Source organism: Sarcophilus harrisii, chromosome 1 (assembly GCF_902635505.1).
Source record: "Sarcophilus harrisii chromosome 1, mSarHar1.11, whole genome shotgun sequence".
NCBI lineage: Eukaryota > Metazoa > Chordata > Mammalia > Dasyuromorphia > Dasyuridae > Sarcophilus > Sarcophilus harrisii.
In genome coordinates, this window is record NC_045426.1 from 418,328,821 (window position 1) to 418,400,909 (window position 72,089).

The following is a 72,089-nucleotide window of genomic DNA, read 5'->3' on the forward strand; positions in this document are numbered from 1 at the left end:
ATTTAAGAAAACTTTTCCTAAAGAGAATCTAGAATAGCAGTGTATTTCTTATCTGGAAACCAGAAGGCAATAGCCCAAACTCTTGCTACCTCTTCTTCTCATTTAGGCATAAAGCATTAATCAATCTTCACCAATGAGAAGAATTTTATGGAAATAATTTTGTCTAGTTACTTGACAAATTTATTGTAAATCTCAAAAGAACTGAAATGTGTAAAACATTTTTATCAAAATTATTTTTACTACTATTACTCTTATCAAGTCAAATGTCCTTTATTTGATGAGAGAATTTCTAAAACTTGAAAATCATTATGATATTCCATTCCTGGTGTTGGTGACCTAAACACAACTTGGTCATGACCTAAATATTTCCTGACCTTTCAATAGATTCTTATGTAGGGCTAGTTTGTTTAAATATATCATGATATAGTTTATTATGGCCAAGCAAGGTGAAATAATCAATGACAGCTGAACATATTCCTACTATCAGATTACTTTTCTAGGCTATCAAGTACCTCATTGCATAATTTTTTCAGTAAAACTAAACTAGAAATGTTTTTTTTTAATCAAATCAACACTTTCATCATTCTGTGCTTTTGAGACATCCATCAATTATTATCCCATTTCTCAATTATCTTTCTAAAAGATGATGCTTCCCACTGAAAACATTAAGTTAAATGTTATTTAACCAGGCCATAGGAAATCCAAACTATAACTTCTACAATCCTGTGCACTATGTCTCTTTTAATGCAAATTAATTTTACATTAGTTTCTTTGGCTTGCAATTCCAATTTTTGCATCCTGTTGATTATGTTTGCCAAGAATGTTGGATCTTTTTCAGAAGAGCGTCTGTCTAGCTCCTTCATCTTGTACTTGTGAAATACCTAAATAAGGAGATGAGAGAAATGCTATAGATAGGCTTCAAACCTTGAATTTGTTGAAGCATTTGTTAAAGGATCTTATATTTTCATGTAATAACTAAAGCAATGTGAACAAAATAATAATATAATGATATGGACTTGAAATCATTTGACTAAGATTCAAATAATAATCACTAATGATTCAATATCAATTTAGAAGAATGTTTAATGGAGTGTTTCAGGATTCTACGCTTGACACTTTGTAGTTTGGATTTTATTAGGTGTGTTGGGTTTGTTTGTTTTTTGTTTTATCAGTGACTGATAAAAATTATGCTTTTGAAATTTGTAGATGACACAAAGAAGAGATAGCAAAATTAATATAAAATGCAAAAAAAATTATAAAATTGAGCTGAATTTGAAATCACAAGGGAAAAATATAGTCTTAGACCAAAGAGACTGCTTTTTAAGCATAAAATGAAGGAGGCATAGTTGACAGAAATTAGCCTGTAGCACTCTGGGAGGTTTTAAGTGGGTTGTAAATTCAGTGAATCTTCAAGAAGTATAGTAGTCAGAAAAACTTATGTGTTTTAGGGCTGTATTAATGGAGGTAAAATGTTTAAGAGCAAGGGCTTGACAATTCTTTTACTCAGCTCATAATTTCATTTTTCATTTCTTGTTTTTTGGTTTTTGTTTTTGTTTTTGTTTTTGTTTTTGTTTTTGTTTTTTTGAGTGGCAATAAGAATTTAGTGACTTGCCCAGGGTCACACAGCTAGTAAGTGTTAAAGATCTGAATCCTCATTTGAATTCAAGTCATTGTGACTCCAGGACCACTGCTCTATCCACTGTTAGCTGCTCCCATCTTCCATTTCTTTTATTATACTATGAGATAGTTTATTCTTGCCAAGTAATGTGAAGTAATGATATCTAGGCATATTTATCTTTGTGTTTATTATATCTTTTTATTATTTTATACTTATATCTTTTTATTATTAACATTTTTTAAAATATATGCATAAATAATTTTCAATATTGACATTTGCAAAACTATGTGCTCCTAATTTTTCCTTTACTTCTCCCACCCTGCAAATGGCAAGTAATTCAATATATATTAAACATTCTTCTATACACATTTTTACAATTATCATCCTGCAGAACAAAAATCAGACCAAATAGGAAAAAATGAGAAGGAAAACAAAATGCAAACAAACAACAGAAACAGTGAAAATGTGGTCTTGTGATCCACACTCAGTTCCTACAATCCTTGTTCTTGGTGCAGGTGTCTTTCTTCATCACAAAACCATTGGAACTGGGATGAATCATCCCATTGTTGGAAAAAGCTACATCCAACACAATTGATCATCGTATAATCTTGCTGTTGCCATGTACAATAATCAACAGATTCTGTTAACTTCAATTAGCATCAGTTTATCTATGTCTCTCCAGGCATCTCTGAAAACATCCTGATGATTATTTTTTATAAAACAATAATATTCCATAACATCCATATGCCATATTATTCAGCCATTCTCCAACTGATGGGCATCCACTCAATTTCCAGTTTCCTGCCTTTTCAAAAAGGATTGCCATAAACATATTTGCACATGTGGGTCCTTTCCCTCCTTTCCCTCCTTTATGATCTCTTTCAGATAAAAGTCTAGTAGAAACAAGGCTGGATCAAAGGGTATGGACAGTTTAATAGACATTTGAGCATAGTTCCAAATTGCCCTTCAGAATGGTTGAATCAGTTCATAACTTCACTAACAATGTATTAGTGTGCCCCAGATTCCTCACATCCACCTCAACATTCATTGTTATCTTTTCTTATCATCTTAGACAATTAGAGAACTGTGCAACAGTACCTCAGAGTTGTCTTAATTTGAATTTCTCTTACCAATACTGATGTAGAGCACCTTTTCAAATGACTAGAAATGATTTAAATTTCTTCATCTGGAAATTGTTCAGATCTTTTGAACATTTATCAACTGGAGAATGGTTTGAATTCTTATATATTTGAGCTAATTCTCTATATATTTTAGAAATGAGTCTTTTATATTTTAGAAATGAGTCTTTTATCAAAAACTTTGAGTGTAAAATTTTTCCCAGTTAATGGCATTCCTTCTTTTTTTATTAAAGCTTTTTTTTTTTATTTTCAAAACATATGCACAGATATTTCAACACTGACCCCTGCATAACCTTGAGTTACAAATTTTCTCATTCTTTCCCCACCCTCTCCCTTAAATGCAAATTATCCAAAATATGTTAGACATATTAAAATGCATGTTAAATCCAATATATGTAAACATATTTATACAATTTTCTTGCTGCACAAGAGAAATTGGATCAAAAAAAGAAAGTAAAAGCATAGGAAAGCAAAATGCAAACAACAAAAAAGTGAGAATGTCCCCACAGTCCTCTTTTTAGTGTAGTTGACTCTCTTCATCACAAGATCATTGGAAATGGCATCGATCATGTCATTGTTGGAAAGAGTCACATTCATCAGAATTGATCTTTGTGTAATATTGATGTTGTCGTGTACAGTGATATGCTAGTTCTGCTCATTTCACTTGGCATCAGTTCATGTAACTCTCTCCAGGCCTTTCTAAAATCATCTTCCTGATCCTGTCTTATAGAACAATATTATCCCATAACATTCAACATAACTTATTCAACCATTCTCTAACTGATGGGCATTCACTCAGTTTCCAGTTTCTTCCCACTACAAAAAAGGCTGCCACAAACAATTTTTCACATGTGGGTCCTTTTCCCTCCTTTAAGATCTCTTTGGGATGAGGGAATTGTATCCCTTCTAATCTTGTCTGCATTGGTTTTGTTTGTACAAAAACTTTTTAACTTAATATTAATCAAAATTATCCATTTTGCATTTCACAACATACTCCAGTTCTTATTTGGCCACAAATCGCTTCCTTTCCCAAAGATCTGAGGGGTATACTATCTTTTTCCTTCTAATTTGCCAACTGTACATTATCTTGGCATAGTGGCTAGTTTCTGCCATACTATTTTCCAAATTTCCTAGAAATAATATTTGTTCAGTAACGAGTCATCAAATAGAAGTTGCAGTCTTTAGGTTTATTAAACACTAGATTACTATAATCATTGACTATTGTGTCTTGTAAACTTAAATAATTCTATTGATGGACTGCTCCATTGCTTAGAAAGTACCAAATGGTTTTGATGAAAACTGGTTTATGATATAGTTTCATGTCTGGTATAGCTAGGCCATATTCATTTGAATTTTTTTCATTAATTCCCTTGAAATTCTTGACATTTTGTTTTTCCAGATGGACTTTGTTATTATTTTTTCTAGATATGAATAATAATTTGGGGGAGTCTGATGACTATGGTACTGAATAAGTACATTAATTTAGGTAGTATTGTCATTTTTATTATATTATCTGGGCCTACCCCTGTGTACTTGATATTTATTCAGTTCATTAGATCTAACTTTATATGTGTGAAAAGTGTTTTGTAATTGTGTTCATATATATCCTGATTTTGACTTGGCAGGTAGACTCCCGAATATTTTATATCATATATAATTATTTTAAATAGAATTTCTTGCTGTATCTCTTGCTGCTGGACTTTGTTGGTAATATATAAAAATGATGATGATTTGTATGGATTTATTTTGTATCCTGCAACTTTGCTAAACTTATAAATTGTTTGTAGTAGATTTTAGTTGATTCTCTAGGATTCTCTAAGTATACTATCATATCTGCAAAGATGAATAATATTTTCTTCATTATCTACTCTAACTCCTTTAATTTATTTTTCTTCTCTTATCACTAAAGCTAATATTCCTAATACAATATTGAATAGTAATAGTGATAATGGGCAACCTTGTTTGATTCCTGATATTACTGGGGATGGTTCTAGTTTATGCTAAATTCATGTGAGGCTTACTGATAGTTATAAAAAGATGATATTGATCATTTTAAGAAAACTCCATTATTCCTATAATTACTAATGTTTTTTGTTTTTAATAGGAATAGATGTTGGATTTTATCAATTGCTTTTTTTCTGCATGTATTGAGATAATCACATGCTTTTTGTTACCTTGGTTAATGACATAGTCGATTAATGTTAATAGTTTTTTTTCTAATATTGAACCAGCTCTGCATTCCTGGTATGGATCTTACTTGGTCATGGTGTATAATCGTAGGAATAACTTGCAGTAAGTTCTTTGATCATGTTTTATTTAAGATTTTGGAATTGATATTTATTAGGGAAATTGGCCTGTCAGTGTCTTTCTATGTTTTGAACTTTCCTGGTTGAGGGATCAGCACCATGTCTGTGTCATAAAAGAATTTGGTAGGACTACTTCGTTCCCTAATTTTCCAAATAGGTTGCATAGTATTGGAATTAATTGTACCTTAAATGTTTGTTAGAATTCACACATAAATCCATCTGGCCCTGGAGATATTTTCTTGGACATTTGATAAATATCTTGTTCAATTTCTTTTTCTAAAATGGGAAAATTTAAGTACTTTTGTTTCCTTTTCTGTTAATCTTAGCCATCTATATTTTTTTGTAAAAATTCATTTATTTCACTTAGATTATCAGATTTATTGGTATATGGTTGGGGAAAATAGCTCCTTTTGTTTGCTCTAACTCTCTCTTCATTTTGGAAAAGTTTACTATTTTCATTTTTGCTACTGAAAATTTGATTTTTCTAATCAAATTAATTAAAAGTTTAACTATTTTGTTGTTTTTTTCCCTAAAAGTAACTCTTAGCTGTGATCATTAGTCTAAATTTTGTTTGTTTGTTTTTACTTTTAATTTTCTTAATCTCTCCTTTTATTTTCAGAATTTCAAATTTATTATTTCATTGGGAGATTAATTTGTTCCTTTTCTAGCTTTTTAGATGTATGATCAATTCATTGTTGTTCTTTTTCTCTACTTTATGCAAGTAAGCATCTACAGATATAAAACTTATTCTAAGATCTGTTTTGGCTGCATCCTATAAATTTTGATGTATTGTCTCATTGTTGTCATTCTCTTGCATTAATTTATCACTTGTTTCTATGATTTGTTCTTTTTCACACTCATTCTTTAGAACAAGAATATTTGGTTTCCAATTAATTTTTGGTCTCTTTTTTCCTGACCCTTTATTACATAGCATTATGAAATTAAAAAGATGTATTTATTATTTCTAACAACATTTTATTTTGAGAGTTTTATACCCTACTATATGTTCAATTTTTGTGTAAGTGCCATGAACCGATAAGAAAAAACTATACTCGTTTGTGTCTCCATTAAATTTTATCCACATATCTATCATATCTAACTTTTCTAAAATTCTATTTAACCACCTTAACTTCTTTCTTAGTGATTTTATGATTTGATTTATCTAATTCTAGGGGGAAAGTTTGCAATACCCTGCTACTAGAGTTTTGCTCTCTATTGCTTCTTATAACCCTTTTAATTTATACTCTAGGAATTCTTGATGCTATACACTTTAGTAATTACATGTTTAGTATTGATATTACTTCATTATCTATGGCATCTTTAACAAAATATAATTTCCTTCTTTATTTCCCTTTCTTCTTTCCCTTGATCCAAGATCAAGATTGCTATCCATGCTTTTTTTTTTTTTTTTGTAACTTCACCTAAAGCATAATAGATTCTGCTCCAGTTTTTTAACTTTATACTGAATGTATTACTCTGCTTTTTATAATACATATATATTTATATAGTACTCTTGTTGCACAAGAAAAATCAGATTTAAAAAGAAGGTAAAAATAACCTGGGAAGAAAAACAAAAATATAAGCAAGAACAAAAGAGTGCAAATGCAACCATTCCCAATAAGATCTGGTAAACAAGGTTCCTTACTATCACCGTTACTATTTAATATTGTATTAGAAACGCTAGCTTATAGAATAAACTAGAAAAGTTAAAGGAATAAGAATAAATGAGGAAGAAATTATCACTCTTTGCCATGACATGATGGTAATTAGAAACCCCAGAGATTCTGCAAAGTTATTGAAATAATCCACAACTTTGCAAGTTGCTGGTTATAAATAACCACATAGTCATCAGCATTCTTATATATCACTAACAAAATCCAACAGTCAGAGTTACAAAGAAATTCCATTTAAGTAACTACTGATAATATAAAATATTAGGAATCTATCTGCCAAGGGAAAATCAAACTTTATGAGCAAAATTACAGACACTTTTCCACAAATTAAGTCTGATCTAACCAATTGGAAAATATTAAAATTCTGGATAGGGCGAGCAATATAATAAGATGACAATATTACCTAAATAATCTATTTTATTTAGCTTATAATAGGTCCCAAAACTATTTTAATGACCTGAAAATAACACAAGTTCAATGGAAAAACAAGGTCAAAATTTCAAAGGAATTAATGAAAAAAAAATCAAATGATGGTGGCTTAGCTGCCAGATCTAAAAACTATACTATAGAGCAACAGTTACCAAAACTATTTGTATTGGCTAAAGGAATAGATTTTGATCAGTGGAATAGATTAGGTTCAAGGGATAAAACAGTCAAAAATATAGCAACCTAGTCTTTGACAAACCCAGTCCAAGCTTTGGGATAAGAACTTACTGTTTATAAAAATTGCCTGGGAAAATTGGAAACTAATATGGCAGAAAAACTAGTTGATCCATATTAGCCTATGCAAGATAAGGTCAAAATGGTTCATGACCTAGGCATAAGAAGAAATTATTAATAAATTAGAGGAACATAGGATAGTTTACCTCTCAGACCTTGGAAGGGAAGGTTTTTATGACAAAGCAGAACTGATCTTACTGATCACAAAATAGAAAATTTTGATTATCAAACTGAAAGTTTTTGTACAAACAAAACTAATGCAGACAGATTAGAAGGAAGCAATAAACTGGAAATATTTTTACAGTCAAAGGTTTGATAAAGGCCTCATTTCCAAAATATAAGAATTAACTCTAATTTATAAAAATCAAGCCATTCTCCAATTGAAAAATGGTCAAAGGATATGAACAGACAATTCTCAGATGAAGAAATTGAAACTATTTCTAGTCATATGAAAGATGCTCAATCATTATTAATCAGAGAAATGCAAATTAAGACAACTCTAAGATACCACTACACACCTGTCAGATTGGCTAAATGACAGGAAAAAATAATGATGATTGTTGGAGGGATGTGGGAAAACTGGGACATTGATTCATTGTTGGTGGAGTTGTGAACGAATCCAACCATTTTGGAGTAGTTTGGAACTATGCTCAAAAGTTATCAAACTATCCATACCCTTGATCCAACAGTGTTACTACTGGGATTATATCCCAAAGGTTATAAAGAAGGAAAGGGACCTGTTTGCACGAATGTTTGTGGCAGCCCTTTTTGTAGTGGCTAGGAACGGAAACTGAATGGATGTCCATCAGTTGGAGAATGGCTGAATAAATTGTGGTATATGAAAATTATGGAATATTATGCTGAAGAAATGACCAACAGGATGATTTCAAGAAAGGCCTGGAGGAGACTTACAGGGAACTGATGCTGAGTGAAAGGCAGGACCAGGAGATCATTATATACTTCAACAACAATACTAGATGACTAGTCCTGATGGATCAGCATCCTCAACAACAAGATCACAAATCATTTCTAATGGAGCAGTAATGAACTGAACTAACTATACCCAGAAAAGAACTCTGGGAGATGACTAAAAACCATTACATTGAATTCCCAGTCTATATTTATAACACCTGCATCTTTGATTTCCTTCACAAGCTAATTGCAATAATTCAGAGTCTGATTCTTTTTGTACAGCAAAATAATTTTTAGTCATGTATACTTATTGTTATCTAAATTTATATTTTAATATATTTAACATCTACTGGTCATCCTGCCATTTAGGGGAGGTGGGGAGAGGTGAAAAAATTGGAACAAAGAGGTTTGGCAATTGTTAATGCTGTAAAAGTTACCCATTATATATCCTGTAAATTAAAGGCTATTAAAAAAAAAAAAAAAAACAAAAAAAAAAAACAAAAAGTGCAAATGTTATATTGCAGTTCACATGTGAAGATCGTGTATTTTTAAATCAGCAGAAGTCAGGAATTCAGGTTAGGGGAAAACCATCAGTCTTTATTCTTAGTGAAGAAGGATTGGAGGTGGAAGAGAATCGGCGATACCAATGTGGCAGCGAGTAAGAAGCTAGCTCGACCAGCAGCCACACAACCAGCAACGGTTCTTGAACCAACCCAATCTCTCCCAGCTTCTCTTCCTGCTCTCTCTCTCTCCTCCACCCACTCAAAATCTCATTCCTTACAACACATCAGGACTTGCACAGAGTGGGCAGGGACCATTCTTTATCAATCATGTATATTAATAGAGTATAGCCCAATTACAATTTTAACCTCACATACTTGGGACCTCAGTCATCAACTCAAACCTCAGCCCATTACCATCTCCTGCTTTCTTTTATTTTTAGAACACAGGTGGTCTGCCATCCCTGACTCCTCAGGAGGTCAGAGCCCCAAGGGAGGTGATCCACCCTTCTAACTTCTCAGAAGGAGGTGAAAGCAGCAAAAGGTGATCACAGCCTCCTGACTTCTCAGAAAAGGCGGTGAAAGCATTAAAAAGGAGATGATCACGCCCTACCTGACATCTCAGGAAGGAGATGAAAAGCACCAAAGGGCAATGGGGGTTGCTAGCCGGTTTCGGGCTGAAGGGTCTTAATTATGCACAAACCCATCAGCATGGGAGGTATTACACAAGCACATAGCAATAACACCCAGAGGCCATTAGGGATGACCCTCGCCTCCAGTCAGTGCAGGCTCGATGTGGTGTAACAAACATGGTTGTACACCAAGTATGGCATAGCAAACAATATAAATCAACATGGTGTTGGAAAAGATCAAAGTCCTAAAGGAGGGTATTAAACAACAGTCACCATACACCTTCTTCAGCACAAAGATAGTCAAAACCAATCTATTGTCCATTGTTTCACATGTCAGGGAATCCAATGATCCCCCTGAGTTTTTAAGTCCTGCAAAGTCTTTTTATGTGTTAGGGAATCAATGATTCCAGCAGATTTTGAAGTCCTGTAAGTCTATCATTTCTCAGAGAATCAATGTTCCTAGAGTTTTCAAGTCCCATGTCTCAGAGAATCCAATGATTCCTGGGGTTTTTATACTATGTCTCAGAGAATCAATGATTCCTGAGATTTTCAATCACAATCTTTGATGTCCATGAGTCAAACCATAACTGCCACTCTCTTTCAATGGTGAGCACAATCAGCAACAGAACTCCCGATATTTCTTGGGTCTTCTCCCTTTGTTTCAAAGGGTCTGCTCTGTCTCTCTGCGATGGACAAGGCGAATATGGCTCGTTGGCACCATCATTCCTTCTCCACCTGTAGAATACAAAGCAAACCCTCTCCCCAAAGCAGTTAGCCTATCTGGTCCTTTCCATTCACCACTTTCTGGGTCTCTCCACATCACCTGGCGATTATCTAAAGATAGTGGAGCTGCTTGCACTGGACACTGACCTTCAGTGGGTTATAAAACCTGTCTTCCAGGCCAGTGCATCTTTGTCAAAAAATCAAGTTAATAGTATAAAAGAGCTAGATTTAGAAGTTCTCTAAGTTACTGTGGCTCCCCTTTCTTGTTTTGGAGGCGTCTTAATTCTTTTCTCCTCTCCACTATTGCCTGTCCTTGAGGTTAAAAGGTATGCCGTGGTGTGTAAATCTTATACTGTGCACAAAAAGTTGCAAAATGTTTTGAATATAAGCAGGACCACTGTCTTTTTTATTCTTTGGCACCATAATGGCAAATCTTGTGTAGAATTCAGTGATCACTGGGGCTGTCTCTTTTGCTGCTGGCATTGGAAAAATGAATCATGAAAAGGTGTCTACCACAACATGGATGAAAGACAGACGACCAAAAGATTTATAATGGGTCAAATCCATTTGCCAGATTTCATTGGGTCTCAAACCATGAGGGTTCTTCCCTGGAGGCAGTGTAGGAGCGTGGAAAGGAAGGCAAAGCCGTACAGGATTTTACTATGCTCTAAGCTTCCTCTCTTTTATTCAAATTTAAACTAAAGCTCAACAGCCTGATGACATTTAGAATGAGATCCTGGGCTTCCCTGGAATAAAGGGTATTGCCAACATAGTTAGAAGGCTATCTGCCTTTGGTGCCATCAAATATGGAACTGAAAGTCCACTATGAGAATGGACATGTAATATATAGATCTTACCTGGATGCTTTCTCACTTGCTCTTGAAGTTTCTTAAAGAGCTGATATAAGAGGCTGCAAATTTTATTTAGGCTGTTGCAATTCTTTGTACCACACCTACTGAATAGGCCGAATCAGATATTATATTTATGTCTCCTGGATAATAAGTAAGAGCTAGAATGATCACATACAATTCATTCTGCTGAGTGGACTAAAAGGAGTTCTGACTCTCTCTTTATAATTAGATCATGAGTACACAGCACAAATATTATGTTTGGATGCATCCGTGAAGATAGTTGGTCCTTTAAGAGGAACTTTAGAAACTTTTTCTTCAAAGAATCCTTACCAATTATTAATAGTCTAGTTATCTTTAATGGAGACCCATGTAAAAATTTGGGCCATGGCAAAAAATTTCCACTCTAGGTGGTCTCATAACACACTTTAATTTGTTATTAGGTATAAAGGTGTATATCTTTCAGGTCTTGTCCCAGATAATTGTACTACTCGTTTAGTGGCCCTTAATAAAATTCTAGCCACAAGCAATGAGTAGGGTGAAAACTTTGTTCTGGGTGCCGGGACACCCCTCTATCACCTTTTCCTTGATAAAGGACTGCTGTAGGGCCTCTTTTTGGCAAAAGCATATCTCCAAAGGGTTTTGGTGACTCTTTCAACCACATTGGATAAAAACCAGTTCAACTTCTCTCAAAGCCTCTTGAGCTTCTTTTTAAGCTTTGGTGAATTTAAAGCACTGTCTCCCTTAAAATATCATAAATGGTTATAATGATAGGTAGTCAAACCTAACACTAGTCCATCCTTGGATATCTCCTTAATTTCTGAAAATCATTCAATGTGCTTAGCCTGTTCTCAAGGACAGTTTTGAACTTCCTATCCTAAATATTGAAAAGGAGCATGTCTTTGAATTTTTTCTGGTGATTTATAATTTTAATTAGTGTTTCTTTGGTCTTTTGTAGACATGCTTCTAACATTTGTTCCTCATGCATATCCCAAGATATCATCCATGTAATGTAATACATAACTTTTTGGGAATCTTTTCTTACTGGAACAAAGGCAGCAACAACAACATTTGACACATAGTAGGGCTTTTTCATTCCCTGGGCAAAACTGTCCATTCTATCTTTTTTAAAGGCTCAGCTAAGTTAACCTGGGCACTGAAAACAAATCTTTTCATATCCTCCTTATCCAGAGAATAGAATAAAACAATCCTTAAATTCTATGACCCAAAGGGCCATTCTCTGGAAACCTAGTAGGAGATGGAAGTCCAGGCTGAAATTTCCCATGTTTCCATCTGTTTTCCTTTTCTTAAATCCTTAACATCCTCCATTTTCCAATTTCTTTGTCCCAAACACTGGAATTCAAGGACTTAGAAGGTTTTAATGTCCTTGGTCAAGCTCCTGTACTATATTAAAAGGCCTAATTTTTTTTCTTAAAGGGCCCTGCTCTATCCACACTGGTGTATCATTTTCCTTGGATGGAATAGGTGAAATGTTGGAGGCTTTCAAAGCAGCCCTGTTAAAAAAACTAAATCTTTTTAACCCCTAATTTTAAAAACTCTCCCCACAGATTATGGGGATTTTTCAACTATAAAAGGGTAAAAACTCCTGTTTTGCCTTCAAAGTCCCTCCTAGGGAGCCTCTTCAGCTGCTATTGTCCTCCTACACCAGACATGGTTGTCTCTTTTCTTTGGCCAGTACTGGGAGCTACCTCTAATGACTGTCGGATCTCCCAGTGTCTACCAATGCCAATGGAGGCCATTCTATAGATCGTGAGCATAGGTCGGTCAGTCTTTTGGCTGTCAGTAAATTGCTGGATTTTGTGATCTGAAATCAGAATCTGGGTGACTATCACCAGGCTGTTAATAGGTTCTGTAAATAAACCTGATGCTACTATTTCTCCTGGGTGATAAGTCCACATTGTCTGCCTGTATTGGTGACTGGGATGTTATCTACATTCCCCATTTCCCACATCGTATGGGATGGACACTGTTTTGCGTCTCTGTCTCTCAGGAGGTAAAATGGTCAAGCCTACTGGCCTGGAGGCAAAAGGGATCCATAGGCTGGAAGGAACAGTTTCACCTCTCAGGGGTTTCTCAGTTTCTCATTGCATCAATCTATTCTCTAATTTTTCCTTTCTTCCTCAGGTTTTCCTGACTGATTGATTGGTAATCCCTTTCTCCCATTATCCTGGCTGATTGGTCATGTCGGGTATTGGACTTCTAGGCCTCTTGGGTGCACCAATGGCTGCCATCATGCCCCAAGTGTTTTGCCTGGGGCCCTGGGGCTGGGCCCTCATCCCTTTCCCCTAACCTGTCTCATTCTGAGGCCCAATAAGCCTCTTTGCATTTGGACATGGGGTCTGGGTCTTGTTCTCCCACCCTGTTTTCTCACTCTGCCTCTGACCAACATTGGCTTTCAGATGCCCTACTTTACCACACGAAGCATTGCTTCTCTCTGAAATCCCTTGCCGGAAGGGACCCTGTCTACCCATGTTGGGATCTTGGGAAGTCTGCATCATGTATGGCTATAAAAGGCATTTGTAGCCACTGTGGCCACTCTTATGAACTCCTCTAAAGGAGCATCCGACAGTCCTATATAATCCTTCTGCACACCTCATTAGCATTTTTCCTTACAAGTTGCCTTATTAAAACATCTTTGTGGTTTTTATTAGTTCTTTGATAGATCTAAACGTCCCCTAAAGTCACAAAGGCTCATCGCCCTTGCATTATTTTTGAAGGCCTCACCTTTGTCATTTTATTGTGAATCGAAAACACTTTGATAGCATTAGCAGCAATTTGCTCATATGCTTACTGAATAATTAATCTTGCTGTGACGTCTGCATATGGACCTTACATTGTAGTAGGTCATAGGTGATCCAAACATGAACAACATTTATATTTTGTTCTTATCCAACAGTACTCCTATATTCAGAAAAGCCACATGTAATTTTTCCAGGATCTGGCATACCCTTGCTAGATTTCCAGTCATCAGGAGTCAAGATTTCAAAGCTAAATTCTGTAACAGTATTTTAACATAAGCTGATGTGTGCCATAAAGGTCAAAAGCCTTTTTAAGATCTTTGATATTTCTACACTAAAAGGGGTGTATCTTCAACTTTGTTGACCTGAGGCATTAGACTGGGAAATTACAGGACTGATAAGTGGCTGAAGCTCCCGGATGTCCACACCCTTTGCTTTGGCCTTCCTTAAGCCCTCTTGAAGCCTACTCAAAATTGGATCCTGGGGATGCTGGGGGAGGTGCTGGTCCACCCTCCCCCTGCCCCTCCTCCCTCCATCCCAGAGGGGGGGTTGGTGGAAGGGGAGTCAATCACCTCCTGGGCTGGGGCTGAAGCTGCCTCCTGGTGGGAAGGTCACCACACCCTTGCTCAAAGTCTCCATGCCCTGTGGGGATATGGTCATTAATCTCTTCATTGTCTTCCTCCTTAATATCATGGCTAATTTGGAAGTAGAAGGACCAAGGTTTTTCTTTCTTCTAGGGATAGGGTTCTTAATAACTGAAATATATTGCATAAAAAAATGCCTCTATGGAAATTGAATAGGAACATTCTCTGAAATGCATGGACATCCTTTCCAACCCGAACCAATTATCTCAAAGTCTGCTCCTCCTCTAGGAACCAAGGAGATGCAGTTTAATATACCCACAAATCTCCCTATCTCTTCCCAAGTTATAAGTAACCCATGTATTTCTATCAGCTTAAGCATGTTTCTTACCCCTCTTGGGTGGGGTCAGGGGGAGGGATGGAGTCTTTAACTAGCATTTGTCCAAAGAAACAAAAGATTACTGGTTTAGTTTTTAAGAAAATAAGTTCCTTGTTTTCTATTAACAATACTCCACCCAAGTTCCTGGTCCCGGCTTCTTTAGTCCCTTGGTTCCCACGTTGGGCCCAAATGTGAAGATAGTGTATTTTAAATCAGCAAAGTCAGGAATTCAGGTTAGGGAAAACCATCAGTCTTTATTCTTGTAAGAAGGATCAGGTGGAAGAGAATCGCGTCCAATTTGCATGGTCAAGAAGTAGCCACCAGCAGCCACACAACCCACAACTCGTGTCTTAACCCCAGCCCAATTCTCCCAGCTTCTCTTCCTGTCTCTTCCCTCCCCCACCAAAATCGTCTTTCCTTACAACACATCGGACTTGCACGGAGGTGGGCAGGGACCATTCTTTATCCAATCATGTATATTAATAGAGTATAGCCCAATTACAATTTAACCTCACATACTTGGGACCTCAGTGCATCAACTCAAACCTCAGCCCATTTCATCCACACTCATTTCCCATTGTTCTTTATCTGAGTGCAGTTGGGTCCATCCATCCTTTTTCTTCGACATTTGGATCCTCTCAGTGTGTGGCCACTTCCATCGTTGTTCTCTACAGTATTGTTTTAAGGTATAATGGTCTCTTGGTTCTGCTCATTTCATTTAGCATAAGTTCATGTAAGTCTCTATAAGCCTCTCTGTATTCATTGTGCTGGTCATTTTTTACAGAACAATAATATTCCATGATTTACTCAGCCATTCTCCAATTGATGGGCATCCATCCAATTTCCAGTTTCTAGCCACTACAAAAAGTGCTGCCACAAACATTTTTTTAAACATAAAGTTCCCTTTCCCTTCTTTAATATCTCTTAGGGATATAAGCCTACTAGTAACACTTTTGGATCTAAGAGTATGCACAGATTCCTAACATTTTGTGTATAGTTCCAAATTGCTCTCCAAAATGTTTGGATCAGTTCACAACTCCACCAACAATGCACCAGTGCTGCAGTTTTCCCACATCCCATTGAACATTCATCATTATCTTTTCCTGTCATCTTAGTCAATCTGACAGGTGTATAGTGGTATCTCAGAGCTGTCTTAATTTGCACTTCTCTCATGAATAATGATTTGGAACACCTTTTCATAGGAGTAGAGAAAGTTTGAATTTCATCATCCAAAAACCATCTATTCATATCCTTTGACCATTTATCAACTGGAGAATGGCTTGATTTCTTATAAATCAGAGTCAATTCTACATATATTTTCGAAATGAGGCCTTTCTCAGAACCATCAGCTATAAAAATCTTTTCCCGTTTATAGTTTCACTTCTAATCTTGTCTGCATTAGTTTTGTTTGTATAAAAGCTTTTTAGCTTGTTGTAATCAAAATTTTCTATTTGATGTAATTAAGAATGATCTTTAGTACTTCTTTGGTCACAAATTCTTTCCTCCTCCACAAATCTGAAAGGTAAACTATCCTATCTTCTTATAATTTATTTAGAATTTTGTTCTTTATACCTAAATCATGAATCCATTTTGATCTTATCTTGGTGCATGATTTTAAGTGTGGGTCTATGCCTAATCTCTGCCATACTAATTTCCCATTTTCCCAGCAGTTTTGGTTAAATAGTGAATTCTTATCCCAAAATCTGGGGTCTTTGAATTTGTCAAACACTATAATATTATAGTTATTGATTATTTTGTCCTGTGAACCTAACCTATTCCACTGATCAACTAGTGTATTTCTTAGCCAATACCAAATGGTTTTGGTGACCGCTGCTTTACAATATAATTTTAGATCAGGTACAGCTAGGCCACCTTCCTTTGATTTTTTTTTTTTTTTTTATTTGGTTCCCTTGAAATTTTTGACCTTTTGTTCTTCAAGATGAATTTTGTTATTATTTTTTCTAGGTCACTATAATAGTTTCTTGGGAGTCTGATTGGTATAGCACTAAATAAATAGATTAGTTTAAGCAGTATTGTCATCTTTATAATATTCGCTCAACCTATCCAAGAGCACTTAATATTTTTCCAATTGTTTAGATCTGACTTTATTTGTGTGGAAAGTGTTTTGTAGTTTTGCTCATATACTTCCTGACTTTTTTTGGCAAATAGATTCCTAAACATTTTATATTTATCAACACTTGTTTTAAATGGAATTTCTCTTTGTATCTCTTCCTGTTGGATTTTGTTAGTGATGTAACTAATATTTTGTTAGTGATGTAACTGATATTTTGTTAGTGATGCTGAGGATTTATGTGGATTTATTTTGTACCCTGAAACTTTGCTAAAGTTGTGGATTATTTCTAATAGCTTTTTAGTAGAATACCTGGGATTCTCTAAATATGCCATCCTATCATCTGCAAAGTGTGATAATTTAGTTTCCTCATTACCTACTCTATTTCCTTTCATCTCTTTTCCATCTCTTATTGCAAAAGCTATCATTTCTAATACAATATTGTATAGTAAAGGTGATAGTGACCAACCTTGTTTCACACCTGATTTTATTAGTAATGGTTCCAATTTATCCCCATAACATATGATGTATATTGATGGTTCTAAACAGACATTACTGACTATTTTAAGGAAAAGTTCATTTATTCCTATACTCTCTAGTGTTTTTAATAGGAATGGATGTTGGATTTTATGAAACAATTTTTCTGCATCTATTGAGATGATCTTATCATTTTTGTTAAATTGGTGATTGATATAGTCAATTGTGTTAACAATTTTCCTAATATTGAACCAGCCCTGCATTCCTGGTATAAATCCTACTTCATCATCGTGTATTATCCTGGGGATTATTTTCAGTAATCTTTTTATTACTATTTTTTAAACATTTTTAATCAATATTTATTAGGGAGATTGGTCTATAATTTTCTTTCTCTGTTTCTGTTCTACCTGGTTTAGGTAATAAGTACCATGTCTGTGCCATAAAAGGGATTTGGAAGGACTCCTTCAATCCTTATTTTTTCAGTTTATATATAATTGGAGCTAATTTTTATTTAAATGTTTGTTAGAATTCACCTATCAATCCCTCTGGTCCAGGCAATTTTTTTCTTAGGGAGTTGTTTAATAGCTTGTTCTATTTCTTTTTCTAAAATGGAACTTTTTAAACAATTTACTTCTTCCTGTGTTAATCTGGGCAGCCTATGTTTTTGATGATATTCATCCATTTCATTTAAGTTATCAAATTTATTGGCATAAAGTTGGACAAAGTAACTTGTAATTATTGCTCTCATTTCCTCTTCATTGGTGGCAAGTTTTCCCTTTTCATTTTTAAGACTGACAATTTGGTTTTCATCTTTCCTTCTAATGAAATTTAGTAAAGGTTTATCTATTTTGTTGGCATTTTATTAGTTTTATTTATTAATTCAATTGTTTTTTTTTTTTACTTTCTATTTTATTAAACTCTCCTTTTATTTTTTGGAATTTCAAGTTTAGTGTTTGATTGGAGGTTTTTAATTTGGTCTTTTCCTAGTTTTTTTAGCTGCAAGCCTAATTCATTGATTTTTTTCCTTCTCTTTTATACAAATAGGCCTCTAGAGATGTAAAATTTCTCATTATTACCACTGTGGCTGCATCCCACATATTTTGGTATGACGTCTCATTATTGTCATTCTTTTGAGTGAAATTATCAATTGTGTCTATGATTTGCTATTTCACCCAACCATTCTTTAGGATGACATTATTTAGTTTCCAATTACTTTTTCTTCTATTTTCCCCTGGCTTTTTATTGAATGTAAGTTTTATTGCATTGTGATCTGAAAAGGATGCATTTACTATTTCTGCCTTTCTGCATTTGTATTTGAAGTCTTTATACCCTAATATATAGTCAGTTTTAGTAAGGGTTCCATGACTTGTCGAAAAGATAGTGTACTCATTTATGTTTACATTTAGTTTTCTCCAAAGATTTATCATACCTAACTTTTCTAGTGTTCTATTTACCTCTTTAACTTCTTTCTTATTTATTTTGTGGTTTGATTTAGTTCTGAGAGTGCAAGGTTGAGATCTCCCACTATTATAGTTTTGCTGTTTATTTCTTCTTGCAGCTCTCTTAACTTCTCCTTTAGGAATTTAGATGCTACAGCATTTGGTGCACATATATTTAGTATTGATATTGCTTCATGATCTATGCTATCATTTAGCAAGATATAGTGCCCTTTCTTATCTCTTTTAATTAGATCATTTTTTTTTTGCTTTTTCTTGATCTGAGATCAGGATGGCTCCCCCCCTGCTTTTTTGACTTTATGTATTATTCTGCTTTAAATGTGTTTCTTTGATGTTTACTCATGCATTTCTCATATAATTTGTTGTATTTTTCACTTCCATTTTATAGGAGAGTTTATCTCATTCAAATTCATAGTTAAAATTATTAATTTTATATTGCCATTTTCCCCAAATTATACTTTTCTCTTTATTTTCCATGTTTCCCTCCTCCCCAGTATTTTGCTTCTCATTATCACCTCCCTTAAACAGTCCTCCCATTTTATAGCCCCTTTCTATTTTTATAGCTTTTCCCTTCTACTTCTGATCTCCTTTCTATTGTGCTCCCCCCTTTTTTTCCCTGTTATCCTTCTACTTCCCTATAGGGTAAGACAAGTTTTTCTATTAAGCTAGTTGGTCTGATATTCACTCTTTGACTGAAATCCAATGAGAGTAAGATTCACACAATATTCATCCTCCTTCTTTCTTTTCCTCAATTGTAATGGGTCTTTTTAAACATCTTTATAAGATGCAAGTAACTTTATTTTACCTCCATTTTCCTTTTCTTCCAGTACAATCCCCCTTTCCACCTCTAGTTTCTTTTTTTAATCATCACAATAAAATCAAATTATACCTACACCCTCTAAATATACCCATAACAGATTTTTTTCTTTTTACCTTTTATACTTTTCTTGAGTTCTGTATTTGAATGCTATTTTCTGTTCAGCTCTGATCTTTTCATCAAAAATAAATGAATTTTTGTTGAATCCCCATTGTTTTCTCTGAAAGATAATGCTTAATTTTGCAGTCATATTTGATTCTTGTCTGCCATCCAAATTCCTTTGCTTTTCACAATATCAGATTCCAGGTGCTCCAGTTCTCTAAAGTGGAAGCTGCTAGATCTTGGATAATACTAATTGTGCCTCCTTGATATTTTAATTATATTTTTCCTATGTGCTTGCAATGTTTTCTTCTTGATCTATTAATTCTGAATTTAGCTACTGTACTCCTTGGAGTTTTCATTTTGGGGTCTTTTTTCAGGAGATGGTCAGTTAATTCTTTCAATGGCTACTTTACCCTCTGGTTCTACAACATCAGGGAAGTTTTCTTTGATGATTTTTTTTTTTTTTTGAAACATGACGTAAAGGCTCTTTTTGTCATGCTGGTTTCAATGAGTCAAATAATTCTTAAATTGTCTCTCCTGTATCTATTTCCAGGTCAGCTGTTTTTCTAATGTGTATTTTATATTTTCTTCCACTTTTAAAAATGTTTTTGGTTATATTTAACTGATTCTTGAAGTCTTATGGAGTCATCATCCACTTCCATTTGTTCAATTCTAATTTTTAGTGATTATTTTTTTTCTTCTCAGTTAGCTATTTTATTTCCTTTTGCATTTGGCCAATTGAACTTTGAAGTGTTTTGTTCATTGAGTTTTTTTTTCCATTTCACAGATTCTGTTTTCAACCAGTTAATTTCTTTTTCAAATCTAATTTGTAAGGAGTTATATGCTTTTTTTTCCATTTTGGCAAATCTAATTTGTAAGGAATTGTATATTTTTTTGCATTTTATAAAATCTAATTTAAGGCATTTTCTTCAGATAAATTCTGTTTCCTTTTTCAAACTCTCTTGCAAACTTTTCATTTCCTTTTCCCGTTTTTCTTCTAATTCTTTTTTAGAATACTGTTTTGAATTCTTCAAAGAGAGCTTTGTGAGATGGAGACCAATGTATATCATCCTTTGCAGCATGATGTGAAGATGATTTGCTTTTATTTTTCTTCAGGGTTTGAGGTCTGTTCTCTGTCTCCATAAAAGCTATTTGTGTTCATTGTTCTTTTTGCTTTTTTACTCATTTTTTAAATGTTAAGGTCTGCTTTTAAGTCAAAGGGATGGAGGGGGTTGTCCCAATCTTCCTCTATAGGGGGACAGTGGTTTTTGAGTAGTTGCTGCTGAATTTCTTCTGGTGCTAGGTGAAGCTGACTGAGCCTCACTGTTACTCTATGAGTCTGAGGTTTAATATTTGCCTTTTTTATTTCTATTAGATGTCTCACAGTTATTCTCCTGATTCACTGGTTTCTGAAGCAGGAAAGAGTAATTAATGCTACTGTCTAAGAGCCCTGCAGTAGATTCCCACAGTAAGTGTATCCCATACCACTATCCCATACCATCCCTGTGTTTTGACTTCATTTGGCCACCTTTTCCCCTCCAACATGCCTGATTGAAACAGCTCTTTTCTCAAGTTCTTCCAAAAATCTTTCTACTGGAAATTTGTTATACTCCAAATATTTGTGGATTTTGTTACTCTATAATTAATTCAGAGGCTTAATCTGGTGTTGATTTGAGGGATGCCAGGAAGCACCCAGCTAAAGATCTGCCTTCTGTTGGCTATCTTGGCTTTGCCTCTCTTTTTACTTATCCTGGATATCAGGTACCTCATTACCCATTTTCTTTATTGAATTGAAATTTCTATCTTCAGAATCATTCTCCTTGATAGACGAAAATAGATTAATTGAATTATTCTATTTTCCTTATCAATCTTTAGTTTTGTATGAGTCACCCTGAACCACAAACCTAGGCCAATTTTGATGCTCTACTTATCCCCCAAAAAAGGTCTAACAGCAACAGTCGTAAGAGTAATAGTACTAGGAGTGCAATAGGGGGAGTAATAGGAATTGCAGGAGAAGGAGGAGTTTGAGAAGGAAGAGGAAGTGGCAGATAGATAGTGATAGTAGTAGCACCACCAACAGCACTGGTACTAGTAGTAGTATTGGTAATAGAAACCTACATTTTCCTCATCTATCATCTCAGAAGAACAAATCCAATAAAATAAATCCATTTTTCTCCAGACATTATAGCTAGAGGAGAGAAGGGAAACTGATCATAGTTCCAGACTAAGAGGAATTCTAATGTTTGCAGCTGCAGAATATCAGGAGCCCTAGATACATTTACAAGATAAAAAGAGTCTTGGGTGACTCTAAAGAAAACAGGGGCACCTGTCCCAATTTCAAGGAAGAGAAATACTGGTGCTTGTAACCAAGGGAAAGGAAATTACCTGTACACAATTTCAGGGTCAAGAAAAACACTAGAGTTTCTAGCTATGGGGAAGTCCTAGTAAAGATCAGAGCATGAGGTAGAAGAGAGTGACAACCCCTTTACTTATATCATATAACCTTGGAAACAAAGACAAAGTTCAAGATCCCCAGAATTAGCTCTGCAAACAGCAGTGCAAAACAACTGCAGCTTAGAACAACACACCACATTCCATTCCATGAAGAGAACCCAACTTTAACAAAATTAAAAGTTAAGAAATCATCAGGAAAAAATGAGCAAACAACATTAAAGAACTTGAATGTAAAAAGTTACCACGGTTATAGGGAGATTAAAATACAAACTCTGCAAGAAGGAAATAATGTTAAAACAGCTACAAACAAAATTCTCAAAGAAAATAATTTAACTAGTCAAAAGAACATTAAGAACCCTGGAAAAGCTGAAAAAATTAAAAATCAAATAATCTAGGAAGAGGAAAAATTGGGTAAAGAAATGAAAATGATACAAGAAAATTGTGAAAAAAAAAGAATCAATAACTTGGCAAAAGGAGACACGAGGATTACAAAGAAAATAAAACAGAATTGTCCAAGCAGTAAAAGAAGGGCATAACTTCACTAAAACAAAGAAATCCTTAAAAAGCAAAACTGACCAAATGAAAAAAAAAAAAGGTACTAAAACTAAGTTAATAAAATAATTCCTTAGAAATTAGAATTGTATAAATGAGACATTATGAGACATCAATAAAAATAAAGCAATTCAAAATAATAACAATAATAAGATATTAAATACCTCATTGGAAAATTGAATGACTAAGAAAATAATGTTAATCAAAGGCAAAATAAGAATTACTGGACTACTTGAAAGCCACAATTTACCAAAAAAAAAAAAAAAAATGGTTAGACATCGAGAAATAATCAAGAAAACTCTAAGTTTTTCTCTGAGCCAGCGGGTAAATAAATATTGAAAGAAACCATGAATCTACATCCTGAAATAAATCTCCAAATGTAAAATCCCATGAATATAATCACTAAATTAATTCAAGGAGAAACTATTGAAGCAGTCAGAAACAAATTAAATATCATGGAGTCATAAACAAGATCACACAAGATTCAGTAGCTTCCACATAAGAGTATTGGAGAACTTGGAATATAATATTTTTTAGGATTGCAATCAACAATAAGCTATTCAGCAAATCTGTGTATGGTTCTTCAAGGGAAAAATTGTATATAATGAAATCAAAGATTTTCAAGTATTTCTCATGAAAAGGCTAGAATAGAATAGAAAATGAGACATTTAAACAAAAAGACTCAGAAGAAGCATAACAAGATAAACATAAAAGAGAAATCTGAAGAAACTCAATAAATTTAAACTTTTTATATGCCTATATGTGAAAATGATGCATGTAACTCCTAAGAAAATTATGATTATTAGGACATTATAAAGAAGTGAACATAGAGGACATGCATGTAAATCAATTATGATGATCATAAATATGAAGAAATGATAAGATGGATGCACTGGAAGAAGGTGAAAAGAAGAGAAAAAATGAAGAAATTATTTCACATTAAAAATAGGCATGCAAGTAAAAGCTATTACAATCAATGAGAAATGAGGAGGGGGTAGGTAATGCTTGACCTTCACTCTTATTAGAATTTTTTTAAGTGCATAACATGGGCAGAGCCAAGAGCCATGGACAGTAGGACACATGAGTCTTTCTGAGCTCTCCTTTACCCTCAGACTACTTTTTATGAAACAGCCTTGAAATTAGTGCTTGACTGTCAAAACCCACGAATATTGGGAGTACGACACATTACCAACAGAAGAGAATCTTGAAGTTCACCAGAAGACGTGTTTTTGCTTCCACGTGGGAACAGAATGGGGCTACACCAGGTGCAGACTCAGGCAGGCAGTGCGAGCACAAGAAACAGCTCACACTGAGCAGATCAGAAGGGCATGGGGTGTGTTTTTTGCTGGCTGAAAATTTGAGGGGAGAACTTTATCACAGTCAGCTACTCTGCTCTACCAGCAAGCCAGTAGATCAGCAGAGAAGCTATGAACACAGGGGGTAAAGACTATAACCCCCAAGCTCTAGAGTCTTTTTGGACCTGTCCACACACCCCCATAAAGCAGAGGTGTATAGTAGACTGGATTAAAAGCCAGAATTCTAAAATATGTTGTTTATAGGAAACACACTTGAAGCAGGGTGAGTAGAAGCATAGAGAGTAAATTTAAAAGTCTGGAGCAAAGTTTTTTCACTTTATTCTTTCTCATTTTTTTTTAACTTTTGACCAACTTCTTTCTTAACCATTAAAAATATAGAAAGATGTTTTACATGTTAGTACATCTATAACCTATAGCAAATTGCCTATCATTTTCAGAACAGGGGATGGAAGGGAAAAACATTGGAATTCAAAATCTTTTAAAAATGAATGCTAAAAATTGTCTTGACATTTAATTGAGAAAAATATTATTTAAAATAAGATAATATATTGAAGCTATATGATTGGTACTGTTTAAATCATTATGCATTTAAATGTGTATGTGTGTTTCATAATCAATGATTTTGACTGTAACGAGTGCTTAAATAAATATTCTTTATTTGATTTCTACCTGAACTGTAGACCTGGAACAAGGAGTGATATTATGGGTCAACCTATTTTTGGTCAGCACTATCTCAGCTCACCCACACATAGCATAGCTTCCTGTGTACTCCTAAATGGCAGTGTTTCCTTAACTCAATAATTCTTGTTCTTTGTAGATCTGTTCTGTCTTAACTCAGGATAAAGGGATTCATATAAATGTAAAATACAATTATATTTTTTACAGAGCTTTCTTCACATATGAACATCTGTTCCTGTTTGTGGAGTTTTTCCTCTTGGCAACTGTGAATAGGAGCTATCCAATGGCTCTCCACCAGCCCCAAAATATGTTCAAAGACATTACAAAGAGCTCATCGCCTGCACCTGTTCAAGTTTTACAGCTGAAGCTGCAAATGTAGTGCAAGAAAGAATAAAATACAGAAAATGTAAATATTGAAAAATTCAGTGTATGATTTTTATTGTCAAAGATCTACAAACATCTCATAAAATGTAAGGAAATTATATAAAAAATAAGAAAAAGAATAGAAAAACTCCTGTATTTATAATTGCTCTTTTTGAACCTTCATTACCTTAGTATGAGGCCTTCAATTAGCACAAATACAAGTGAACATTAAGTATGAATTAAATATCTCATTTGCTATCTTTTTTCCTTGCTCCAGAAAGTGTTTTTATGATCAAATTCTCAGTGCATCTGGTACTGCCAGTCATTCCCTAGGGAACATTGGATGCTTCCAGCCACCCTACAGCTAGCTGTAAGTCATTTAACAGCAGACAGAGCTGATCAAGTAGTTGATATTTTTAGACTCCTGAGCTCTAGTTTTTGACCTGAACTTAGAAAAACATGGAATGAGGCCAGGAATTTGATTCAGAACCAAAGGTCCTAAAGAGATTCAGTATGATCTGCCAATCTACAAGGATTACTTGTGTCCTGGATCTAAATTGAGCAAAAGCATTCATTGAGTTTTTACTATGTGTCAAACAATGTCTTTACTTATTTGTCCTTACTATCTGTCAATCTATTTGTGAAATACAAAGGTGAAATACTTCTTGATCACTAAATCCAATTCTTGACAGTTATGGTTTTAAATCTCTACATTAAGTATTTGTAAATTACTCAGCTCTTGGTGCTGTTCTCACTCCCATAAAATGCCTTGCATTTATTTTGTATATACATTTATATCTATACAAATTGTCTCCCTAAATAAAATGTAAGCTCCTTGAAGGAAGGTAACATTTCATTTTTTATTTTCTATCCATTCTGGCCAGCCTAGTGCTTATTACCTAGCAGTGGACTTATAAATGGTTCTACATTGATTATGTGATTACAAACTAGAGATGGGTAGATTCTGAATTAGAATCCAAATGTCCTGAGGGGTGTTAGAACTAACAATACTTTTTTTCCACCACCTCATTCTCATGGATAATCCTTTTTACAAGTAAACATAGGCTTGAAATACTCTCCAAGTATTTGAAATAACCATGCAGGTGAGTTGAACTCCATTATAACCACGAAATTAGCACATATTACACTTAAAATTGAAAAAAAATATTTGAGAAAAAAAATTGGGGAGAACAAGTTATGTAATAACATTTGGAATAATGGTAATTGAGAGGACACAAAAAAGAAAGAAAAGCACATGATTTTTAAAAAATAAGATCAACCACAATTTTTTAAAAAAAATGCATTTTAGTATTGTTTTCCCATGTTATATGTAAAATCTATTTTTAACATTAATTTTTAAAACTTTAAGTTCCAAAGTCTTCTTCTTCTTGCCCACCTATCTTTCACAGCAAGCAATTTGACCCGGTTTATACATGTGTAATCATGTAAAACATATGCATACTATTCATTATAAAAGAAAATATAGAAAAAGCCTCAAGAAAAATAAAGGTAGAAAGAAAAAAAAATGTGCTTCAATCTGTATTCAGATGCCACCAGTTCTCTCTCTGAGAATGGATAGGCTTTTTCATAAATTCTTCAGGGTTGTCTTGGATCTTTATGTTGCTGAGAATTGCTAATTGATCATCTTATAATATTATTGTTACTTTATATACAGTACATTTCATTTGCATCAGCTCATATAAGTCATCTAGGTTTTTTTCTAAAAGTATCCTACTGATCAATCCTTACAGCATAACAGTATTTTATCACATACCACAATTTGTTCATTAATTTCCTGATTGTGGTGCATCCCCTCAGTTTCTAATTCTTGGGTCCCAGAAAAAAGCTGTTATAAATATTTTCCTTTTTTTAATTTTTTTTATCTATTTTGGTACGCAGACCTAGTAGTAGTATTGCTAGGTCAAAGAGTATACATAGTTTTATAGTTCTTTGGTCTTAGTTTCAAATTGCTTTATAGAATTGTTGAATAAGTTCACAACTCCAGCAACAGTACGTAAAATATCTCATTTTTTTCCCACATCCCTTCTAGATTTTATCAAACCAAGAACAATATGAAAGAACTCTTTCACTCTACCAGTGTTTGCATAAAGAAGGAATCAACTTAATCCAGGAATGAAAATCTCATTTTTGAATAAGCCAATTGTAGAGATTTGTTTTTGTGCATTGTTGTATATCAGATAATTGGTTTTATTTTTCATTTATTTCAGGTACTTCCCTTCTTTCCTTTCCTCCCCCACAGACACTGAGTTGAAAAGAGAGTAAAATGATAAATTTCTTTAGGGTTTTTTTTACAATCACATCTGAGGCTGTATTTGAACTGTGGTCCTTCTAGACTCCAGATCCAAAGTTCTATTTATTGTGACACCTACTAAATACTTGTTCAGTCTGTTGGAATCCTCTTAAAATCTTTTTATATCAAATTATGGTAATAATAAAATGTGAAACACAAAGTTGTGAGAGGTCATAGTTTACAAAAAATATCACCAATTAAGAACAGATCAAGGAAATTGAAACAAATTGTGAAGAAAATACTTGCTAATTATAATCATGGGAGGAAGAAAAATGAAAGTTTCATTGCCCTTTTGCAGATTTCTAAAAGCAATGCTCAACAGCTTCACTCTATTCTAGCAATACTTTTTTTTTTAATAAGCAGATGCTCTGGAAGATAAATTCATGCCTACAATGAACTTAATTTCTGAACTCTATTTCTGAAATTTATGTAACAACTCTTTTAATGTCTCTGTTTTTGTCCCATTTATTTGTCTGACTCTCTATTTCTGTCTTTGATTCAGTCTCTTTGCTATTATATTTTTGCACAAGTTCAAGAATATTAATCAAAACCCCCACATATCTCACTTTCTAATTCATATTATGGGGCTGTTTGAATAAGGACAAAAAAAAAGAGAGAGAGAGAAATTCCATCTGAGGTAATGTACAGTGTGAATTATTCTTTTTGGAGACTGCCAGAGTGGTTGTGAAGGCCTAGTTGGATTTAATCAGTCCTGGCCTATTGGGCTGTAATCATACCACTGATTAGATAGCACCTCAGTCTATGTAGTACAGCTGTTTCTATGAATCTTTAAAAAAAAAAATGTGGCGGCATAGGATTGCAGACAGGTGCTCTTCAAATGGTTGTGATGGTCACCATGACAGAGGGATAACAGAGCAAATGGCATTCTCTTGCTTCATAATAAGCCAAAAATATTTTGAAACAAATTAAGAGAAAATCAGTCACCCAGCTGCTGAAATGCATTTCTTCATATAAAAGTGACAACTTAAGAGGGCAAATCAGGGTTTTACAAGAAATGGATTGAAGGTAGGACTACCCATTGGTGCAAATGTGTACTAATATAAGATAAATTAATGCAGTTTTTTTTTTTTTTTTGCAATTTTACTTACAGATTTTTTTGATATTTTACAGATTCCCTTCATTTTTCCATCCTTCTCCACAAATGAGAAAGCAAGATATATGACGGCCACTAAACATATGAAATTTTATAAAGTATACTTATATATTAACCATATATAACCAATATAACCAAGAAATAAATGAAAGAAAGAAAGAAAGAAAGAAAGAAAGAAAGAAAGAAAGAAAGAAAGAAAGAAAGGAAGAGAGAAAGAAAGAAGGCAGGGAGGGAACAAGGGAGGAAGAGAAAGGGGAAAGGAGAGAAGAAGGGGAAAATATGCTTCAATCTATACTCAGTCTATAAGTTTTTTCTGGAGATGGATGCCATTTTTCATCACGATTACTTTGAAATTATTCAGAAGTATCAGAGTTGCTAAGTCATTCAAAAATATCATAATAACATTCCTGTTTCTGTGTACTTTGTTCATATGTTTCTGTTCATTTCATTTTGCATCAGTTCATATGACTTCCCAGGTGTTTTGAAATCATTAATTAATCAATTTTGTACATTATAATAGTATTCTAACAAAATACAGTTATATGATTTGTGGACATTCCTTTGTCCATTCTTTTGAGATGATCCCAACATAATGGATTCACACTCATGCCTTCTTTCTTTCTTTTTTTTTTTTTTTTTTTTTTTTTTTTAATTTAATAGCCTTTTATTTACAGGATATATACATGGGTAACTTTACAGCATTAACAATTGCCAAACCTCTTGTTCCAATTTTTCACCTCTTACCCCCCACCCTCCCTAGATGGCAGGATGACCAGTAGATGTTAAATATATTAAAATATAAATTAGATACACAATAAGTATACCTGACCAAAACGTTATTTTGCTGTAGAAAAAGAATCAGACTCTGAAATATTGTACAATTAGCTTGTGAAGGAAATCAAAAATGCAGGTGTGCATAAATATAGGGATTGGGAATTCAATGTAATGGTTTTTAGTCATCTCCCAGAGTTCTTTTTCTGGGCAAAGCTAGTTCAGTTCATTACTGCTCCATTAGAAATGATTTGGTTGATCTCGTTGCTGAGGGTGGCCTGATCCATCAGAACTGGTCATCATATAGTATTGTTGTTGAAGGAACTGATCTGAATCAATTCATTGTTGAAGAGAGCCATGTCCATCAGAATTGATCATTGTATAGTCCTGTTGTTGCCATGTACAATGATCTCCCGGTTCTGCTCATTTCACTTAACATCAGTGCATGTAAGTCTTTCCAGGCCTTTCTTAAATCATCCTGTTGGTCATTTCTTACAGAACAGTAATATTCCATAATTTTCATATACCACAATTTATTCAACCATTCTCCAACTGATGGACATCGATTCAGTTTCCAATTTTTAGCTACTACAAAAAGGGCTGCCACAAACATTCGTGCACATACAGGTCCCTTTCCCTTCTTTATAATCTCTTTGGGATATAATCCCAGTAGTAACACTGCTGGATCAAAGGGTATGCACAGTTTGATAACTTTTTGAGCATAGTTCCAAACTACTCTCCAAAATGGTTGGATTCGTTCACAACTCCACCAACAATGCATTATTGTCCCAGTTTTCCCGCATCCCCTCCAACAATCATCATTATTTTTTCCTGTCATCTTAGCCAATCTGACAGGTGTGTAGTGGTATCTTAGAGTTGTCTTAATTTGCATTTCTCTGATTAATAATGACTTGGAGCATCTTTTCATATGACTAGAAATAGTTTCAATTTCTTCATCTGAGAATTGTCTGTTCATATCCTTTGACCATTTTTCAATTGGAGAATGGCTTGATTTTTTATAAATTAGAGTTAATTCTCTATATATTTTGGAAATGAGGCCTTTATCAGAACCTTTGATTGTAAAAATATTTTCCCAGTTTATTGCTTCCCTTCTAATCTTGTCTGCATTAGTTTTGTTTGTACAAAAACTTTTCAGTTTGGCATAATCGAAATTTTCTATTTTGTGATCAGTAATGATCTCTAATTCTGCTTTGGTCATAAAGACCTTCCCCTTCCACAGGTCTGAGAGGTAAACTATCTTATGTTACTCTAATTTATTAATAATTTCATTCTTTATGCCTAGGTCATGAACCCATTTTGACCTTATCTTGGTGTACGGCATTAAGTATGGATCAATGCCTAGTTTTTGCCATATTAGTTTCCAATTTTCCCAGCAATTTTTATCAAACAGTAAGTTCTTATCCCAAAAGCTGGGATCTTTGGGTTTGTCAAAGACTAGGTTGCTATATTTGTTGACTGTTTTATCCCTTGAACCTAATCTATTCCATTGATCAACTAATCTATTCCTTAGCCAATACAAATATCATGCCTTCTTTCTAAGAGTACTCCATCTAATTGCCTTAATGCTGATCTTCATACTTAATTGTTTATGCTTCTCTTGAATCTTTGGTTTGTATATAAAAACTGTTCTCAGTTTTGCTTAGTAGATTATTCTTGATTGTAATACTATCTCCTTTGCCTTCTGGAAAAAATAAAGTTCCTTGTGGTGGCTGTCCTATCTTCTTCATTTCTCCACTAAGACCAAGGTCATCTGAAGGTCCCCCAGAAAGCAAACCCAGCCCCAGATGAAGGAGACAGACTGTGAAGGAGATAATAAAGACTCTGGACTTTATTCCTGATTATTCTTGTGATTATTATTCTGCTGAAACCAAAACCTGTTCAGAGGGCCTCCAGAGAGCTAGCCAGACATTACAGAGGCGGATAGAATTTTTCCATCATAAGTCCTTTTAAATAGTCTAGGATCACTTTACTGAACAGAGTAGTGATAATAATTGATCATCATTATAACATTGTTGTTTCTTTGCACAATGATCTCCCAGTTCTCATTTAACTTGCATCAGTTCATATAGGTCTTGCCATATTTTGATGAAACCATTGCTCTTCATTACTTCTTAAGGCAAAATAGTACTCCATCACAAGCATATGGCACAGGTAGTTCAGACATTTTCCAACTGGTAAGTATACATTCAAATTTCCAAATCTTTGCCCACCACAAAAATAGTTGTTATATTTTTGTACATACAATGCATTTTCCTTTTTCTTAGATCACTTTGAAGTACAGGATCAAATGGTTTTATATCCCTTTGGGAAAAGAGTCTCAGTTTGTTCTCCAGAATAATTGGGGCAGTTCCCCACTCCACCTATAGTTTATTAATATAATTTTTCCCTTATCCTTTTCAGCATTTGTTATTTCAGATATTTGTGGTGTGAGTTGTTTTAATTTACCTTTTTTTTAAATCTTCATTCATTTTGAGAATTTTTCATATGACTCTAAATGATTTCATTACTTTTTCAAATTGTCTTTATATCTTTAGATGATTTATCAACTTGAGAATAGCTTTTATCATTATATATTTAACTCAGTTCCTTAGGGACAGCTAGGTAACAAAGTAGATAGAGTGACAGGACTAAATTAAGGAGCACATTTTCCCAAGTTAAAATATGGTTTCAGATACTATCTATGTGATTCTGGGAAAATCATTTAACTTTACTGCTTGTCTCAGTTTGCTAACTGTAAAATAAGTTGAAAATAAAAATGATAAATCACTCTAATGTCTTTATCAAAATGACAACAATAACAAGAACAACAAGAAAACAAAACACAACTACAAAATGGGGTCATGAGGAATCAGACATGTCTAAAATAACTTTACACAACAGTGTTCTATAATTTGAATACTGAAGTCTTTACCAGAAAAACTTACTGTATTTTTTGCATATTACTTCTTTCTTTGTCTATGGTAGTGCTTACTGAATTGTGATTTCCCAGTTTCTTTTAATTATATCTTTGTATTTTTCTTCATCAGAAAAGAACTGCTACCTATATCTTTCTTTTTTAAATTTATTTTTATTAAGGTTTTTTTTTTAATTTTTGAAGCATGGATAGATAATTTTTTCAACATTTCCCTTGCAAAACTTTGTGCTCCAAATTTTTGTTTCCCTGACCCCCATGTCCCCCAGATCGTGAGTAATCTAATATAAGTTAACCACAAGCAAGTCTCCCATACAAATTTTCAAAATTACATTGCACAAGAAAAATTAAAACAAAATGAAAAAGAAACCAAAAAAGAAAGCAAAATGAAAGCAAAGAACAACAAAAAGAGTGAAAATACTATGTTGTGATCCAGACTCAGTCCCCCTCTCTGCCAATCCTTTCTCTGCAGTGCACAGAGATCATTTTTTGAAAAGAGCCACATCTATCAGAATTGATAATCATATAATCTTGCAGTGGATAATGATCTCCTACTTCTACTCACCTCACTTAGCATTAATTTATGTAAGTCTCCCCAGGCCTCTCTGAAATCATCCTGCTGATTATTTCTTATAGGACAATAATATTCCATAACATTCATATGCCATTCTTATTTAGTCATTCTCCAACTGATTAACATCTATTCAGTTTCCAGTTTCTTGCTACTACAAAAGGACTGCCACAAACATTCTTGCTTTTGTGGATCCCTTTCCCTCCTTTAAGATCTCTTTGGAATATGGACCCAGTAGAGACACTGCTGGATCAAAGGGTATGTACAGTTTGATGTCCCTTTGTTTCAAATTGCTCTCTAGAATGATCGAATCAGTTCACAAATCTACCAACAATGTATTAGTGTTCCAGTTTTCCCAAATCATCATTATCTTTACCTTTCATCTTAGTTAATCTGAGAGACAAGTACCACTATACTTCATAGTTATCTTAATTTATATTTCTCTGGTCAATATTGATTTAGAGTACTATTTCATATTATTAAGATGGTTTCAATTTCTTCATATGAAAATTTTTTATTCATTTCTTTTGACCATTTATCAATTTGAGAATGTCTTAAATTGTTATAAATTTGAGTCGATTATGTATATATATTAGAAATGAGGCCTTTATCAGAATATTTAAATTTAAACAAAGTATCCCAGTTTATTGCTGCCTTCTAATCTTGTCATCATTGGTTTGATTTGGACAAAAAATTTTCAGTTAACATAATCGAAATTATCCATTTAGCATTCCATAATGTACTCCAGTTCTTCTTTGGCCACAAATTCCTACCTTCTCCACAAATCTAAGAGGTAGATTAAACTTTGTTCTTCTAATTTGCTAATATTAGCATATTTTATGTATAAATCATGAACTCATTTTGATGTTATCTTGGTATAAAATGTTAGGTATGGGTCAATACCCAGTTTTTGCCACACTAATTTCTAATTTTTGTCAAATTGTAAGTTCTTATCCCAAAAGTTATGATCTTTAGGTTTAATCAATAACTATATTCATCAACTAGGGTATTTTCTGAATCTCACATATTCCACTGATCAACTACTCTATTTATTAGCCTGTACTAAATGGTTTTGATGAACCATTTTTATAATATAGTTTCATGTCTGTAAAATTGGTCACTTTTATTTGCATTTTTTTCATTAATTCCCTTGGAAGCATTTTATTCTTCCAAATGAACTTTTTTATTATTTTTCTAGCTCTATTAAACAATTTCTTAGGAGTTTGATTAAAATGTCTTTGAATAGGTAGGTTAATTTAGGTAATATTTCATTTTTATTAAATTAACTCAACCTACCCATGAGTAATTGATATTTTTCCAATTGATTAGTTCTGATTTTATTTCTGTTGAAATTGTTTTGTCATTGTATTCCTACAGTTCCTTACTGTGTCTTGGTGGGTGAACCCCCAAGTACTTTATATTTTCTACAGTTATTTTAAATGAAATTTTGCCTTGTATCACTTGCAGCTGGACTTAATTGGTAATATATAAAAATGCTAATGATTCATATGGATTCATTTTGTATCCTGCAACATTGCTAAAGGTATGAATTGTTTCTAGTAGTTTTTCAGTTGATTCTCTAGGATTCTCTAAGTATATCATCATCTCATCTACCAAGAGTGATAATTTGGTTTCTTCATTACCATCTCTAATTCTCAATTTATTTTTTTTCTTTTCTTATTGTCCAACCTAATTTTTTACACAATATTGAATAGTAATGATGATGGAGAGCAACCTTGTTTCACACCTTATCTTATTAGGAATGATTCCAGTTTATCTCCATTATATATGATGATTGCTCATGATTTTAAATAGATGGCATTGATCATTTTAAGGAAAACTCCACATATTCCTATACTGTCTAATATTTTTAATAGGATTGGGTATTGCATTTTGTCAAATGTTTTTCTGTACCTACTGAAATAATCATTTGATTTTTCTTAGTTTTCTAAAATAGGAATATTTGAGTAACATAGTTTCTCTTCTGTTAATCTGGGCAATCTATATTTTTATGATGTCCATCCATTTCAATTACATTATCAAATTTATTGACATAGAGTTGGGTAAAATAGCTCCCAATTTTTATTAATTTCTTCTCCATTGTTGGAAAGCTCTTCCTTTTCACTTTTCATTGTAGCAATTAGAGTTTCTCCTGTCCCTTTCTAATCAAATTAAGTAAAGGATTATCTATTTTGTTGTTGCTTTTTTTTAAAACCAACTCAGTTTTATTTATTAATTCAATAGTTTTCTTACTTTCAATTTTATTAAGCTCCTCTTTTTTCAGAATTTTAAATTTGGTATTTAATTGGGGAGGGGTTAATTTGTTCTTTTTTCTAGCTTTTTTTAGTTGCATGCTAAATTTATTGATCTTCTTCTCTTTCTCTATTTTATGCAAGTAAGCATCAAGAAATATAAAACGTCCTCTAAGTACTGCTTTGGCTGGACCGCATACATTTTGGTATGTTGTCTTATTTTTGTCATTCTCTTGGATGAAATTATCGATTGTGTATATTTGTTGTTTTACCCACTCAATTTTTATGATTAGATTATTTAATTTCCAAGTAATTTTTAGTTTATTTTCCCATGTCTTTTTATTGCATATAATTTTTATTGCATCATTATCTGAAAAAATGTATTTAGTATTTTTGCATGTCTACATTAGATTTTGAGATTTGTATGTCCTAATACATGATCAATTTATGTGCAGGTTCCATGTATCACCAAGAAAAAAAAGTATTTTCCTTTGTGTTTCCATTCAGTTTTTTTTTCAAATATGTATAATATCTAATTATTCTAAGTCTATTTACCTTCTTTCTTATTATATTTTTGATTCATCTAGTTCTGAGAGAGTAAAGTTAAGATTCTCCCACAAGTATAGTCTTGCTGTCTAATTCTTCTTGCAACACCCTTAAGTTCTCTAGGAATGGATGCTATACCACTTGGTTCATATATGTTTCATCTTTATATTACTTCATTATCTAAGGGACCTTTTAACAAAATATAGTTTTCTTACATATTCCTTTTAATTAAATCTATTTTGTCTTTGCTTGATCTGAAATCAGGATCACTACGCCTGCTTTTTTAAACTTTAGCTGAAGCATAATGGATTCTGCTCCAGACTTTTAACTTTATTGTGTATGTATCACTCTGCTTGAAATTTGCTTCTTGTAACCAACATGTAATAGAATTGGGCTTTTAATCCAGTATGCTACCTGCTTCCGTTTCATGTGTAAACTCATTCCATTCACATTCAGTTACATTTACTAACTCTATTTTCCTCCATCTTATTTTTCCCAAATTATACTTTTTTTTTCTTTTTCTTCTTTCACTTTTCCCCAGCATTTTTCTTCTGATAACAACCTCCATCAAATAACCATCCACTTGTAGAACCCTTCTACCTTTCATATACCTTTGCCCTTCTACTTCTGTTCTCCCTTCTATTAGTCTCCCCGTTTCCTTTTCCTCTTTCCCTTCCTCCTTCTGTATAGGGTGAGACAAGTTTTTCAGAGAAGCTAAATATGCCTAATATTTTTTCTTTGAGTCAAATCTGATGAAGGTAAGATTCAAATAATGTTCATCTTTCTCCTTTTCCTTAATTGTACGAGATCTTTTTACCTCTTTAGCTGATGTAATTTATCATTTTACCTCCCCTTTCCACTTTTCCAATACAATCTCTTTTCCACTTCTAGTTTATTTTTTATATCATCACAATAAAATCAAATTATACCTGTACCCTCTATATATGCCCATAACAGTGATAGAGTTCTCTACAGTTAAACTTATCATCTCATATAGAAATGTAAAATTTTTAACTTTTAAAAGAATGTTAATTTTTTATTTCCTCTTTACCTTTTTATGCTTCCCTTGTATTCTGTGTTTGTAGCTTTAAATTTTCTGTTCAGTTCTGGTCATTTCATCTGAAATAAATGATATTCACCTCCATCATGAAATATCCATCTTTTCCCTTGAAAGATATTGTTTAATTGCTGGATAATTGATTTTTGGCTGCAATCAAATTTCCTTTGCATTTTAGGATATCATAGTATAGAGTCTTTGATTCTTTAAAGTGGAAACTGCTAGGTCCTGGGTAATCTTGATTGTGACACCTTAATATTTGAAGTGTTTCTTTCTTGCTACTTGCAATATTTTCTCCTTGACCTCAGAATTATGAAATTTAGGTACAGTATTCCTTGGAGTTTTCTTTTGGGGGCTCCTTTCAGGAGGTGATCAGTGAAAACTTTCAATGATTATTTTACCCTCTTTTTCTAGGACATCAGGGAAATTTTCCTTGATGATCTCCTGAAAATGATGTTTCCTTCTTTTCTATATCATGGTGTTCAGATAGTCCAATAATTCTAAGATTGCCTCTCCTGGAACTATTTTCCAGGTAAGTTGTTTTTCCAATGATATGTTTTCTATTTTCTTCTTTTTTTTCATTTTGAGCAGGTTTGTTTGACTAATTCTTGATATCTCCTTGAGTCACCAACTTCTGTTTGCTTAATTTTATTTTTAGTGAATTATTTTCATCAATTACATTTTTATCTCCTTTTTTATTTGGCCAATTGAACTTTTAAATGAGTTTTATTGTTGTTGTTCATTGGATTTTTTCCCCATTTAACAAGTTCTGTTTTTTCAAAGAGTTGGTTTCTTTTTCAAATCTATTTTGTAAGGAGTTATATTTTTCCATATCAATAAATCTATTTTCTAAGAAATTGTCTTCAGATGATTTCAGTTTCTTTTTCCATACTCTCCTGCAAAATTTTCATTTCTTTTCTTCATTTTTCTTCTAAATCTCTTTTAAGCTACTTTTTGAATTCTTCCAAGAGAGACTTTTGAGATGGGGACCAATTCTTATTACCCTTTGTTACTTCATCTGGAGACAATTTGCCTTAAATGTCTTCAGAATTTGAGATCTGTTCTTCTCTGTCTTCATAAATGCTATCTATGGTCAGAGTTCTTTTTTGCGTTTTTTGCTCATTTTTTTAAAGGTTCTTTTTTTAGGGTAAATAGGAGATTCCCCCAAACTTCCTCTATAGGCAACAACAGCTTTACACTGTCCTGGGCCAGTGCTAGTGACTTCCTACCATTGCTGTATGGGCATGGGTAAGAACTACATTCTTCTTGGGTTCAAAGGCTCACTATTTGCTTTTTGTATTTGTGTTGGATGTCTCACAGATAATGTGCTGTTCCACTGGCTTCTGAACCAGGACAGAGTAGCCAATGATGAGGTATTTGGCTAAGAGTCTCCTAGTATCTTCCCCATGTGAGAAGTCTACACCACCCTAGATCCTTATTTTGTGTTTGCATTTGGAGGCCTCCTCTGTGCCTCATTGAAACCGATATTTTTTGATATTCTTTCAAAAAATCTTCTGCTGGAAATTTGTTACACTCTGATTATTTGTAGATTCTGTCACTCCAAAACCAGTTCAGAAACTTGACCTGGGTGATCTGAGGAATGCCAGGAAGAGCTCAGATAAAGACTTTTCTATAATAGACCATCTTGGCTTTGCCTCACTCCCCCATGTCTTTCTTATTCTAACTGAAATATAATAAATTCTGCTCTAGCTCCTCAGTTTTACAGTGTATTTGTCTGTTTTTCAGTGTGTCTCTTGGCAACAACATATTGTTGGATACTGTTTTCTAAATCATTCTATCTGTTTCCATTTTATTGGGGAGCTCATCCCATTCATATTAACAGTTATGATTGTGAATTATGGATTTTCCACCATCTTACTTTCTTTTGGTTATCCTTTTCTTTCTCTTTTTATTCTGTTCTATCTCAAAATTTCATTTTTCTTTCTGACCTCTGGCTCCCTCATTCTGTTTTTTTTTTTTCCATTATCTATATCTATCTATCTATCTATCTATATATATATATATATATATATACTCTATTCTCTTCCCCTTCTATTTTTCTAATGAATTACATTTCTATGTACAACTGTTTGTGCTCATACATATAGGAACAAATATATTCAATACATATTGTATATGTATATACATATGCATATTCTGCCTTCTCAATTTACTTTCAATGTCAGGTGTTTTTTTTTTTATTATTTTTCTGGAGACATTTCATATTTCATTCTAATTGTTTATTACTCTGGCATTTTTTATTGTTTTTTGATATTTTAAAAGATTATTTATCTTTATTTGAACACTTCTAATTTTAAGTAGGTTTTTTTCCCCTTTTTTAGTGAGGTTTTATATGTGTTTTATCAATTGGCAAATTAATTTTAAGGGGTATTTTCGGGCAATATTTTTGTACCTCTTTTATTTACATGCTAATTTTTTTTTTCATAATTATCTCTCTTGTCTTTTCTCAATCTTTCCTCTAAAATTATTTTATTTTTCTTATTACTTTTCCAGGAATTCTTGTTGGTTTGTACATTATCAAATTTTTTTTTGTGAGGCTTTGCTTGAAAAATATTTTCAAGTTGTTTTTTCTTCTGAGTTTTTGTCTTTTGCATGGGAAGGGAAGAATTCTGTTTGCAAATTTCTGTGGTTATTTTCTAGGAAAGCTTTGGAGGATATTTATCTATTGTAATCTTTTATTCTACCACCTTGACTGTATCACTGTAAATTCATATGTTGTAGGTCTTAAAAACTATCATGATATTTTATCAGCAATATTTTCAGATCCAAGTTTTAGACTGTCCTAAATAGCACTTTTATTTTTAGAAAAAGGAAAAAAATTGGAAAAAAAAGAAACAACATTTCATACAATGTTAAAATTTCCTGTAAGTAAACAAAACTATATTTATCAAATGTAGCCAAAAGTGTTTTGTATTTATCAAATGTAACAAAAAGTTAGAAAGTCAAAAAGAAGATAAGAAAGTCCATGAGTGACATATACAGGAATAGAAGGAACAATATATAGACAAAGAAGAATAGAACAAATATATGAGTCACAGAGATATGTTTATAGAAACTGAGATGTTATATGTGTGTGTGTATGTGTGCAAATGTATGCACATAATTCTCCTGGGTGATAAGCAACCAGTCACTGAGTGAAGATATTAGCATGTAATTTCATGCTTTGTAAAAATATTGAATGTATAATCACCATGTGCGGATATTTGTATATAATTGTTATTTACAATTGTATTTTAATTATATTAATAATTACATATATATACACACACAGATACAGATACACACAGACACATATATATATATGTTTATATATTTATATATACATATATATTTATATCTCCATTTGTAGAACAATGGATTATGAAATCCATTATGAAATCCATAGGTCATCACCCTAGAAACTATAAATATCTTATAATTAAAGAGTTGTAGTTAGTGCTTAAAGTAGAAAATGAAAAGAAATATTAAATTTTGCCATACATGGCTGCATATTATGCACATTTACCACTTAATGAAGAGATTGCCTACTATGACTTTATATCATAAGTTCACTATCTTTTATAAACTATGAGATGACAAATCACTGTAGTAGAAGTCTATACCTTAAAATATTTTTGAGGATTCAACAAATTACTCTCAAAGCAGAGCAAGCACTATAATAGAAAAAAGAAAATCTTTTGTCCCCACATGACCCAACATACTGCTGCATTCCCCTCCCCTTTTAAAATAACATTTTAATTTCTATTTATATGCTGAATAACCTAAATTATCAAAATTAGCTGAGTGAAAGGCTTTAAAATATAAAGACTTGGGGATATCTAAAAACAATTAAAACTATGGGATGGCATGAGTTACATGTTATTTTCATTGTTCTCCAAGAAACTAGCATTATTAATGATACATTCATAGAATCTATAGAATATGGGTTTACATTCCAATGCTTTTATCCAATGAAAAAAGCAAACTTTTTCACCCTGAAATGTGCATGAATTTATTAGCTAATATATACAAAAATTTTATAAATAATATCTACCATGCTTTTTAAAGTGAAATTCACTGAAAATATAAATGAGAATAAAATAAGTATAATACATAGGAACTAATATATAGTTATATAGCTTCTATAGTATTTTATGGTTTGCAAAGCTGTTTATATAAATAGTAGTAGTTTATATAAATAGAAGTTGTTATATATATATATATAAAACACAAAAGTTACAGAGCAACAAAATCATGAATACTAAGAACACTTCATCATATTTTCCAAACAGAAGGATATAAAGTGTATTGATTATATTTGTTGAACTTTTAGTCAAAAGGTTCCAACATTGGTTGTGATAGATAAGGTAGAGAGGGTAGAGAATTGAGTGGGAGATGAAAAGATAATCAGTTGAAATAGAATAATTTATTATTATTATTATTATTTTGCAGTACAAAAGAAATAGAGGATAGCTACATGGTGTATTGGATTGGGTACTGGGTCTAGAGTCAGAAAGACTTATCACACTAAGTTAAAATTTGACGTTAGGCTCTTGCTAGATGTGTGACCCTGGGCAAGTCACTTAACCTTGTTTTCCTCAGTTTCTTCATTTGAAAAATTAGCTTAAGAAGCATGTGACAAAACCACTCTAGATTTTTTGCTAAAATATTGAGGACAAATTTGAGACATAAATTTTATTAATTACTTAAATTTGGAAAAAATACTGTTTTATTAAAATTTGCTATGGTCAACGTTGTTGTGACCATATTCTTAGGATTTCTTTCAGGAGGTTCAGATAAAATTGCCCTGAGGCAAGTTATTATTCTGAAATTATTATTTCATATTTAAGGTTCTATGGAAATTGCAGAAGTTCATAAAACAACAATAATGATAACAATAATAGCGAAGAAGTGTGCTTTCCCTAGTGAAGCTCTATTCTGCTACTATCACTAATTCTATGCTGCTAAAGTACGACTTAATTACAGTGTCATAAAAATGGTCAGCATTTTTTATTTGATTTCCTTTTATTCCTGTTGAATAAAACCACAAATATAGAAACTGGTTGGGAAAATAACAGCTGGTCTTCTGTATATGACTGATAGGTTATTTTTTCCCTTAAGCCAATTTTTTTTCTCCAGGTGTGCAAGTGATTAAAAAAAAAAAAATCTGCCTCTACATCTTTTTCATATCCTCTGGTGCATTGAGATTTATACTTAACTAGTTGTTTTGAAAATGTTTGGGCTGCTCAGTGAATGACTTACTTCTCTATCTCCTCTCAAGGTAGTCTGCTCCACAAAGCATCCAGAGAAAACAGGACCAATGTAATGTGCATGTCAAGCCTATTGTGCCCAATAGCATAAGAGTTTTATTGCCCCCACTAAAGTGATTATGGTTACAAATGTCCACTCTTTACATGTGTCAATGATAAAAAACAGTCTTCCTTACTATGTCTCACTAGCTTTTACTGTGTCGTCAAAGTAAAAATTTTAAGACTAGGATTGTCTTAGAGATTCATCATAATCACTTACTATTAAAATAATGTTAACAAAGTCTAAGGATAAAATTGGTCAAAGGCTCATTCTGTAAATCTTTTAAAGCACCATTTTGAAGCACCATTTGGCTTATAGTATATCTAGACTTAAATGTAAAGTGTAATGGTTTGTGCTTTTGCTGATGCATCTTCAAAAACATAAGGTCATGGCAAAAGCAAACTACACTTAATACTACAGTCTTAGTACAACAGCTATTTTAGAGGACTGTTTTGTTAAGCAATTACATCTTTACTATAGACCATTAGCTTCCAATTAGCTTTACTACTCATTTTGTGCATATTTCATTTCTTTGGCTATGTAAGGTTTACCAAAACCTGTAGTTTACAAATGTAACAGGTTATTTTGCATTTTTGTCTACTTTTACACTTGTAAAAATTGTTTTCCATTTTAATTATAATAATTTATATTTATATATGACTTTAGTATTTTCAAAATCCTTACAACAAAAAAAAGAGCATTTGTGGTAAGAACTACATATGCTAATATAATAATTTTTATTATTAAAGAAATTGATTTTCATAAAAGTGACTTGCTCAGATCTAATCATTGATAATAGAAGTATTTCAGGCTGGGTCTTTCTTATTCTGAAACTACAACAAATTCTGTTAGATTATTTCATAGTGGTCATGAATATTTCTTTCATCATGTGTGCATTTAGTGATTCCTTTTAAATGTAAAGAACAGATATTAGCAAACTGCAAGAAATACAGTTTCTTATAAAATAATTGATATTACACTATATATTTACATTGCTTCCATTAGAACATTTAAATCAACAATTTATTTTCATTAATATAGGTATAATTAGTATTCAACTACATAGATTATCTTGCATTTCTTAAGTTCTTTCTTTTCCTTTGAAACAATGTTTATGATCTGTCATATAAGGCTAAATAAAAAACAAAGATAGAAATTCAGACAGGTAGATATATTTATTAATAGAAAGTTTCCCAGAATTTGCCTTCTGTGTTGGAACTAGAAACTGTCCCACTGATTTGCTCCTCTACTGAGCCAGGACTGAAGATCTTAGTTGATAATTTGTTGTGATTAAGACCCTTTCACTGGCTTTCTCTCTGAACAGAGCAAGCAAAGCTACCTCTACAAATACAAGGGGTTGCTGTGCTCAAAGCCAAGACTCAGAGCTGCATAGAACACTTGAAACAATGGCCCTTTTACCCCAGGAGCAGAGCTCCACCTTAGAAGTTTAAAAAATTTTAAAAAAAAGCAAATATCAAAAGGAAAGGAAAGAAAATGAGCAAAAACAAACAGAAAGAACCTTGACCACAGAAAGCTAATATGGTGACAGAATAGAAAAAAAACACTAACTCAGATGAGGACAGAATGTGTAAAGAATATATATAAAAGAGTAATATGAATTTGTTTCAAGCCCAAAAGGCTTCTTGGAAAGCTCATTTAAAAAAAAAACAAACAAGAACAACCTTCAATAGACATATAAGAAAAAAAAATTAGCAAAAGAAATAAAAGATATGCATGAGAGAGTTTTCAATTTGGAAAAGGAAGGAAAAAATTCACTGAAAGAAATAACTCCCTAAACAGTAGAATAAACCAATTGGGAAAAAGAGATATAAAAGATAACTGAAGAAAATCACACATTAAAAAGTATAACAGGACAAATGGAAACTAATGACTCTGTGAGAGAGCAAGAATCAGTCAGACTAACAAAAAGAATGGAAAAATGGAAGAAAATGTGAAATACCTACTGGAAAAACAGTTGACTTGGAAAATAGATCCAGAAGAGACAATTTAAAAATTATTGGCTTTTGGTGGAGTTGTGAATGGATTCAGCCATTCTGGAGAACAATTTAGAATTATGTTCAAAAAGGTATCAAACGGTGCATATCCTTTGCCCCAATGTTTCTGTTGGGCCTATGTCCCAAAGAGATCTTAAAGAAGGAAAGGGACCAACATGTGCAAAAATGTTTCTGGCAGTCCTTTTTGTAGTGTCAAGAAAATGGAAACTGAGTAGATGTCCATTAGTTAGAGAATGGCCAAATAAGTTATGGTATATAAATGTTATGAAATATTATTGTTCTATAAAAAATGATCAGGAGGATGATTTCAGAAAGGCCTGGAGAGACTTACATGAACTGATGCTAAGTGAAATGAGCAGAATCAGGAGATCACTGTACATGACAACATCAATATTATACCACGATCAATTCTGATGAACAAGACTCTTTTTAACAGTGAGATGACTAATGCCAGTTCCAGTGATCATGTGATGATCAGAGCCAGCTACACCCAGAGAAAGGACTGTAGGAAATGGATGTCGATCCCAACATAACATTCACCCTCTTTTTGTTTTTGTTTGCTTGCATTTTATTTTTTACTCGTTTACTTTGTTTTAATTTTTTCATCTGATTTCTCTTGTGCAGCAAGAGAATTGTCTAAATGTTAATACATATCAGATTTAACATATGTCTTAATATGTTTATCATATATTAAATTGCTTGCCATCTGGAAGGAGGAGAAAATCTGAAATACACAACTATTCAAGATTCAATGTTGTCAAATTATCTGTGCAAAATAAAAAAAAAAGAAAACAAATTATTGGCCTATCTGAAGCTCCATGAACAAAAAAAAAAAAAAAAAAAAAAAAAAAAAAAAAGCCTGCCTATAATTCTGTAAGAGGTCATTAAGGAAAACTGTCCCAATATTCTAGAAACAAAGGGGGAAATACTCATTGAAAGAACCTTTTGATCACCTCTGGAAAGAAATCCTCAACAAGGAAAAGCCCAAAGAACATTGTTACAAAATTCCAAAAGTATAATCAATAATCAAGGAAAAAATACAGCAAGCTTTCAGGGGAAAAAAAGAAACAAAAACAAACAAAAAAATCAATTCAAATATCAAGCATCAACAGTCAGAATTACCCAGAATCTGGTAGCTTCTATAATAATGGATTGAAGGCCCTGGAACAGCATATTCCAGAAGGCAAAGGACCTGGTGTTACAACCAAGAACATCAATGGAGTAAGAGACTTTTAATCATTTTTTTATGTATATATATGTATGTATGTGTATATATATATATATATATATATCAATGGTTAAATTGCTTACAACCCTAGATGGGAAAACAATATCTGTAACTCTTGAGAACTATATCTGTTGTTGGGGCAAACAGAGAGGGTATCACATGGATAGGAGGTGTAGTTCTGAAAGAATCTAATGTGATGACATTAAAGAAAAAGACATTAAGGGATGAGAAAAGGTCTATGCTAGAAAAAAGAGCAAAAGGGATCATGAAGGTTTTGTACAGGGCAAGGAGCTGTGGGAACCTCCTTCTGGTCAGACGCAAATTCTCTGTAAATGAATTTACAAACTCGAAAAGTTAAATTGGCAAAAGAAGTTTATTATTAGAAATGAGAAGCCAGTTTTTGCAGGCTGACTTTCTTAGTGGCAGATATAGTTAGAGAAGTAAAGATCTAGCAGAGAAATCTAGCAGAGAGGTAAATAGGGTCCTCCTAGGAAAATAGGTGAGAGAGATAAAGAGGGAGTAACATTGAAAAGAGAATATCTTTTCAGCAGGCAGAGGGTCACAGCAATGCCAAGGGGAGAGAGAGAAGTTCTTTGGTATGATCCCTGTTTTTAGGTACTCTGCAAAGGACTGAGCTGACTGATGCTTGTTATATGGATAGCTCTTGGTGGGGGCTGGGAGCAATTTGAGTTGGAATCAGAATAGAGAATCTTTTAATTGAATGAGTGTCACTGAACTAATTTCGAACTCAATAGAATTGGATAGAAATCTTGTTCTCCATCTCAGTTATGTAGGAGTGATCCTGGACTGAACTAGTCCCACCCAGAAAACAGAATGAAACCACTTTACATTGATTCCCTGGGGCAGGTCTCTCAGGGAAGAGCTTCTCTGAGGAAGTTTCTCAAGCTTCCCCTCCAAAGTCCAAGAGAGAGAGTGAGAGAGAGTTTCAGGACTCCCCTTGTCAGGGAGGTATAATAGGATATTTATTTCACATGAGAGGCTCAAAAGATGAATTGTACAATTCAGGGAGATAAGAGAAGAGAATGAGCATTGGCTGAAATTTGATTTCATCAGTTTTGTGCTTTAAGAGGGAATAATTTCATCATTTAATTGGGTATAGAAATGTATCTAACCCTATAAAGAAGTAGGAGGAGAAAGAGGCAAAGAAAAGGGAGGGCCAGGATAGAAGGTAGGGCAGAAATATAGAGTTAAAAAAAAAAAAAAAAAAAAGGTAAGAGTGGGGGAAGATTGGTAGATGATAAGGGAGTGGGTGGAATTAGTTTTAAGAAATTACAAAGAGAAGGGGGGAGGGCTGATGAAAGATAATTTACCAATTGGATTGGGGTGGTTAAGAAAAACACAAGACTGAGGACAGGATAGAAAGAGAGAAGGAAAGTAGATACAGTAAGATAAAGGAAAGGAAAGTACTGGTAATCATGACTATGAATATGAATAGGATGAATCCTCCCATAAAATGAAAAGAAATAACAAAGTGAATTTAAAAACAGAATCCTACAATAAGTTGTTTATAAGAACCTTATCTGACACAGAGACATATAACAAAATAAAGGTAAAGGACTGGAACAGAATTTATTATGCTTCAAATGAAGTAAGAAAAAAACATGGGTAGCAATTCTGATCTCACAGCAAAACATAAAAATAAATCTTACTAAAAATATGAGGTGAGAAAGTACATTTTGATAAAAGGTATCATAAATAATGAAGTAGAAATTGTATTAAATGTGTATGCACAAAGTAGCAGAGCAGTCAAATTCCTAGAGAAGATTACCAGAAGAAAAAGGTAGCAGAATTATTCTAGTGGGGAATCTCAATTTTCAGCTCTCTGAATCAGACAAATCTAAACACAAAATAAACAAGAAAGAAACTAGGGATGTTAATAGGATTCTAGAAAATCTAGATATGATAGACTTCTGTAGAAAAGTGAATAAGGACAGAAAGGAATATATATATATATATATATATATATATATATATTTTTTTTTTTTTTTTTCTTGTCAATATATGGAACCTATACAAAAAACTAACCATGTATTATGGCAGAGAAATCTCACAGTCAAATGCAAAAAGGCAGAATTAATAAATGATTCCTGTTTAGATTATAGTGAAATAAAAATTATACTCAATAAAGGGTCAAAGGAAAATAGACTAAAAACCACATGGAAATTAAATAAACTAATCCTAAAGAATGAGTGTATCAAACAACATAAATCAGAAACAATACATAATTTCATCCAGTAGAATGACAATAATGAGGTAACATACCTGAATTCCTGACTCTGGCTGATTTTAAAATACGCTGTCTTCACAGGAAGTCCACTATGTGAGTGGACGTGCAAGATAAAATCTAACCTGGATGCTTTCTCACTTACTCTTGAAGTGTGGAAAGGAAGACCTATGCAATGCAGTCAAAGAAGTTGTTGGGGGAAATTTCATATCTTTAAATAGCTACATGAATAAGATAGGGTAAAAAAAATTAATGAATTGAACATGCAACTTAAAAAGCTAGAAAAAGAATAAATTTTTTAAAAAACCCAATTAAATGACAAATTAGAAATTTTGAAAACCGAAGGAGAGATTGATAAAATAGAAACTAAGAAAACTATTGAAGTAATAATACGAAGAATTGATTTTATGAAAAAAAAATAACAAAATAGATAAACTTTTGGTTAATTTGAACAGAAAAAAAATGAAAGCATGAAAATGAATGGGGTGAATTTACCAGCAATGAAAAAGAAATTCAAGCAAATAATTAAGAGCTATTTTATCCAAATCTATGGCAGCAAGTCTGAAATTCATATGGATGATTTTTTAGAGAAATATTAATTGCCCAGTTTAACATAAAACAAAATAAAATACTTAAATAATCCCATTTTAGAAAATTAATTGTACAAATCATTATTGAAGTGCCCTACAAAAAAATCTCCAAGGCAAAATGGATTCATAAGTGAATTCTCCCAAACATTTAAAGAATAATCAATTCCAATATTATGTAAACTATTTGGCAAAATAGGTAGAGAAGAAGTCCTGTTAAATTCTTTCTTTGACAAAAATATATCAGTGATACTAAAAAAGGAAAAGCCAAAAGAGAAAAAGAAAATTACAGACAAATTTTCCTAATGAATATTGATGCAAAAATTTTAAGTAAAATATTAGGAAAGAGATGACAGCGAATTATTAGGAAGATAATATAGTCTCATTAACATTTTTTGATGTCCATGAGTCAATTGCCATAACTGCCATGCACTTTCAGTGGTGGACACAATTAGCTATGGAACCACCTGATATTTCTGAGGTCTTCTCCTTCCTTTCAAGTGTCTGCTCTGTCTTTCTCCCATGGACAAGGTGAATACTTCTCATTAGCATCCATCTGATTCCTTCTCCATCTGTAGAAATACAAGCAAACCCTATCCCCAAAGCAGTTAACCTATCTGGTCCCTTCCATTCACCACTTTCTGGATTTCTCCACATCACCTGGTGATTATCTAAAAATAGTGGAGCTACTCACACTGGACATTGCCTTCCAGTGGGTTATAAAACCTGACTTCCAGAGCTAGTGCATCATCATCAAAAAAACAAAAAATCAAGAAATTACTTGTATAAAGAGCTAAATTTAAAAGTTTTCTAAGGTTACTTGTGGCTCCACCTTTCTTTTGTTTTTGAAAGAGCATCTTGATATTTCTGTTTCTCTTCTCTACTATTGCTTGTCCTTGAGGATTAAAGGGTATGCCAGTGCTATATAAAATCTGATTCTGTGCTAAAAGTGTACAAAATGTTTAGAAGTATATGCAGGTTCATTATCTGTTTTTACTGCATGTGGCACACCCATAATTGCAAATGTTTGTATAAAGAATTCAGTGACCACTGGGGCTGTCTCTTTTGCTGCTGGTATTGCAAAAGTAAATCCTGAAAAGGTGTCTACTACAACATGGATAAAAGAGAAATGACCAAAAGATTTATAATGCATCACATTCATTTGCCAAATTTCACTCGGTCTCAAACCATGAGGGTTCTTCCCTGGAGGAAATATAGAAGTGTGGAAAGGAAGACAAGCTGTACAGACTTTTACTATGCTCCTAGTTTGCTCTTTTGTTATTTCAAATTGCAAACATAAATCTTCAAGAACCTGCTGATATTTAGAATGAGATTCTTAGGCTTCCTGAAATAAAGGTGTATTGGCTTCTAACATGCTTAGAAAGCTATCGGCCTCTGAATTTTCATCAAAAAATAGGACCTGGAAGTTGTAATGGGCTGAGGCTTGAGTTGATGCACTGAGGTCCCAAGTACGTGAGGCTAAATAGTAATTGGACTATACTCTATTAATATACATGCTTGGATAAAGAATGGCCCCCTCCCACTCTCTGTGCAAGTCCTGATGTGTTGTATAGGAAATGACGATTTTGGTGGGTGGAGGCAGAGAGAGACAAGAAGAGAAGCTGGGAGAGATTGGGCCTGGCTTCTATGCTCCTAGCTGCTGGTCATGTGGGTGCTGGTCTAGATAGCTTCTTGACTCAGCTACACACATTGCTATTGCCCATTCTCTTCCACCTCCGATCTTTCTTCACTGAGAATAAAGACTGACAATTTTTCCCTAACCTGAATTCCTGACTCCGGCTGATTTTAAAATACGCTGTCTTCACAGGAAGTCCACTATGTGAGTGGACGTGCAAGATATAATCTAACCTGGATGCTTTCTCACTTACTCTTGAAGTTCCTTAAAAAGCTGATATTTATTAGAAACTACAAATTTTGATTAGACTGTGGCAATTCTTTGTACCACACCTACTGAATAGACTGAATAAGATATTATATTTATATCTCCTGGATAATATATAAGAGCTAGAATGATTGCATACAATTCATTCTCTTTAGTGGACTGAAAAGGAGTTCTGACTACTCTCTTTATAGTTAAGTAATGAGAATATACATCATACATGTTATGTTTGGATGCGTCTGTAAAGATAGTTGATCCTTTAAGAAGAATCTTAGAAACCTTATCTTCAAGAATCCATCCATGTAATAGTCCAGTTATCTTTAATGGAGACCCATTGTAACACTTGGATATGTAGCCAATAAAATTTTCCACTCTGGGATGGTCTCACAGCACACATTAATTTGTGTATTGGTATAAAAGGTGTATATCTTGTCAAGTCTTGTCCCAGATAATTGTACTGCTCCCTTAATGGCCTTTAATAAAATTCTAGCCACAAGCACTGGGTAGGGTGTAAGGCTTTGTTCTGGTTGTGCCGGGAGGTTCACCCACTCTATCACACTGTCTCCTTGATGATGGACTGCTGCGAGTGCCTCTTTTGTAGCAAAAACTGATATTTCCAAGGGTTTTTGAGTGACCCTTTTAACCACGTTAGATTAAAGCCAGTTGAACTTCTCTCAAAGCCTCTTGAGCTTCTTTTGTACACTGGTGATGAGTTTAAAGTATTGTCTTCCTTTAAAATGTCATATAATGGTTACAATTCATAAGTAGTCAAGCCTAACACTGGATGCATTCATTGAATATCTTATACCAATTTTTGGTATTAAGGTGTTGAGCTTCTCTGTTCTTAAGGAAAGTTCCTAAATATTGAAAAGGAGCATGTCTTTGAATTTTTTTCTGGAGTTATATGCAATTTGTAGTTCCTTAGTATTTCTATGGTCTTCTGTAGACATGCTTCTAAGATTTGCTCCTCTGGTGCATATCCCAATATATCATCCATGTAATGTAATAACATTACTTTTGGAAATGCTTTTCTTACTGCACTAAGAGCAGCAGCAACATCCATTTGGCATATAGTAGGGCTATTTTTCATTCCCTGTGGCAAAACTGTCCATTCATATCTTTTAAAAGGCTCAGCTAAGTTAACACTGGGCATTGAAAAGGCAAATCTTCTTATATCCTCCTTATCTAGAGTGATAGAAAAGAAACAATCCTTAATGTTTATAACCCAAAGAGGCCATCCTCTAGGCAATTGAGCAGAAGATGAAAGTCCAGGATGAAGAGTTCCCATAATTTCCATCTGTTCATTTACTTTTCTTAAATCAATCAACATCCTCCATTTTCCAGATTTCTTTCTTACAAAAATACAGGGGAATTCCAAGGACTTAGAGAAAGTTGTATTGTAAGTGTCCTTGATCAAGCTGCTCCTGTACTATATCTACTAGCTTTAGGGCCACTGTTCTCTATCCACATTAGTATATCAGTATTCCATTGAATAGGAACAGGTGAGAGTGTTGGCAGGACTTTACAAGCAGCCCTGTCTAAAAAACCCATAGTACTCATTTGTAATCCTAACTGTTGTAAGATGCCTCTTCTCCACAGATTGATGGGGATTTTTTCAATGCTAAAAGGAGTAAAAACTCCTGTTTCACCTTCAAATGTCCATCTCAAACAGGTAGCACTAACTTCAGTGGTTGATCCTCCTACTCTAGACATATAGGTATCTAACTTAATATCTGGCCAGTAACTGGGCCAGTTGGTACCTCTAATGACTGTACAATCTGCACCTGTGTCTACCAAGCCTGCTAATGGTATGACATTTATATAGATATTGAGGATAGGACAGTTAGCTGTTATAACTGCTGTTCAGAATATTCCTGGATTCTGTTGCTGGGAGTTAGAATCTGGGCAACTATCACCAGCTTGCCTATTTAGGAGTCTTTATCAGTAAACCTGATGATACTACTTATCCTGCTTGATGAGTCACACATTGTCTACCTGTATTAGTGAGTGGGATATTATCTACACACTCCCCAGTTTCCCACATCAATGTATGGATGAACACTGTTTTGTAAGTACTCTCAGGAAGTGAAATGGTCAAGCCTACTGTTCCTGGAAGCAAGGGATGCATAGGTTGGAGAGGAACAGATTTCACCTCTCCAGGGGATATGTCAGTAGTTTCAGCTGCATACAAACTCTATTCTCCCCAATTGTAATTCCTTTCTCCCATCAGATTGCTTCTTGGCTAATTGGTAATATCTGATACTAAACATCTAAAGACTCCCTGGGTGTAGCATTGAATGCCATCATGTCCTAAGTATTTTTTGCCTTGGGCTCCCCCATCCCGTTTCCCTGAACCAGTCTACATTCTGATGCCCAGTGGAAGAGTCTGTTGTTTTTTGGACATGGGATTTTGGGTCTTATTCTCCCACTCTGTTTTCTCACTCTGTCTTTATGCCAACATTGAGATTTCAAGTGCCTTACTTTACCACATTGAAAGCATTGACAAGTATCTTTGTAAGTCCCTTGCCAAAAGGGACCCTGTCTTCCCATGTTCAGATCCTGGAAAGTCTGCATCATAACCTGGGTATAAATGGTATTTATGCCACTGTGGCACAGCGACTTAATGATCTCCTCTAATGGAGCATCATCAATTAGTCCTAGTATAATTCTACAAACCTTGTTAGCGTTTTCTTTATCAAGTTGCCTTATCATAATTTCTATTGCTGTATTTTTACCATTAGTTAGTATGACAGCTCTCTGCAGAGTACCCACAAAATTGGCAAAAGGTTCATTTGGACCTTGCTCAATTTTTGTGAAGGCTTCTCTTCTATCTTGTTTTCCTGGGACAGCGCTCCATGCTTTGATAGCTCATATTCTGCTATGGGGTAATTAATCTGTGCTGAAGTGTCTACCATAAGAACTTACACCTGTTCGTTGGTCACAGGTAATTGGTATATTAACTCCAGGTTGCCTATGCCATTGGGCTTATATTGTACAGAGTTCATTATATTCAGAAAGCCACAACAAGTTTTGTCCAGGTTCTAAGTATGTCCTTGCTACAGATTTCCAATCACTAGGAGTTAAAATTTCATAAGCCAAATTCTGTAATAACATCTTTTTTTTATTATTATAGCTTTATATTTATAAGATATATGCATGGGAGATTTTTCAGCTTTGACCCTTACAAAACCTTCTGTTCCAACTTTTCCCCTACTTCCCTCCAGCCCCTCCACCAGATGTCAGGTAGACCAATGTATTTTAAATATGTTAAAGTATATGTTAAATGCAGTATATTTATGCATATCCATACAGTTATTTTGCTGCAGAAGAAGAATCGGACTTTGAAATAATGTAAAATTAACCTGAGAAGGAAATAAAAAATGCAAGCAGACAAAAACAGAGGGATTGGAAATGCTATGTAGTGGTTTACACGAATTTCCCAGAATTCTTTCACTGTGTATAGCTGAAACTATTCATTATTGAATAAAAGGAAGTGAGTTGGTTCATCCCATTGTTGAAGAGAGCCACGTCCATCACAATTGATCATCAATATAATATTGTAGTTGAAGTATATAATGACCCCTGATCCTGCTCATTTCACTCAACATTAGTTTATGTCTCTCCAGACTCCTGCTGGTCATTTCTTACAGAACAATAATATTCCATAACATTCATATACCACAATTTATTCAGCCATTCTCCAATTGATTGGCATCCATTCAATTTCCAGTTTCTAGGCACTACATAGAGAGCTCTCACAGACATTTTTGCACATACAGGTCCCTTTCTCTAAGATCTCTTTTGGATATAAGCCCAGTAGTAACACTGCTGGATCAAAGGGTCTGCACAGTTTGATAACTTTTTAAGCATAGTTCCAAAATGCTCTCCAGAATGGCTATATATATTCACAATTGCATCAACGATGTATCAGTGTCCCAGTTTTCCCAGATCTCTTCCAACATTCAGTATTATCTTTTCCTGTCATCCTAGCCAATCTGAGAGGTATGTAGTGGTATCATAAAGTTGTCTTAATTTGCATTGCACTAATTGATAATGACTTGGAGCATGTTTTCATATGGCTAGAAAGAGTTTCAATTTCTTCATCTGAAAATTGCCTATTCATATCCTTTGACCATTTATCAATTGGAGAATGGCCTAATTCCTTATAAATTAGAGTCAAATCTCTATATATTTTGGAAATGAGGCCTCTATCAGAACCTTTGACTGTAAAATGTTTTCCCAGTTCATTGCTTGCCTTCTAATTTTGTCTGCATTAGTTTTGTTTGTACAAAAGCTTTTCAATTTTATATAATCAAAATTTTATATTTTGTGATCAATAATGATCTCTAATTCATCTTTGGTCACAAATTCCTTCCTCCTCCACAGGTCTCAGAGGTAAACTATCCTATGTTCTTCTAATTTATTTATAATCTCATTCTTTATGCCTATATTGTGAACCCATTTTGACCTTATCTTGGTGTACGGTGTTAAGTGTGGGTCAATGCCTAGTTTCTGCCATAAAAATTTCCAATTTTCCCAGCAGATTTTGTCAGTGAATTCTTATCCCAAAATCCGGGGTGTTTGGGTTTGTCAAACACTAGCTCATTAAAGTTACTGACTATTTTTCCTATAAATCTAACCTATTCTACTGACCAACTAGTCTATTTCTTAGCCAATACCAAATGGTTTTGGTGACTGCTACTTTATAATATAGTGTTAGATCTGGTACTGCTAGACTACCTTCATTCATTTTTTTTTCATTAGTTTCATGGAAATTCTTTTCCTTTTGTTCTTACAGTTGAATTTTGTTAATATTTTTTTCTAAGTCATTAATAATTTCTTGGGAGTCTGATTGGTATAGCAACAAATAAATAGATTAGTTTAGGTAGTGTTGTCATCTTTATTATATTTGCTCAACCTATCAAAGAGCACTTAGTATTTTTCCAATTGGTTATATCTGACTTTATGTGGAAAGTACTTTGTAGTTTTGCTAATACAATTCCTGACTTTCCCTTGGCAGATAGATTCCCAAATATTTTATATTATCCACAGTTTTTATGAATGGAATTTCTTTTTGTATTTCTTGCTACTGTACTTTGTTGGTAATATATAAAAATTCTGATGATTTGTGTGCATTCATTTTGTATCCTGCAACGTTCCTAAAGTTGTGAATTATTTATAGTAGATTTTTAGTTGATTCTCTAGGGTTCTTTAAGTATGCCATCATATCATCTACAAAGAGTAATAATTTGGTTTCCTTATTACCTACTCTAATTATTTTAATCACTTTCTCAACTCTTATTGCTGAAGCTAGCATTTCTAATACAATATTGATTAGTAATGGTGATAGTGGGCAATCTTGCTTCTCTCCTGATCTTATTTGGAATGGTTCCAGTTTATTCCCATCATATATGATGCTTACTGATGGTTTTAAATAGATGCTACTGATTATTTTAAGTAAAAGTACACTTATTCTTATATTTTCAAGTGTTATTAATAGAAATGGATGTTGAATTTTGTCAAATATTTTTCTGCATCTATTGAGATGATCATATGGTTTTTATTAATTTGGTTATTGATATAATCAATTATGCTAATAGTTTTCCTAATATTGAATAAGCCCTGCATTCCTGGTATAACTCCTACTTGGTCATGGTATATTATCTCGGGGATGATTTTCTGTAATCTTTTTGCTAATATTTTAAGATTTTAACCTCAATATTCATTAGTGAGATTGGTCTATAATTTTCTTTCTCTGTTGTCATACTATCTGGTTTAGGTATCAGTACCATGTCCGTGTCTTAAAAGGAATTTGATAGGAGTCCTTCATTCCTTATTTTTTCAAATAGTTTATATAATATTGGAGTTAATTTTTCCCTAAATGTTTGGTGGAATTCACCATAAATCCATCTGGTCCTGTGGATTTTTTCTTACTGAGTTGATTAATAGCTTCTTCTATTTCTAAAATGGGACTATTTAAGCTATTTATTTCCTCCTCTGATAATCTGGGAAGCCTATATTTTTGAAGCTAGTCATCCATTTCACTTACATTATCAAGTTTATTGTCGTAACATTGGACAACATAACTTCTAATTATTTCTCTAATTTCCTCTTCATTGTTGGAAAGTTGTCCCTTTTCATTTTTAAAACTAACTATTTGTTTTCCCTTTTTTCCTTTTTCTATCAGATTTACCAAAGTTTCATTAATTTTATTGTTTTTTTTCATAAAACCAACTTTTTTATTTATTCATTCTATAACTTTTTTCTTTTTTATTTCCAATTTTATCAATTTCTTCTTTTAATTTTAGAATTTCAAGTTTAGTGTTTGCTTGGGCTCTTTTTTTGGCTTTTTAAATTGCAAGCCCAATTCATTGATCTTTTCTTTCTCTATTTTATTTAAGTAAGCCTCTAAAGCCATAAAATTTTGCCTTATTACTGCTTTGGCTGCATCTCACAAATTTTGGTATGTTATCTCATTGTTGTCATTCTATTGGATGAAATTACTGTGTCTGTGTTTTCCTGTTTCACCCATTCATTCTTTAGAATAAGATTATTTAGCTTCCAATTACTTTTTGGTCTATTTACCCCTAGCTTCTTTTGAATGTAAGTTTTATTGCATTGTGATCTGAAAAGAAAGCATTTACTATTTCTGCCTTCCTGCATTTTACTTTGAGGTCTTTATGTCCTAATATATGGTCAGTTTTTGTATGGGTTCCATGAACTGCTGAGAAGAAAGTCTACTCTTTTCTGCCACCATTCAGTTTTCTCTAAAGATCTATCATACCTCATTTTTCTAATATTCTATTTACCTCTTTAATTTTTTGATTTGTTTTGTGGTTTGATTTATCTAATTCTGAGAGTGCAAGATTTGAGATTTCCCACTATTAAAATTTTGCTGTCTATTTCTTCTGGCAACCTTCTTTACTTATCCTTTAGGAAATTAAGATGCTATACCACTTGGTGCATATATATTTGTACTGATATTGCTTCATTGTCTATGCTACCTTTTAGCAAGATATAGTTTCCTTTCTTATCTGTTTTCATTAGATCAATTTTTGCTTTTGTTTGATCTGAGATAAGGATGATTACCCCTGCTTTTTTTTGTTTTTTTACTTCAGCTGACGCATAATGGATTCTGCTCTACCCGTTTACCTTTACTCTGTATGTATCACCCTGCTTTAAATATGTTTCCTGTAAACAGCATATTTTAGGGTTCTGGCTTTTAATCCTGTGTGTTATCCACTTCTGCTTTATGGGAGATTTCATCTCATTCAAATTTATGGTTAAAATTACTAATTCTGTATTTCCTGCCATCTTATTATCCCAAGTTTATGCTTTTCTTTTTCTTTCTCCCCTTATCCCCTTCCCAAGTATTAAACTTTTGGGCACCACTTGCCTCACACAGCTCTCCTTCTTTAGAATCCTTCTCACCCCATTTGAGTCTCTTCCCCTTTCGTATACCTTTCCCTTATTATTATTTTCCTTTTCCCTTTTCCTTTTCCAATTTTTAATATGATGAGAGAAGTTTCTCTGTAAACCAAAGATGTTTAATATTTTTTTTCTTTGAGCCAAATCTGATGAGTCAGATTCACACAATGTTCCTCCCCCTCCCCAAATTCCCTCAGATATGATAGGTTACCTTTGCCTCTTCATGGGATGTACTTTCTGTCTTTTTATCTCCCCTTTTCCATTTTTCTGATCCTATCCCCTTTCAACTTCTACTTCTTTTTTTAATATATCAATAAAATCAAATTATTCATGAACTCTTTATCTATCTCTATAACAGAAATACATTTCTCAAGAGTTCTTTTTTTGTCTTTTTCCTGCTTCTCTTGAGTTTTATAGTTGGAGATCAAATTTTTTGTTTAGTTCTGGTTATTTTATTAGAAGCAAATAGAATTCAACTATTTCATTAAATGTCCATCTTCTTGCCTAGAAGAAAATGCTCAGGTTAGCTAAATAGTTTATTCTTGTCTGCATTCCAAGTTCTTTTACCTTTTGGAATATCAAATTCAAGGCCTTTCAATCCTTTAATGTGGAAGCAGCTAGATTCTGAATGATCCTTATTGTGGCTCCTCTGTGCATGAGCTGTTTTTTTTTCCCCCTGGCTGCTTGTAATATTTTTTCCTTAGTCTGATAGTTCTGAAATTATATATAATATTCCCTGGAGTTTTTAATTTAAGGTCTCTTTCAGGTGTTCGATGAATGCTTTCAATGCCTATTTTTTTTCCTTCTGATTCTATTACATCTAGACTCTTCTCTTTGATAATTTCCTGTAAAATATTGTTTAGGCTTTTTTTGTTCATCATAATTTTCAGGAACTTCAATAATGCTCAGATTATCTTTCCTAGATCTATTTTGCAGGTCTGTTGTTTTTCCAGGTATATATTTAACATTTTTTCTATTTTTTCATTTTTTTAGTTTTGTTTGACTGATTGCTGATGTCTCAACTAATCATTCATTTTTATTTGTTCAATTCTGATTTTTAATGAGTCATTTTGTTCATTAGCTTTTTTTATTACTTCTTTTTGTATATGTCCAATTGAGTTTTTAAATGAGTTGTTTTGCTCTATGGAATTTTTTTTTCCCATTTCACTATTTTTTTTTTTTTCTAACTTATTTTCTTTTTCCAATTCAGAATCCTACTTTCCTGGGAGTTCTTTAAATTTTCCAATTCACAAATTCTGTTTCCCTGGGAGTTCTTTACTTTTTCCAATTCACATTTCAGGAAGTTGTTTTCTTTTTTACACTTTATCAAATTTTTATTTTAGTGAGTTTTATGCTTTTCCATACTCTCTTGCAGAGCTTCTCTTTCTTTTCCCTATTTTTCTATTAGCTCTCTTTTCAGATCTTTTATAATTTCTTCTAGGAGAGCCTTCTGTGATTCAGATCAGGTTACATCCCCCTTTGTGATTTTGTCTGGAGACTGTCTGCTATTAGTCTCCTGGGTGTTGACAACCTGCTCTCTTTCTGTATAGATGCTATCAATGGTTAGAGTTTTCTTGGCTTTTTACTCATTTTTTAAAAAGCCCTTAGGGTCTGCTTTCAGGGCAAGATGTTACTAGTTTCCTCTTTAGAACAGGGATAGATATATGGACAGTAGTTGTCCTGCAAATGGGCTGCAAAGAGTGGCTGAGCTGCAGAATTGCCCTGGGAAGAGCCCTGAAGTGGAAGTGTTTCTGTGCTGTGAAGTGCAGCCATTCTGTGGAAGTTCTATTGCCCAGGGCAGAGCCTCCCCCCCAAATAGTGCAGAAGTGTGGCTGCTCCAGGCAGAGCCCCCTGCTGTGCAGAATTTTGGCTGCCTTGAGCAGAGCCCCCTTGGTTTGCAGAAGTGTGGCTCTCCTGGGCAAAAGCCCCTCACTGCAGAATACAGCTGCACAGCTGTGCTGTGGTCCATGCTGAGTCACTTCCAGTGCTTGGTGGGTGTAGCCAGGTCCTGTTGATCTGGTGTTTTCTGGAGTATGCTCTACCTTTGGTGTTTGTGGAACTTCTTTGCTGATCTACTTCTTTGCAATCAAAGCAGAGCAGCCATTTTGTAGTACAGTCCTCCCTACAAATTCTTCATCCCCAGAGACTGCCCCCACCCTGTCTGTTCAGTGTGCTAGCCTCTGTGTTCTGCTTCCCTTTCTTCACTGGCCTGCTCCCACTGATCAGGACAAACCTTTTTTCTGGTGATCTTCCAGATTATCTTCGGCTAGTAATTTTTTGTACTCCCAATATTCATGGATTTTTATCAGTCAAGCACTATATCTGAAGCTGAATTTGGTAATTAGTAGTGAGGGTAGACGGGGAGCTTAGAATGAAGCTCATGACTTCTTTGCCATCTTGGCTCTGCCAACTGTAATAACATCTTAACATAAGATGATATAGACCCTTAAAGAGTACAAGCCTTTTTCAGAGATTTGATAATTTCTAGATTAAAAGGAGTGTATCTTCTCCTTTCTTGACCTGAAGAGTTAAGCTGTTCAATCACAGGATAAATTTCTATGCTCATATTAGCTGTATTCTGCCCTTCCTGTTTGGCTTTAAGTAGTGCCTTTTGCAGTCTAGTCATGGGAGAGGTGGCTGCTGGGGGGGGGGGGGGGGTCCTGCTGATATCACTGCCCTTCCCTGTCATCCTCTTGCCTCCACCCAAGAAGGTGAAGTTGATGTGGGAGGCTTGGGTATAGGCCAAGGTGAAGATGAGCTGTGAGGGGTGTGAATCACCAGGCCCTTCAAATTCATTTAACTCCCGGTTCCTTTTGGTGATATTTTCATTAGCCTCTCCCTTCTCTTCCTTTTTCTCCTCATGCTTCCTTGTCTGACTGTTTTACTTAGAACTTTGCTTTTTTTCTAGAACTTGTGGTATTCTTTAAGGTCAATTGTATTATGTTGTATATATAGAATGTTTCCTTAGAAATTGAATCACGACCATTATCATTGTAATATTTACATAGTTGATCTCCTACTAGTTTTCTATTATCTGCCTCTATTTCTTCTTCTTTGAAGAACCAAGGGGACGTGCATTCTAATGTTTCCAAGTGTCCACCAATCTGCTCCCAAGTTACAAGCAAACCTTGCCTCTTTATTAGTCTAAGTATGCTTTCTATAGAGCTCCTACAGGGTATGGGTGAGGGTGGGGGAGAATCTTTTCCTAATATCTGCCCCATTTCATCTAGAAAACAAACGTTACTAGTTTAGCCCTTAACAAGTTCTTTGTTTGTCTCTTTTAATACTTACCCTATTTTCTGGTCACAGCAACTTCACTGAAATTATGGTTCTTGGTTCATGTTGTAGCTCCCTGGAAGGCCTCAGGATCAGCCAGAGTCAAGATTAATCAAAGTCATTTGTCTTTAGGGGGAGAAGTGAAGGAGGCAAGAAATCTGCCATGAGGCTTGCCAAAGATGTATGCTGAATTCTGGAGTCTGGATTTTGCAGCCTCTCTCCTCCTCATCCTTCTGCCAAGTGAATCTGACTTCTTTCCCAGAGTCCTTCAATCCTTACCTACGATTATCTCACTACCAAAACATTCAACAAGCACCAATGGTGAGGTGAGCTCTCACATCACCATCTCATCTAAATATGTATATAGAGTCATTATCTCACATAAGATAGGTAATTGGTCTGACGTGCTCTCTTGTCTGATTCAAGCACAGCTTTTTCAGAGTTTAAGCTCTCTACCGATTGGATGTAGCCTAGATAAAGTTTCAGTGAAGTAAGGTGGATTGCCATGTGTAAGTCCCAGAGATAGGTCAATTTGGCTGAATCATAGAATGCAGAAGAGTAAGTTATGGACAGTGAGGCTAAAAACATAGGTTGACATCAGATTATGTAGGATTTTTAAAGATTAACAGAATTTACATTTAATTGTTAAGGAAATAAAAAAATTGTTTTAGTGTATTGAGTAGTAGGAGTGGCATGGTATTCTTCATGTAGAGAACTTCAGCAACAGTATAGTAAATCCACTTAAGTGCAAAGAAACATGGGGCAGAGAGTTTAATTGCTATAAAATCATAGAGATGGTGAAGACCTGAATGAATGTGTGTGAGAAGAGTTAACAAGTTAGATGAAACAGAAGTTGTGGAAATAGACAGTACAATTGGATAAGTGATTAGTGTGAGAAATGAGAAAGAGTGAAGAGATAAAGATAATGTTGGACAGGAAGAATGAGAATTCCCAGAAAAAAATAGAAATAGAGAAGTTAAGATCTTCAGATGTATGATTAATACTTTCTGATGTAGTTATGCTGTTTGACATATTTCCAAAATATCCAGTTTGAAATGTCCAATAAGAAATTAGCATTTCAAAATTGAATCACCAATCATACACACACACACAGAAGATAGGGCAAATAATTTTATAAATAGCCAGATTCGTGGTATCATAGGGCTGACTATTAAACACTAACATTATTTACCCAAGGACTAAGTTTTAGTTGTTTAAATGTAAGCAATATCACCTCATTGGACCTGCAGTCTAATAAATATAAAGAGTAGAGAATGTTTAACTGAATCAAAAGGAATAGAGAATAGCTTTCATGATTGATTCAGGACAGCTATGGATAATAACAATGACTACTGAAGCAAGGCTTAGTATAATTTTCAGCACCAGGGGCAGGCCCTCACTGACTAATAGTTGAAGAGGAAAAGAGCTTCCCAGACAGCTATTCCATGAAGAATTCTATGTGGCTTTTCCCTTATCCTTTCTTGGAGATATGGGTTAAATACTGCCCAGAGATACATTTCTGATATGAATTATTTCTCTCTCTTACCCCCTCTTCCATACTATATGGAGTGCTATCTCTTCCTTACTGGCATGGAAATCAACTGGTGAGTTTGAGATGGCCACTGTTTATCTATATTTTATGAAGAATTAAAAATCATTTGGCTTATTTTTTTCTGAAAATTTGATAGTGATGTTCAATTAATTTATAAATGTTTTAGCACAGGGTCTGACATAAAGTAGATATTATATAAATGTTTATTCCCTTCCATAAATGCTTTCTTATTTGATTCCTGATACTTTGCCTGGTCTGTGATTAGAATAAAAACTGATGAAGTCTCAAGCTACACCTGATAATAAAGTTCATTTTTTTTAAAATAGTAACTCTCCCAAATAAACAATCTTATCTGTCTATGACTCATGAAATATTAAATAAAAGTGAACAGTGTTTTTGAAAAGCTAAGTATGTATAAGTTCTTAATAAATGTTTGTTGATTATGTGATTTACTGAAACAGGAGCATATTCTAAACAATAATTTAGACAGTAGAAATAATACAATGAAAAAGTAATTCCCCAGTTGATAAAAAGAAAAAAAAAGGTTATGAATAGAAAATTTTCAGATAAATAAATCAAAGTTATCTTTACTCATATTCTGAATGACTATGGATTACAGAAATATAAATTAAAACAACTCAGGTACCTCCTCACACCTGTCAGATTGGCTAATATGACAAAAAATATAAATGATAAATGTTAGAGGATATGGAAAATCTGGGAAACTAATGCATTGTTGGTGGAGTTGTGAACTCATACAACTATTCTGGAAAGTAATTTGAAACTTTGTCCAAAGGACTATAATAATCACACTGCTAGGTCTGTATTCAAAAGGCATTAAAAAGGTAGAGGGAAAGATTTATATATATATAAAAAGGTAGAGGGAAAGATTTATATATATATATATATATATATATATATATATATATATATATAAACATTTATCACAGCCCATTTTGTGGCAATTAACAATTGGAAAATTGAGGAGATGCCCAGAATTCAGTCCTATCTGATTTTAAGTTGAATTCCTACTAACAATGCTATGTTATCTGCCGTCTAAATAGTTAATATTCTTACTAGTTACTTATTGCCAAGTATAAAATAATAAAAATAAATTCATTTATAAAGTACTTTATAGTATAGTATTTTTCCCCCCCTCAAAACCAACCATGGTTACAGATTTAAAATTTGGGCTTTACAAAGAAAAAATGCTTCTATATAGAAAGTAGTAGAGCTGATACTTCTAATTAAGTCTTCACATTATAAGTCAAACACTTGTTCTAATACTCTATGATGTTATACAGTAAGAAAACAATCATTAAAACTAGATATGATTTAGTGTTTCAAAATTTCTATATTATACATTTGTTAAAGTGAGTTTGCTAAGACTATATTTTGAAAAGAGCATACTAAAGCATTTGTTACAAAGATACATGTTATTTGAATTTTTATGACTTCATGAATTGTATTAACACTTATTTTTTATGTCTCTTCAGATTGTTTATTGAATTATTCAACCTATCCTACAGTAACAATAATTCAATGTAGTACTAAACTGGGGGAGAGGAGGGTCAAAGGAACCTGAAGAAATTGTGATGGATATAATTCAAAACTGAAAATAAGCTTACATCATTCACCACATATAATTTTAAGAGCTTTACATAGTAAAAATGAAGACTATTATGTGTGGCAATGACTATTTTTATGATCTGAAACATATAGTTGAATAGAAGTTGACTTTCTATCAAAAGAAAAAATTAGAACTTATAAAAAGCATACTAATAACCAATGTTTCATTTAAAGTTAATCTTCATAGCATAATAAATTGATGAAATCTTTAGCCCTGAAAAATACTTCAGTTTCAACATTATTGTAGGCCAGGTCTTGTTTGGGCTAGTCTTGTGATAAAGATATTGAACTGAAACAAAATGAAAAATAAACTTGCATATCATCCTACCATTAACCAAATTATATTGACTTTAACAATAATATAGAAAGGATATTCAGTTAAGAATACAACACTGGTACAGATAGACATAGTTTCTGTCATGGTCCTATGGAAATGTATCTTGTCAGAACAATAGCTTGATAAGAAGAATGAATTGATATAGAAAATCTATCAAATCTGAAATAAAATATTTTCTTACAGGCAGACCCTTTTATGCATGAAATAATCAGAAAGTCAGATTGACAACCTACTTCCTAAGCTTATGGTTAATCAAGTCTCTGAAACAGCTTCCTTGACTTTTAGGAGAAAAACAAGCAAACAAAACAAAATATGTTTAAAAGTATTGTACATATAAAAAAACAAATAAAAAAAAGTTACCTAGTTTTCAAATTCAAACTTCCTATAAATACTTACTGTTGCTGATAATGCAGTGGAATTAAAAGTTTTGAACTATATTTAAGCTAATTTCAAAATAACTAATACAAAGCAAATAAAACTATCCTACCAAAAATAGCAAACTCAAAGAATTTTCCCAACAAGAAAACAATTTTGCTAACTTAGATATTATATGTTTGTGAATTCTTATTTCCGTTGTGTTACTAATTTTGCATTGATAGTTGCAAAAGCTATTGACAATATTTTTTAACCACAGATAAATTTTATTCATGTTAAAATGATGTATTAAATAAATGGAACAATTAACTCTATTTATGTAATACCTTAGATCTTTCTCTGCACTCTGAAACTTAACAAAATGATTAATAAATAACATTATACATCTTAGAATAAGAATTGTAAGCAAAAATCTTAAAGATTCAGGAAAATTGAATTTTGACCCTATAGTGGACTCTAAATAAAAATGATAGAGAATTATAGAAGCAAATAAATTTTGACTGAAAGGAAAAGAATCATTTCAATTAAACTGTCATTCCTAGATCACTGTCTATGTTTATATTTCTGCTGAATCACATATAACATTTTTTTCTCAGGCTAAAAATCTTTTTAAAAAATTAGAGAAAAGTAAGACTTTCATAATCAACTCAGTCTACTGAATCAGAAGAAGTATGACTTTGATACTTAAAGGTAAAGAGTCATGATTGTTCACAGAAAATTTTACTTAGGTTTCTATTGAAATAAGTACTAAGTACATCTAGAGAACTGTTAAGCACCCTGCTAAACAACAATTGTCTCTATCAATTCCACTGACTTCCAACCTTGTAAGAATCCTAAGTAAAGCCAGTTCAAAGAGGAAGAAAACTGTTACATTTTCGGTGAGAATTTTACACTTTGGTAATTGGCAGACCCTAAAAATCAGGTCTCCATTATAGCATTTTGTTGATTTGTCTAAACTTTAGATTTAAGAAAATTATGGGGAAAATATCAATAATGAAGAACAAACTTAAAATTGTGTCCTGTTTACATGACATAAGTGTGAGCCCACACATGCACACACACAGACAATTGCTAAAAATTGATCTGAACAACCTTGGGCATATACTGTACTCAGGAATCTTAGGTCAGACATCCAACTCAGGCACTAATTATGTATTATTTTGTTCTAGGCAAGCTATTTAAATTCTGAGCCTCATTTTCCTTATCTGGAAAATGTACATGAACAAAAATAAACACTTTACTACACTGCAGTATTTTATCAAGTGATATAAAATATTTAAATTCCTTTGTAAACCTTTAATAGTATATGATTATTAGCTGTAAATATTAACCATTTGATTGTTTGGTTCAAATTAATACATAAAAGAAGACTAAACATCTTCAATTAGTTATGTAAATATAAAAAATATTAAAAGCATTAATTAACAATTCAGTGCCATTAGGAAACTAAAAACTGTTATTTTATACTTGTTACAAAGTTAATAAGCTCATATAAATTATTATTGGCTAGTTAATTGTTACATATTGATTGCATATTTTCTATTTCAAACTGTCACAAATGTGAAAATTTAGCTAGCAACATGTTTGTATTGTAATAAATGTTGTTGTTAGCCATTTTGCATCAATTATTTTTTGAATTATTTTGTTCATTTCACACATAGATTTTTTAACTTTGATCATCAAAATGAATTTAATATCCATTTAATGCATTAATAAACTAGTTTATATAAACCTAGGACTTAATATGACTTTAAAAATCAATAGTACCTATCCTTATAATTTTAAAAGCAAATTAAGTCATTATTTATGAAACTAAATATAACCTGTCACTGGTTATTTTAATGTCTCATAAAATATCTTTCATATTTTATATAAAACTAACAAGTAGAAATAAGATATTGTAATAAATCTTTATATTTTAAATCGAATGATAAGTTTTCTTTCTATAAACATTTTTTTCTTTCATTCTTTTTTCTTCCAATATTAGATATTCTATGTAAATAAAGTCAAATTCACAAATAACTTTTAATGGAAAAAATGTTGCACAGAACAAATTATTACATTCTAATTTGCTTTAGTTCATTACTTCTGCACCCTTGCAAATGGTAGAATCATTTTTTACTACATAATGATAAACTTATAATTGTTAGTGCCCAAGCACACACTTTACAGTGGAAAGAATCAGCAGCCCTGGAAGTATGAAACAGTACCTCAGATTCTATAAAACTTACTCAATTTAATGCTTCTAGCTGTGGATAGTCTTTAGAACTTTCTATTACAGTCATATTTTTTGGCAACCATTTTATTCTAAAAAATAAAAGGGCCAACAAGAAAGAATCCCTAAAACTGAAAGATAAACTAGTCTTGTTAGACACTAGCAGAAGTTGACAGTAATGTCAAACTGTAAGACCATCATCAAAATAACTTGGTCATATTGGGCACCTGGTAAGTAAGAGACAATTTCTAGGAAAGTAACAAAAGATACACCTCCTTGTTTAGCTAATTATATGCTGACTTAACCATTTTTGTCAATGACATTATAAAGGTGGATAATCCAGGATCAAAGTTCCAATATTTGGGTAGTGTTCAATGAAAAGAAATGTCATTTAACTTTGACTGAATGGAAATAAACAAGGATCTCTTGCTGAATACTTAGGACTCTGTTTCTCCAAGGAGAGGGAAATTTTTGATATAACATATCCTGCAAGCTTGTTACCCAAAATATTTAGTTGTTAATATGTAGATCAATAAAATACTAAATTAATTTGGGCCTACTCAATGTTATTACTGACTCCAGAAATCACAATGTAAAAAGAATAAAGATGGAATAAGAATTAAGACATTCTTCTTGGATCTAAATCTACATGATTATATACCTAATGTTTTAGTATAAAGAAAAATGAAAGCAAATAGAATAAATATTCTTGTAAAATTTCAGATTTGAAAAAATGAATTAATATGGTGGCAGGGGTGGAGAAAAAGCCTAAAACCACATTAAATATTAGTATAGACAAAAGCTATCAAAATAAATGTAATGAGGTTGGTGTATTCAAAGTTAAAATAATCATAAAGATCTTACTACAATAATTATCAGACTTTTTGAGTTCTTGGAAACAAATTATATATATATATATATATATATATATTTTTTTTTTTTTTTTCTTTCAAGAATGTTCATTATAAGAAATAAGAAAACATTTCACATATAGTGTATACAGGAGAAATAGAAATAAGATAAAAGGTCTTTGTGGAAGGGAAATTTTTAGCATTTTAGGAAAAAGGAACAGGGCATTACAAAAGTCAATCCATATTTATTAAACTCTTATTATGTTCCAGTCATTATGTAAAGTGCTGTGAAGTTTTAAAAAGGGGCAAACTTTAGAGAAAAAGTTAAGAAATCCTGTTTGAAACTTTTTTTAATTTGATAAGCATATGGGACATCCTTTTCAAATTTCCCAGTAGATAAGTAGTAGAGTAGAGAGGAGTAGAATTCAAAAAAGAATTAAGATTAGACATACTGTTCTTGTAGTCATATGCAACGAGATGATATCTGTACCTATGAGATAATGTGATCACCAAAAGAGGGAATGTAGGAAAAGTAGAGAGGAATTTGGGCAGAGTCTTATTAAAACTAAAGCACCAATTAAATAATAGTTTTCTGGTACTTTCAAATATCTGAAGTTTCTAAAATAGGAAAGATGTTTAATAAAAAAGTAAAAATAAATATTTTTAGAAAATAAAGTACACAGTACAATACACAATACTGATCAGTACACAGAAACATTAAAAAATATGCTTATTTTTTGAAGATTGTGCCCTATTGACATAACATCAGTTTACCAAACAGAAAGAAAGTAGTGATCTCATCAAATGCCAATGAACTAAAAATCCAATTTATTCATCAAAACAGTAAGAATTAAATATCAAAGAAGAGATTAAAAGGAATAAGAAGAAGGGAGGACAGATAATATACCTAAATGGTAGAAGAGATCTAATGAGGAAATACCATGTTGTAGTGTTCTTCTTTTCTCAAATATGATCGTTTTCTGGGTGCAAATTTCTCGGGGGGCTTCTGGAGGCAGCCTTAGTTTCAGTTCAGATCAATAATCACTCCAAATGCAGCCAACTGTTAAAAGTTCAATCTTTTATTGTCTCCTTTCAAAATAGCCTGGTTAGCTTTCTTAGAGGCCTATCTTTCTGCTTCATTCCAAGAGCTCTTGCAGCTTGTCATTTGCCTATGCCAGCTTCAGCCTCCAGGCCTCTCTGAATCCTGGTTCTGAATCTGTCCAACTGACTCCTGCTTTCTCAATCTCCTAAACTGACTCCTCGCTGAGGCTCGTCCTTTTATATGCTCTTTTAGAGGTGTAAACTCAAAGACTGACTCCTCCTCTGAGAGTGGGATTGTGGGTTCCTGACTTGTGAATGTCGAACACTAATGTGTTAACTAATGTGTGAACTCTAAAAGGTGTGAAAGGTGTGAACTTTGAACCAGAGAACTGCTAAGCACAATGCTAAAATTAGACAACTGACATCACTTTATAAGACTCCTAATACCATGTGATACTCTGAACATGGAGAAAGCCAGTTACAGAGAGAGAAGGAATTGTGAATTCCATAATTTATGGCAATTGTTCCTACTTCTTTCTCTTGATATCTAACAAAAGTATCATCACATCAAAAACTCTCACTAAACATAAAATCCTGAAGGATATTTATCTAGAAGTGCTTAAAAAAAACGAGAAACACTATTTCATTAGTGTTAAAGGACATTAGAGTTTTTGGATGGTTATCTGTTGAAAACATTCCATCTTAAATATATCAGGAATCTTGAGTATGAAAACCCCAGCACCATATGTTTAAGAGATAAAAAAGTTAATGGTCATCCTTATCCTGACCCTGCAGGATTTCAAGATGATGCAGACTGTCATAGGAAGGTAATGAATGTTGTTAGTAGCCAGAGATTCTTTGATGGGAGAAGGATCCAGGAAATAACAAAGCCAAATAAGGTCAAGTTAAGCAAGAGAAAATAGAGAATATGCATTCTCTATGCAACTCTAGGAAAAGTTTGATAAATCAGTATTCACTTTTTCTTATAGTTTTATATTTTTTTAAGGCTTAGAATTTTCTAATAGGTTTAAAGACACTTGAAATCAATGAACACTGTGTACCATTCATATAGTTACGTTTGATAACTTAAATCTAGTGTGATTCTTAATGAAAATACCAGCAGGTCACCCAACAGCAAATAGGAGCATTTTGACACAACTCTCTCTGTTCTGACTTTGTATTTGATTTTGCATTTCTCTAATGCAATGGTACTTTTAAAAATAGGTATCTATGGTAAAGTCTTTTACTTTTACTAGATGCACTATAAGTTTCATGAAAGCAAATATCATGTCCTATTAAAATTAGTTGATTTGGAAACAGACAATATAAGTGTGAACCTTGATTATGCTAAATGATTTATATTATGGCTATACTAAATGACTTTTAAAATTCTTTCTATATCTAATTTATTGATCTCATGATTTTTTTCAATTTATTTTTTTTTCTATCTTAGCTAATACTTTGCAAACAATGGGTGTTCTATAATATTTATTATTTGAATAACATCATAGCAGAAGACAAATTATGACAAGATGGAAGAAGTTTGAAATAGTACTGTAGTGTAGGAGCAAACTGTTCTACATCATTTAAAGGTCCCCATGACGATTATAAAGGGAACAGCTCTGAAATGTGGTGCAGGAGCATTTTAAGGAGCTCTTTCTCAACAGTCTGCTTTCAGATAAGACCTATTAAAGACATAGATGACTACACAGAGCTGATTGTTTCTATGGGAAAAAAGTGATCTTTCAGTAGAAACTTAAAAAGTCTCCTCAGTAATTTCAAGACTTCTATAACAGTTTTATTGTACATGACATACACACACATAAACACATACATTTATATTACACATAGTAAAATGTACTCATTCACTGGCATTAATATAGCAAATTATTTGATTCTGGTACAAATCTATTTTTTCTTCCTTCTTCCAGTTGAAGTTTGGGACTTTGGAAAAAAATAAAGAAGGAAAATATGGGAACTAGCTGCCTCTATTAAATAACTCTTAACAATAACTTGGAAAAATGAGTTTAAAGTCACTGACTTCTCATATGACAGAAAGAAGTTTAAATATCCATTATAATTATAATCTGGGAGGGAGTGGTGCAGCTAGGTGGCAGCGAGGTGGCCCAGTGAATAGAGCATCACCCTTGAAGTCAGAAAAATCTGAGCTCAAATCTGGCTTCAGACACTTAACACTTCCTAGCTGTGTAACTTTGGGTAAGTCACTTAATCCCAATTGCCTCAGCAAATAATAATACTAATAACAATTATAATAATTATAACCTGAGCTATGTAAATTCTGTGAAGATACTATATCTTCCAGCCTTTCTGGTAGAGAATACAGAACTTTTCATGCTTTCAAACTAGTGTCACATATGTTTACTCAGTTATTTCATATTTTGTTGTCATTTCAGTGAATAGCAAATAAATGTAGACTTATTTAAGAAAATCAACATTATTTTGCTGATAGACAATTACAGAGATAATTTGTTAAATGGGTTAAGATTTCACATAATTTTTACTATTTTCTTGCCAATGGATTCAAGAATGAGGACAGAAAAATCTTCAAAATGTCATTACAGATGAGAATGCATATTAATTAAATATTTGACTCAGTTTAGAGGGGAAATTTTCAGGGAAAACTGCAGTACAGTATATATAACTTTCATAGAAACACAATAAAACAATGGAGAAAACTATATAACAAATTTTAGAAAAGGACAGATACTGACCACCACCTGTTTCCAGCTACTGGAAATGATATTTATTTAATCACAAGAGAGAACCCTTCAGTAAGTATCTGTTCAATTCATTTACAGATATGTTCTCTCAGCTTAAACATTCGAAAGGAGTTGGGAAATATATTTTTATATCCAAGTTATCTGAAAAACTAAATAATTTATAAATATATGGAAAATCTGATGAACAAATTTAGAGGAGAAGACTATAATAATGGGGAGAGAAATTAACTTACTGGAAATATGGTAAGTGCAAAACAAAAAAAATAAAGGTTATTTCAGAAAAAGAACACATGTGGTTCTGAATTACATGAATAGATAAACTATAAACCCCAAATGAGTTTAATTTTGTGGAGGAAAGTAAGGACAATGTAGAGAATTTCTTAAAGTTGTTCAGAGAATAATAAAGAAAAAGTAGAGCCAGTAAAATCTAATTTTGTGTTCATCTTCTCTATCAAAGTCAATGATCTCACTACTGAAAAAAGGATAGAATAAACATGATTAAAAGGAAATTGAAGCACAAGATAGGTAAGGAGATAGAAACAGAACAATACTGTTTTAAATGAGTTCAAGTCGAGACAAATTACTTGATATAGTACTGAAGGGGCTAAATGTGATTACTGAACAACAATCAGTAATTTTAAAGAATTACAGACAAATAGAAAAGTATCAGAAAATAGGAGGTGGACAAAAATTGTTTAATGAATTAAATAATGCCCTATTTTCTTATC